Below are 72,089 nucleotides of genomic sequence, written 5' to 3'. Positions count from 1 at the left end.
GGATGTTAAGTGAGAGAAGATGAAGCCATTCTCTCATGGAAATTGCAATTAAAGAAGGATCTAGAAAGAATATCTATGCCTATGAGGCAGGTGAATTTTGAGGGGATTCTTCTGGGCTTTGTATGGAAGAAAAATGGGTACAACATGGGGAAAAATTCCTGGTGGGGAAACAGTAAAATGTTCAGGCTGTGCTTCATGATCGAAAGTCCATGTCCAGGGTTGTATGACTGTTGGAAGAAGTCTTTGTCCAATTGACTCTTTTCCATTACATGGGCACCTCCTCTGTTTGGAAGATGGCCACTTGATAACTCTGAAACACGCTGTCAGTATTTTCTCAATAGAGACCAACAGTGTATTTTGGCAAAGGTTAAAAGCTACAGCCAGGACTGCCTATATAATTTTCAGGGCCGAGCATGAAATGAAAATGCAAGCCCCCTGTTCACAAATTATGAAGAATTTCAAGATAGTGACAGCAGGGCACTATACCAAGCCCAGTTTCCTTCTAAGTGTGGACCTTGTGCTCCTGCAGAGGCTGTTCGACCAGAGGCGGACTCTGCCTGCAGAATCTCCAGCATCTGCTACAGGATGTCATCTGGGTCTCCTCTTGAAATGAGGGAAAGCACTCGTGCATTCAACAGATGGTTGTTGCATCACCATCAAGCATCTATTATGTGCTGGGCCAGCTCAGAAGTAGGCACAGAGATGTAAGGGTGAAAGTGAAAGTTGCTCAGTTGGATTCTTTGTGACCCCATGGACTATACAGTCCATGGAATTCTCCAGGCCAGAATACTGGAGTGGGTAGTCTTTCCCTTCTCCAGGGGATCTTCCCAACCCAGAGATCGAACCCAGATCTCCTGCGCTGCAGGCGGATTCTTTACCAGCTGAGCCACAAGGGAAGTCTGATATGAGCATAGATAAAGCTTTCTTTCCCTGAGAAGCTCATTTGCTTGCTTAATAAAAAATAACGTATATTCTTACTTCAATGTTCAGTTTAAAGCTATTTCCCCAGTTGTTCATTTAGAATTTGCCCCATTCTCCTGTGTTCCCACAGTGGTCTGATCTTGACTGCAGTCTTTCTTAGGGAAAATGAACAGAACTTCATGGTTGACTGGATGTGGGCTTGAGTCCATCTTTTTGTCCATGGGATCTTTCCATTAGCAGGACTTCCATGGCATTGTGTTACAGGAGGGTGATGGGAAGGAGGAGACACTGGTTCCCTGTGTTGAGAAAGAGGAAGATGGGACCTCCAGAGAAGGCTGTGGAAATTTCTGATCATTGCTATGGGCCAGAGAGATACCTGACTTTAAGATAGTTTAGTTTCCCAGTCTGCCACGAGGGGCAAGGAAAGGAACCAGGTGAAATTTTAGAATCATTTCAGCCTCACCATTTATATAGGCTGGAGGTGGAGCCACACTTAGCAATAGATTCTTTCCCATGTGGTATTTTCCATAAATTTAAATCTTGTTGCTATACAAAGTACAGAGCAGATGCCTCTTGCTTGGTATAACAGCTCAGTTTCTGGGCATTTTCTATGCATATTGAACCCTCTCATAGTAAATGGGATCATTTAACATACAGCTGGGCAGTCCTCAGTTCAAAGGAACCCCGGAGTGCATCCTTTTGAAAGCAATGGTTCCTCTGTGACTTAAGTAACCACATTCTAATTTATATTTTCTCTTAATTTGGATTGGTACTTAAACAGTTTCTTTATATTTACTTAATGTAAGTAAATAAATTATTGCGTTTCCTATAATATTTTCCCCTAGGGGCAAAATGATCATCCACGTATCATACTTGTATTTTAAGTTAGTGATTTAAACCTAGCCTTAAGACAGATAAGATGTCAGGAAAGGTTTCTGCTCATTAGCTCTTATAAAGTAGGGACAGCCAGAGTCTAGTTTGTTCGTGTAAGAATGGCTAGCCTGGCTGTTACCCTGGGATGTCCTGAGTTCTTTGATGAAAGGCTACTGATGATTGTTGGGCAGGTGACAAGCATGAAAAGAGAAGAAATTGGTTTAAATTGTACCTTGAATCAGTCGCTTGCTTTAAACTGGTTTGACCTGAAGCTGATTTCTTAAAATCACTGAGCTTCAATTTTCTCAGCTTAAAAATGGACTCAAAAAAAGAGAAATAGACTGAAAGATAAAGGCTCACTGTAAGAATGTGGAGGGACAGTTTTCATAAACATGCTTTATAAAAAGTGCAAGTATTCAATACAGAGTTTATCAGTCATTGATAGAGGACAGGGTGTTTGTGTGCGTGTGTGTGTGTGTGTGTTTGTTTTTCAAGTTGACCTCTGTTTTTAAAACACTGTTTTCCTGGCAGTCTGTGGTTCATGTTTTTAAAGTTGCTTGCTCAGTTGTTTTAAATATTCCCTGAAAATTAGCAATCTTTTCTTAGCAGAGACCATCTCCTCCCTTTGAAAAGATATATACTGATGGCTCAGCTGCATCTGCCTACGATGCAGGAGACACAGGAGACTTGGGTTCGATTCCTGGGTTGGGAAGATCCCATGGAGCAGGAAATGGCAATCCACTCAAGTGTTCTTGCCTGAAAAATCCCATGGACAGAGGAACCTGGCAGGCGGCAGGCTACGGATACCACTGTCTACCCATGCATGCACATGAGGAACACATGAAGAAGACAAAGTTCGCCCTCTAGTGTGGTCTGTGAGAAAGACAGGAGTATGAACCAGTCGCCGTGTGCATTTTAAAACCTGCTGCTCTCCGAATGATATTTTATTCCACTTTTTGCACTGAATCCTTTCTTTTCTAATTTAGATTGGCTACTAGATATTTACTTAATTGCTCTTCAGATGATTTCTTTATCTTTTATCATATTATATATGTCACTAACTTTTTAAGCCATTGAAGAAAAAGTAATATTTTCAGAATTAGTTCAATTTTACTCCTACCGGGTGGTATTTTTATAGTCATAGCTGTAATGTGAATGCTAAATAGACTCTTGCCTTGATTTATTTTGCTTTGATTTAATTTCAAATTAAATAACCTCAATCAGGATTATGAACTGAAGCGTCTGATGCTACGCGTTGTAAAAGATCCTGCTCCTGGTAAGTAAAGAAAAGGCAGAGACCTGAACGCTCTTGTAATTTCAGAATAATGACAGGCACTTAATCACTTTAGCATACAATACACTAATGCATAAAAATTTCTTTCCATGGAATTATGGGCTATTTGTATGGTTTTAAATTGACATGGCGTGTCTTCCTCAAGCCTTAAGCTTTATGCCAACATTTTCCACTCCTTTTTGGGACACCTCAATAAAGAAAATGTGGCAATATAAGTTTCACAAGGCATATGGGTAAATGTACACATACTTTACTATCTTTATTTTCCTATTACATGACATAATATGTACCCTGATTCCTCCTTCTGCCTTATAGCAAAAAACTTAGTCACTTCCAGGTCTGGTGCTGCCCTGGAGTCAGCTCCTACCCAGCAAGAGCCCATTGTTAAATTTTGAGAAATGTAATATCTGGTTACTATGAAAAATTAAATCATATAAACTTACAATTAAATAAATTATATTGAAAGCAAAGATTATAAAAAAGCATAACTCATCACTTCCTGGCTAGCTTAGGTTGACATTATACTGTAATGTGAAGGTCTCCACCCTCGCTGTCCACTCCTGTCTGTCCATGTATCCCCTTCTACTTCTCACTCTGATCAGTCTTTTTCCTTCCAGGGCTCTGCCTAGACGGCCAGGCACTGTTCCTGTTCCTGAGTCAAGCACCTTCTCTTTCCCCAGAAAATGGATGATCAGGTGCTATGTCTAACCCTCTGCCGATGACGATGTTTTTCCCTTACCTTTAGTTTTCAGAACCACCTCTGAGTGGGGCTGTAATGCAGCTGCCAACATCTTCATCTTGTACTCACGAAACAAGGATGGCCCCATCTGAGACCAAGCTCTGGCTGTTCCCCTCCTCTAGCTGGTCATGCAGGATTCTCTGTCTGGGGAGAGATGTGAGCTGAGATAGGTGTTATAGGCTGGAATCAGGCGATGCCTTGGACTCTGGGCTACAGGTTCATGGGACATGCGTGTTCCCTCTGGTTCCACTCATGCTCAATTCTGATGTGCTGTTTTCATTATACTGTGATGGATTGCTGCTAGGCCTTTATTATGACTTGGTGGGTCTGATGGGACTCAGCTCAAGATGATTTGTTCTTGTTGTTGTTTAGTTGCTAAGTCATGTCCGAATCTTTGCGACCCTATGGACTGTAGCCAGGCAGGCTCCTCTGTCCATGGGATTTCCCAAGCAAGAATACCGGAGTGGGTTGCCATTTCCTTCTCCAGGGGATCTTCCTGCATTTCCTGCATTGCAGGCAGATTCTTTATCTCTGAGCCAGCTGGGAGGCCCTCATGATGACTAGTTCTGACCAAATAATTTTTTGTGGTCCCATCTCTGCCAGGGCCAAGCAGCATCCTGGGGGTTGCTTTCAGACGGTATATAAATCTCCCCTGCAGAAGACATGGTCATACTGCAGAACCCCAAGGGCTTGAGGGCCTGATTCTCCCACTGGGGCATTACCCAGCCTCTATACACAAGTTTTTTCTTGCAATTGATGCTTCCAACGTTACAGCATTTGCGAGATTATTTGTCCCTTTGGCAGTCTGTTGTGGCTCAGTGGTAAAGAATCTGCCTGCAATGCAGGAAACCTGGGTTCATTCACTGGATCAGGAAGATCCCCTGGAGAAGGAAATGGCAACCCATTCAGTATTCTTGCCTGGAAAATCTCATGGACAGAGGACACTGGCAGACTACAGTCCTTGGGATTCCAAGAGTCAGACACAGCTTAACAACCAAAGTACTGGCTGCTTGCATTATAGCCTAGACCTACTTCAGAGCCCTTTTCTGCTTGAGGCTCTATACAGAGACCACAACCTTTCATACCACCCACTATACGGCCTGGAACAGTAATCCTCGGTATGGAAGAACCTGCCCCAGAACTTGAAGATACCCAGCATGTTGCATCCTTTGTTACAAGGATGTGGGACAAACTAACTGCCTTTTACTTCGGAGCCCATGTCTCAGCCTGCCCCTAACCAGTGAATCTAAACATTTTGCAAATGTGGCAGTTTCTGAATCTTTGCAAGGTTGATTTCCTACCCAATTGTAGCTCATGTGTGGCCTGCAGCATGCTAGCCAGCTTTTGCTCATTCAGCTTAATTAACTTGATGCGATCGATGCAGTAGATCAGCGTGCTATTCAATGTGATATCTAGACAGTCCAGATCTCTTCTGACTGTATTATGCTGGAGAGCTGGAGAGTTAAAGTAACCCTGGGGCAGACCTTTAAATGTATTCTGTTGTTAATTCTATGTGATTGCAAGACGTTTCTTATCCTCTTCCCATAGCAATAAAAATGAATCCTTCACCAAATCAATGGCCTCGTACTACGTACCAGAGGCAAAGATACTCAGCTATCATGGTGACTGCACTCAGTGTTGAGCTGGCAATAGTCTACAGATGAATCCTGCATCCAGACTAGTGAGTTAAAAGGAGGTTTGTTGAGCACTGTGACCCATCCTCTTTAGATCATTAAGGAGATGTCATATAGTGATTTATAATAAGAAATATGCATTTAGTCTGTGCCTCTATTTCTGGATCAGAGTTCCTAAAACCTTTAAGTGATGAGACTGACAAAGGTGTTTTTGCTTTGTTAATAGATCCCATCTAAGGATGGGGCTGGATGCTAGGGGATCCAGGCATGTGATTAGAGGTTTGGAACTTTCTGTCTCATCACCCTGACATCCTGGGAGGGCAGAGGGGCTGGAGGATGAATCAACTGCCAATAGTCAGTGATTTAATCCAGCGTGTCTATGTATTGGGTTGGCCAAAATGTTTGAGTTTTTCCATAACATCTTAAAAAAAAAGACCTGAATGAACTTTCTGGTCAACCCAGTAATAAAGCCTCTATACAATCCCAAAAGGATGGGAGTCAGAGAACTTCTGGGTTGGTGAACATGTGGAGATTGGGCAGAGTGGCATGCCTGGAGAGGATAAGGAAGTTTAGTGCCTGTTCCCTGTACTTTGCCCCATCCATCTCTTCCATGCGGTATTTTTTTTTTTTTTTGAGTTATAGCCGTCATAGTACAGGCCGACCTCATTTTATTGTGCTTCACAGCTACTGAGGTTTTTACAAATTGAAAGTTTGTGGCAACCCTCTGTTAAGCAAGTCTACTGGCACCATTTTTCCAACAGCATTGCTCACTTTGGGTATCTGTGTCATATTTCAATAATTTTTGCAACATTTCAAACTTTTCATCCTTGTTATATTTATTGTGGTGATCTGTGGTCAGTAATCTTTGATGTTACTGTTGTAGCTGTTTTGGGGTGCCTTGAGTTTCAACCACATAAGACAGTGAACTTAATAAATGTGTGTGTTTTGACTGCTTCACTCACTGACCATCCCCTCATCTCTCTCTCTCCTCAGGCCTTCCTATTCCCTGAGACAGAGCAGTATTGAACTTAAGCCAATTAATAATCTTACAATGGCCTCTAGGTGTTCAAGTGAAAGGAAGAGTCACACTTTAGAGAATCTAAATCCAAAGCTAGTGAAGAACGTATGTCAGAAGCTGAGATAAGCTGACAGCTAGGCCTCTTGCACCAGACAGTCAAGTTGTAGATGCAAAGAAAAAGTTCTTGAAGGAAATTCAAAGTGCTTCTCCAGCAAACATCTGAATGATGAGATAATGAAGCAACCTATTGCTGATATGGAAGAAGTTTTAGTTGGTTCATGAGGTTTAAGGAAAGACACCTTCTCCGTAACATGAAAGTACAATGGAAATAGCATGAGCTGACATAGAAGCTGCGGCAAGTCATGCAGAGGATCTAGATAAGATAATCAGTGAAGGCTAATTATTACATTGTACAGATTTTCGGTGTAGTAAAACAGCCTTCTGTTGGAAGAGGATGCCATCCAGGACATTCATAGTCCAAGGCCTGGCTTGAACATTCATAGTCAGTGCCTGGCTTCAAAGGGCAAGCTAACTCTCTTCTTAGGGGTTAAAGTAACTGGTGACTTTAGGTTGAAGCCATTGCTCATTTACCATTCTGAAAAGCTAGGGCTCTTAAGAATTATGCTAAATCTACACTGCCTCTATAAATGGAACATCAAAGCCTGAATGACAGCACATCTGTTTGAGGCATGGTTTACTGAATATTTTAAGCCCATTGTTGAGACCCACAGCTCAGAAAACAAGATTCCTTTCAAAATATTACTGTTCAGTGACAATGCATCTGGTCTCCCAAGAGTTTTGATGGAGATGTACAATGAGATTCATGTTGTTTTCATGCCTGCTAACACAACATCCATTCTGCAGTTCATGGATCAGTGACTGATTTAAATTTTTAAGTCATTATTTAAGAAATACATTTCTTAGAAATACATTTCTAAGGCTATAGTTGCCAGAGGTAGTGATTTTTCTGATGGATCTGGGTAAAGTCAATATAAAACCTTCTGGACAGTATTTTACCATTCTAACTGCCTTTAAGAACATTGATGATTCATGGAAAAGCTCAAAATATCAGCATTAACTAAAGTTTGGAAGCAATTGATTCTAACCCTCATGTGTGAATTTGAGGGGTTAAAGACTTAAGTGGAGGAAGTAACTGCAGATGTGGTGTAAATAGCAAGAGAACTAGAATTAGAAGTGGAGCCCAATGATGTGACTGAATTGATGCAATCTCATAATAAAACTTGAACAGATGAAGAGTTGCTTATTATGGGTGAGCAAAGAAAGTGGTTTCTTGAGATAGAATCTACTCCTGATGAAGATGCTGTGGAAATTGTTGAAAATAACAAAGGATTTAGGCTCGTCTGTCATGGAATTCTCCAGGCAAGAATCCTGGAGTGGATAGCCATTCCCTTCTCCAGGGGATCTTCCCAACCCAGGGATTGAACCTAGGTCCCCTGCATTGTAGGCAGATTCATTACTATCTGAGCCATCAAGGAAGCCCAGCATACTTAGAATATTACATAAACTTAGTGGATAAAGTGTCAGTAGGGGTTGTGAGGATTAACTCCAATTTTGAAAGAAGTGCTATGTGTAAAATGCTATCAAACAGAATGGCACGCTATAGTAAAATTGTTCATAAAAGGAAGAGTAAATTTCTGCAACAAACTTCTTTGTAGTCTTATTTTAAGAAACTGCCACAACCACCTCAACATTCAGCAATGACTATCCTCGTCAGTTAGCAGCCATCAAAATCAAGGCAAGGCTCTGCACCAGCAAAAAGATTACAAACTAGCTGAAGGCTTGGATGATGTTTAGGATTTATTTAAGTAATAGAATATCTTTTGGGGGAGCTGGGCTGTGCAGCTTATGGGATTTTAGTTCCCTGACCGGGGATCGAACCTGGGCCCAAGGCAGCGAGAGCATGAAGATCTAACCTCTGGACCACTGGGAAATTCCTCTGAACCACTGGGGAATTTCCTATTTTTAAATTTAGTTATGCACATTGTTTCTTTACACATAATGCTGCTTCACACTTAATAGACTACAGTATAGGGTAAAATGACTTTTATATGCACTGGAAAATAAAAAAAATTCACATGACTTGCTTTATTATGTTATTCCTTTTATTGTGGTTATCAGGAAATATGGAACCGAACCTGCAATATCTCCAAGGTATATCTGTAAACCATTAATCTAGTAAGTAAAACATCCTTGGAATTCTCTGAGCTACTCTGAGAGTGAAAATCCCTCAGTCGTGTCCAACTCTTTACGACCCCATGGACTATACAGTCCATGGAATTCTCCAGGCCAGAATACTGGAGTGAGTGGCCTCTTCTCCAGTGGATCTTCCCAACCCAGGGATCAAACCTAGGTCTCTCACATTGCAGGCGGATTCTTTACCAGCTGAATTGAACCACAAGGGAAGCCCAAGTTGAGCCACAAGCTGAGCCCAAGCTGAATCACAAGGGAAGCTCTAGCAAATTAACTGACCCAAGGAGGGGGTCATGGGAATCTCTGAGGAACAGTCCATCAATCAGAAGCACAAGTGACAACCTGGACTGTGACTGGCTTATGGAGGGGGATGATCTTGTGGGGCTGAACCCTTAATCTGTGGAATCCGATGCTGCCTCTGGGTTTTGTTTGAATTGAATTGAATTATGGAATACCCACCTGGTGTCCAGGAATTTCTTGGTATGAAAATTGTCCCCAACTCCACACACAGGAATTGGGTACCAGAACCGCTATCAGATCACTCAGATCTGCCATCCTCCAGGGATGCAATATTGCTTTTGATTTCTTTTCTTGGCCTGAAGAGGTCCATTTCAGAGACTTCTACTTTGATTTTCCTTCTTTGATAGGTCTTAACACAAAGAACAAGATGTCAATGGCTAACTATGCTGATCTCAGTTACCTATTTTGAAACTGGAGAAATGACATGAAGTGGGTCCATTAGACTTAGTTTGACCCGCTTTATGCCAACTGTAGTCAGGATCCTATTTATATACTCCCTTACTCTGACAGAGGGAGAGACCTGGGATATTTTATGTGTCTGGATGTTGATTTCAATTTATATCCTGTGTCCAACTATTCTTGAGGTGTTTGGATAGCCCATTTTCTCTAAGGTGCAGTTATACATAAAAGGCTGTGGATCCCTTTGTAGAAGGACTTGGGGGAATCACCACTGTGTATACTTGGCTTGATGTTGCAAGATCCCTCTTTCTGAGGACCTGGTTACTTCATCAGTCAGAGGGAACCAGGTCAGAAAACTGGCTCAGGTCTGGGACTATTTACTGGGTGACTGCCCTCAGCCTACTGGTAATTGATTTCATCTGTTGGCACAAACTGAGCAGGATCTTTGGCAGTGGCCATCTTTATTTCCCTTAGGACCTTTGGGGTCTCTTAACCATCCCTATAACTTGTGCATGTGAGTTCCCCTTGGTTGCCACACCAATTTTACCAGTTACCTGAGACCCTCGGACTTCTGGCAGTTAAATCTTGACGGAATGTTTTGGCATCCCATCCTTGATTGCTATGGGTGAGCCAAGTTCTGCTCAGCTTCTGTCTTCAGGCTGGACCTTCACAGAGAACCGCTGCTGAACTTCTGAGTGATGCTGGGGTCCCTCTCACCAGCATGTTCCTATGGCCTTGGTGCTTTTTGTGGTCTCTGGGTCCTTCCATGGGACATAATCATCTGGGGGGTCTTCTGGCTGCACATAGTAATGTCCATCTCACTTCCTTGAGCCTTTTAACCCCTTCCTCTACCACAATTTTGTCCTTTTGGCATTGGCCGTTGCTTTTTCATGTCTCTAGGACCATGCTAGTCATGAGTTAGCACTCTCTCTGGGGTTAATTGTCAAGGTGTTAAATCCTATCCCTTGGGACAGAGAGAGAGGATTCAATTCAGACGACAAACTCTTCCTCACCCAGTTTTATGAATTCAGCCCCCTATATACTTTCCCTGCTAGTGCACGAGGACTTAGGTTTATGACTCCTCTGGGATATAGCCCTTTCCTTCCTCATCAGGTCAGCACATCCCCAGCTGGGTGATGCTATAACTCAACCTAGTTGTAAACCTAGCGGCCAGGATCCTGAGAGGACAACCCACCAGTTCTGTTTCTAATTTAATCTCTGTAGAACTTTCTTGAATTCCCAGACCTGTTAAGGGCCTGGCTCTCCCTTTCCATCCTCTCCTGGAACACACATTACATTATGCAGCCTTCCCCACTAGACTGTAAGTGTTATGAGAAAGGTAGGAAAAGCCTCTGTTTTATCCACTCCTGTATTCTCTGTGTCAGGTTTCGTGCCTGAGATGAATGCTTAGTGATGTGTGGCTCGAATAGGCCTCCTCCTGTTATAAAGGCCAACACAGGTGAGTGTTCACCATGGGCCAGGCTCTGTTTAAGCTCTTCCATATTCCTCTTGTAGAGCTGACTCCTTGGAAAAGACCCTGATGCTGGGAAAGACTGAAACAGGAAGAGAAGGGGACAAAAGAGGGTGAGATGGTTGGATGGCATCACCGACGTGATGGACATGAGTTTGAGTATGCTCTGGGAGTTGGTGATGGACAGGGAAACCTGGCGTGCTGCAGTCCATGGGGTTGCAAAGAGTTGGACATGACTTAGGGACCAAATAACAACAATATACCTTAACTCCTTTAATCTTCATTTTAAACCTCTGAGATAGGAACTACTACTACTGAAGAGGAGGTTGTCAGTCTAGTCTTCACCTATATTCTCACCACATCCAATACATCCCACTATCATAGTAAATACTGCATGTTTACCTTAAATTGTTTTTCATCGTCGACTCTGAGCCGTATATGAATATGGACTCAGAAATTCAATAATTCTTTGAATGTGTATTTGTGCCTAAATGAATGAATACATTAACTCAGAAATTACCAAGAAGAGTTGAAGCATTTTATAATTTTATTCTTTTTGTTGCAGGCATACTGCATTAGCTATTGTTTTTAATTCATGCAAACTGTTAAAGAAAGGTCAGATCATTTCATTTGAAGTTCATTAAGCCATTATTGCACTCACCTTTACAATCATCTGTGACTAGTAAACAAGCAATATATTTAATAGAACAGGAGATGAAAAACTTTATCTCACATGAGGAACTTGCTTCTTTTATGCGTGCCTCCTCCTCTCGCAAACGCAAATCAATTTTTTATGTCTGTCAAACACCAGCACACATTCCAGTGATTAACAACCCAGTGTTAATGTGATGAAAGAAATTAATTTTAGATGTGTTTTGAGTTTAGAAGTAATTTGTGTAAAAATCAGATCCTGCTGTGATTCAACTATTTCCTACCAATCTGAACTACGCTGTCCTGGAAAATGTGTTATTGGCACATTTATCATAGATTGCAGCTCATTATTTCTAAGGCTGACAAGTGTCTCGTTGCACATTTATTAGGGAACTGAGCCTTAATCATATCTGTGGTTTTAAGGGTTTCTGTCCTATTAGATTTGTGACTTTTTTTACAGAAGAATTTTAAAAGGGAAATATCTCCTAGACCTGGAGCTGAAAGGATGATAATTTTATAGAGTATTAAAAAAGAGTTATAAGGACTTACCTACATAAAAAAGATGGCTCCTATTTTATTTCTATGTTCTGATGAGCAAACTCAATTTTTTTCTATTCCATTCAGTAGTTCCAAGCACAGTTATATTCTGAGGTTATAAAACTTGATGCCTGCTAGAAAATTTGCAGCACTTGCTTTTTCTTTTCTTTCTGAACTCCCCTTAAGATCAAAGAGGTGAAATAATAAATTAGAAACGCAAAATTAAGAACAAATGCACATTGCCAGAAACTTTGAAAATGTTATACTTTTAAAATATTTTTCTTAGATTATTTCAGCAATATTTGAGCCTTACCATGTACCTGAATGATCCCTGATGGTTCAGATGGTAAATAATCTGTCCGCAATGCAACATACCCAGGTTTGATCCTTGGATCAGAAAGATCCCATGGAGAAGGGAATGGCAATGAACTCCAGTATTCTTGCCTGGAGAATTCCATGGACAGAGAAGCCTGGCAGGCTATAGTCCATGTGGTTGCAAAGAGTCAGACATGAATGAGTGACTAACACACACATGTACTCGTCACTGTTCTGAGTGCCTTGGATATCAGTGAAACTTCAATTATGTACCTGTGGGAGCTTACATTCTATTAAGAGTAAACATCAAACAATAAGCATGATATATAGCCAAATTATTAGGAGGTGCTAAATGGGGAAATTACTAATAATAAAATCAGAAGGAACAGAGGTCCCGGGGAAAGGTCTGTGATTTTAAATGATGTGCTTTTAATGAAACTGACATGTGAGCAAAGATTTAGAGGAAGAGGAGTAAGACTTAAAGATATCTGGAGAAGGACTCCAGATATAAAAAAGGATTAGATCCAAGGTCCAAGTTTGGGTCTGTGTCTGGAATGTTCAAGGATCAGCCAGGAAGCCAGTGTGGGAGGAACAGAGGCATCAAGGAGGAAAATCATAAGATCTGAGCTCAAAGAGGGACTCCTGGAGCCAGATCATAGAGGCTCTTGCAGCTCATTATAAAGCATTTGACTTTTACTCTGGGAGAAGAGGGGAACAGATGGATTTAAGCAAAGAAATGACATAATCATCATGAGAATGATGTTGCTAGGTTAAAAATAGAGTGCGGACTACAGTTAGGAAACTTGAAACAATTCAGGTAGAAAATGATAGTAGCTCGGATCAATATTATATAGTGGAGGTGATTAGAAGTGGGCAAAATTTGGATATAGTTTATATGTAGAAGCAACCAGTTTTATGACATATTTGGTACGAGATGTGAAGAAAAGGAAGCAATCAAAGATCAATCCTAAGTTTCTGTCTTGATCAAGTAGAAGGATGGGGCTTCCGTTTTTTGAGGGTGTTTGTGCTTGCTTAATCGTGTCTGACTCTTTGTGACTCCATGGACTGTAGCTGGCCAAACTCCTCTGTCCATGGAATTTTCAAGGCAAGAATACTGGAGTGGGTTGCCATTTCCTTCTCCAGGGATCTTCCCAAACCTGGGGTTGAACCTGCATCTCCTGCGTCTCCTGCACTGCAGGCAGATTCTTTATCAGTGCACCACTTGGGAAGCCCATTTATTTGAAATGGAAGCATAATAGAGAGAAGTTTGTGATGGAGGTCCAAAGCTTAGTTTTGAATACATTAAATTAGCTCTACCTATTAGACATTCAAGTGAAAATGTCGAGGAATATCCACTTAGGAGAAACATCCTTGGAAATTATCATTATATATTTGTTGTTGTTGTTCAGTCACTGGGTCATGTCTGACTCTTTGCAGCTCCATGGACTACAGCACGCAAGGGTCCTCTGTGGTCCACTATCTCCCAGAGTTTGCTTAAATTCATGTCCATTGAGTCAGTGATGCTATCTAACCATCTCATCCTCTATTGCCTCCTTCTTATTTTGCCTTCAGTTTTTTCCCGGAATGAAGGTATATATTGATAGTAATTTAAGCCATGAGATTGTTTGGGATCACTAATAGAGTGAAAACAGATTAAATGAGAATTTCATTTTGTATTTATATTTTAGAGTTGACATTTTAATTAAATAACCCAATACAACAGCAGGGCTTCCCTGGTGGTTCAGATGGTAAAGAATCTGTCTGCAATAAGGGAGACCTGGGTTTAATCCCTGGGTCTCTGGGTCGAGACCTGAGTTCGATTCCTGGGAAGATCCACTGAAGGAGGGCATAGCAACCCACTCCAGTATTCTTGCCTGGAGAATCCCCATGGACAGAGGAGCCTGGGGGGCTCGAGTCCATGGGGTCACACACAGTTGGACAAGACTGAGTAAGCACACAGCGCACACAACAAGAAGAAACAACTGACACAAGCAGGTTTAGAAGCAAATATATTGATTCTTGGGAAGTTGATGAGTCGCCATTAAGAACAGAATTGAATAATTGGGTATTGGGCAGGATGTTGTATAGAGGGGATGGAGAGTGTTAATCTGGAGAGCTGGTTAAGAGATTATTTAAGAGGGTTTTTACTTTCCTGATGAAAATCAGCAAAGAAAGAGGATAGGAGTTATAGTTAGCTCCTTTGTTGGATGGCTTCTTTTAATCTCCACTCCATGCCAATCCAGGCAGAGTCAGGGTATGTGCTGACTACCATTTATTTGGCTTCCTACTCTCTGTCCTTCTCTAACTTGCAGAATGCATGGCCCACATTCCCTTGCATGCTGGCTTCCAGATGAGTTCTTTTAAGAGGAGGATTTGTGGGAGACTGAAGAAGCAAAGAGAGAAGTTCAGAGAACTCATCCCTCTTTCTTTCTTGTGGTTCATTCAGTGCCTGTCATGCAAGTGCCCATTACCGGTTGCACCATTTCCTTCCCTTGCCCCTTCAGTCCTAGGGCTGCTATTGGCTTCCTGCTGCTGATAGTTCTTTAGGGCTAAACATGCCTTGTCCACGTCCTGTAAAGTCCCTTCATTACATTCTTTTGTTAAGCTCTGAGAAAGCTGTCTGGTTTTGTTGCTGTCACCCTGACTCACATTGAGCCTGGAGAATGGCTCCATAGGGTTGCTTTAAGATACATAGTTTAACAACCTAATAAGTACAAACTACCACTTCTTTCTTTCTCCAAGTATTTCCCTACTGGCTCACTCAACCAGAAATCAAGGAGAAGTCACCATGGGATTGTTCATTAACTTAAGAAAAAAATAGTTGACAAAGATATGATTCTTATTATTACACAGGAAGATATAAAGACTGTCTATAAGTGATATTTATTATTTGAAATTCAACAATAAATGTCATCCAGTTCTTATCTCAGGAACATACATTTGTAAAAATGAAGCTCCAAAGTGCCATCCCAGCTTACAAATTTATGAGGAAGAAATTCTGGAACATTGTTTGCTGTATTACTTCACAAATAGTCCAGCATATGAGAGTCTGCAATAATCAACAGCCACCATTCTTTTATTCATTCAATACATTTTTATTGAATATCTTTTAAGTGCCAGCTACAAAGATAAATACACCATAATTACTGCCGCAAGAATTTTACACTCTTAAAGAGAGCTCTATCAACAGATAGCTCCTGTTCAGTGTTAAAATTGCTTTGACTGAGGAGGATACTGCAACACAGACAAGCACTAAATAGGAGAAATAAAGAAAGTCTTCTCAGAGGAAGTGGTGCTTGAGATGAATGCTGAAGGATAAGTAGTAGTTAGCTGAGTTAAGGAGAGAGGGTGGAAGACACGAGCTTAGGAGGGATACCAGAGAGGCTGGAGATAACAGATTTTGAAATCTGTAACATGAATAAAGTGAAGTGAAGTCGCTCAGTCGTGTCCAACTCTTTGGGACCCCATGGACTGTAGCCTACCAGGCTCCTCCGTCCATGGGATTTTCCAGGCAAGAGTACTGGAGTGGGTTGCCATTTCCTTCTCCAGGGGATCTTCCTGACCCAGGGATCGAACCCAGGCCTCCTGCATTGCTGGCAGATGCTTTAACCTCTGAGCCACCAGGGAAGCCCATGAATAGATGTGAGAAAATCGAGGGATGTAGGCAAGATCCCCAATGGGAAGGATTTAAAGCAGAACCAAGAAGGACTCCAGCATTTGTACGCTGGAGATACAGAGAGGAGTAAACAAAGGGAAGAGCTTCCCAGGTGATGATAGTGGTAAAGAAGCTGCCTGCCAGTGCAGGAGACATAAGAGATGTGGGTTCCATCACTGTGTCGGGAAGGTCCTCTAGAGGAGGGCATGGCAACCCACTCCAGTATTCTTGCCTGGAGAATCCCTGTGGACAGAGGAGACTGGCAGGTTACAGTCCATACAGTCACAAAGATTCAGACACAATTGAAGCGACTTAACATGCACATGCAAACAAGGGGGAAAAGCTGAAAATTATCTAGCAGAGAGGCTGGAGGATAACCAGAATAGAATAATATCATGGAAAGGAGGAATTTAAAGAATAAACAATGGCAGTTACAACTATAAGATCAAGGAGACCGCACTGGGAAAGTTCCTTGTATTTGGCAACTAGGTAGTGTATGTCCACCTTTTGTGGGGTAGTTTGAATAGTGTGAAGTTAAAGAGGGGGATACAGGGCTCAGAAATAGATACTTAGAAGGGATTGACTGTGAAGGGAGTGAGAGAGACAGAAAGTAGCTAGAAGAAAATCCTAAGTGATCCAGGAGCTTTCTGTCTCTATGTTCAGAAATACTTAAATTTGTTTAAATACTTTGAGACAAAAGACAATGAAAAGGAAGAAGGCAAAAACAGAAGATAAGGAGAAAATAACTTTGCAACAAAATCTGTTCTCACCCTGAAGGACAAGGAAGGGAATATTATCACTGGCATGCACAGAGGACCTCCTCAGTTCCAAGCAACAAGAGGCCAATTCAACCTGGCTTAGTCATAAGCAACACCTAGGTTTACCTAACTAGAAAATCTCAGGACAGGTTTCCAGGGGTTATCAAATACTGTCATCTCTATTTCTCTGTTGTATCTGGCTTAATTATTATATTTGCTGTCTCTCTGTAAAGTCATTCTCTTTTGTTCTTACTTAATTTTCAGTTATAGACTATTCAGCTGCTACATCTCTAGTGTCCAGTCTCCACTTCTTCACACCCATACACACAAACACAATACAAACACACATACACACATGTTTCTATGTGTTTTATATATATAATATATATATTGTCTGTTTATGTATTTGCATATTTACATATGTGTGTATAATTTCATCAGGACATATTTAGTAACAAGATTTACTGAACTTATAAATTTAAATTCCTAGACTTTTTAGAATTATTAGGGTACTTGTTAGGTAAAAAATTGGAGTATTTTGAAAAGGAAATCAAATACATTGTGTCTATATTACAGTTAAAAATGTTTGAAGGTATATAATTAAATTTGCAAATTAGGTTATATTTATTCAGAGTCCCCAAATTTTGTTAAACTTAAAAATATAATAAGCTAAGCTGAAAACTTAAGAAACATGTGTAAATGTAACACATTGAATATTAATTTATTAACCAAAGCACACCACTGGATAGTCTTCTCTGCATATGAAAACTGTTCTGGAGGGCTGCAGACCCTCATATTATATCCAGAAGCTTATTTTTTTGCTGAAATCCAAGCCACTCCATTGTCAGCTTCAGCTTATCTTGGGACTTCCTGTTAGAAAAGAAAAATAAGACTTAGTTTATTGGAGCCAGTGTAAGTTGAGTTTTTATTATGCTGGCTTTCTTCTTGTTCTTATTTAATTTTAATATACAGATTATTGATCCCTGAGGTCCACATTACATAAAACCTACCCTAGTAGGCATTGCAAAATTCAGAGGCAGGACAGAAAAAAAACCCAGAAGCACCCAGTTCCACCCCCAGGCTTAGTATTCAGATCTCCCAACTTCTCATGCAAGAAGTCATTTAATCCCTGTCTGAGCAGCCCCAGTAAAGAGAAATGCAGTACTTTGATAGAGTCTTCTCATTTTTTGATAACTTAAAAAGTTCTAAAGGTCTTTCTTAGATGATGTGAATATGACTTTCTGCCTTTCCCCTCCAATTGCCTTCAGTTTTCCTTAGAGCGTACAGCCTACAATGGTGGCTTTGGAGTTTTGGATTTTTTTTTCTTCTTCTCTCACTTCCACTGCTATGATGAGACATTGAGCAGACCCCTCCTGATGCGTGGTGTTTAGAATTGAACACAACACTCCCTGTGTGATCTGGGAAGCTCGATCTAGAGCCAGTTGTTGTCTCAGAGTTCACTTTGGCCACCACCTGTCGTAGTACTGTATCCCCATTGAATCTCACTTTGTCATTCCTTCCCATCTGAAATCTTTGGCTTGGAAACTTTAGAAGCTCTTACAAATCAAATAGCTTACTTTGCTGAATCTCCTTACGCTGATCCCCTTCATCATTTGAAATTGGTTTTTATGGGAAAGATTGAGGACAGAGGATGAGATGGCTGGATGGCATCACTGACTCAATGGACATGGATTTGAACAAACTCTGAGAGATAATGAAGGACAGGGAAGCCCAACCTGTTGCAGTCCATGGGGTCACAAAGAGTTGGGCACGATTTAGAGACTGTAAAACAATAACAACAAAGCAAATAGCTTACTTTGTCGAATCTCCTTATGCTGATCCCCTTCCTCATTTGAAATTGATTTTTATACCAACGGCTGTTATTATTTCTCTTCAGGATTTTTGGTTAAAGTTGAGATTGGATTCTTAAAAACAGTAGATCACTGAGTCATTTACAGCCGAGTCGGTGAAGGCCTTAGAATTGAGGGCAGGGGAAAAAAGAAAGCACTTCCTTTTCTATAGTCTTAAGCACGAAAAGCTCAGAAATGTCTTTGCTATTACATTAAAAATTCCTGCTTTGGGGATGGAGGGTTCAGACCTAAGCATTGCTTGAAGAATTCTTGCCAAGTATATGCTTCTGTTAAAAGAATATGCCACACCTCAGAGTATTTGCCACATTCCTTTATACTGATTAAAAAATAAATATGCAAAATTGAAAAGCTACAAAAGAAATAGAAATTTAGTCTTCAAAAGAATGCAGATGGTGAGCCACTGGATGATTGTTTGCTTTACTCATTTCTTCTGGGAAAAATATATTAAATGGAGTAAGAACTGCTCAAGGAATAGATGCTGGTGAACTTGCCCTGGATTGACACTCTTTATATTTGGTTAAGGCTATGTATTTATCTGTTTCAATTGTCCCTCTTAGCTCATCATTGTTCAGTCATTCAGGAAATGAGGTATTCCTAAGGAAGGATCTAATGGCCACATTCACTAGAGGAAAAGTAATAGAAATTTTGCTGACTGACTTTTTTCCCTCACTATTAATGCTTCCTTATGATGGTAATGAAAACCTTGAAATATTAACTCGATTAAATGTTTTATAGTGAGAAGGAATTACCATTTTATAGAAGTTGAATTTCTGACCGGACAAGGGTTTTAGTGGGTTGGCAAAATCAAGAAAGGTGGTAAAAGAATCAATGAATGAAACACAAATCTCAAAGTGCAGACTTTGGAGGGATTTTTAAAAGTCATATTTTGTTCTGATTAACTCTGCTTTTCCCAGAAGCAAAGGGGATGTCCTCTGATGGGGCAAGGCAGCCAGGACAATCTGTCATCTTTAATAATATGACTAATAATAAGAAAGCCATTTTCAGGCTCTTTCGTTTTAATTAGTTGCTGGGTAACTATCATCATAGCTCATTCCAGTCTTTCTTCAAGAGCTTATATATTATACTGTTGTGGAAATAGTAACCATTTTATAGACAACTGTTTAAAGTCATTCTGGCTAACGCATGCAACTTTTATATATTATTCACTCAAGGAGGAGTTTTATAATTATTTTGAGATATGAGTGAGCCTGCCCACAGGAACAGACCAAGGATGTTAATAGACCTGTGGTACCCTGGCCAATCACAAACATAAGGTTTATGTTGGTAGAAATCAGAAGCCTTCAATAGTTTGAGGTTGGTAAGGCTATAGGTTTTCTCCCCTATGCTTTGCAACCGTATGGTAAAATTACCAGTTTTCCATTTTTGTAAGCAATTATCAACAAGCAGCCACAAAACAACCACTTGTCTTGCTCCAGTAAAGTCAGCGTGATCTCATTCTCTGTCCTTCAGCCTGTGTCTTTCATTGTATCACATCATCTGGTAGCAAGTTCCCTGAATGAAAGCTTCTCTGGAGACAGATTCAGTGCTATTCCAGCAGCAGAATTCAGCTAATCCATTTTTCCATCCTCTTTCCCTCCCTCCCTTCTTCCCTCCCTCCCTCCTCTTCCTTCCCTCCTCCTATTTTCTATCCCCCACCCCCCCCACTACTTTCTTGCTCTCTCTTTCAACAGTATTCATTGATTGACTACTGAGAGAGTCAGAAGACCTGACTGATGGGTTGGAAACAAACTGTAACTACTTTACTAGTGTAGGGTGACCAACAGCCCTGATTTGCCAGGGACCGATGGGTTCCTCAAGACCAGGAAATTTCTGTATTAAGTAGGAACAGCTCCAGACAAAGTGGGATGACTAATTATCCTAGTTGTAACCCTGAATTATTTAATTTCTGAAGCTCTCACTTACTGTGATAATCTCTACCTAATAATGTTGTGGTGAAAAACTAACAGTCCATACAAACTGCAGTATAAATCTCCAGATATATAATAAAATTCCCAGTGATATAATAATTAAAAAAAGCCAAAGTGCATGAAACATGTGATGATGTTGGGAACACTTCATTTTCTTGGCATCAGATTTCTCCCACGGAAAAGACCTACTGGTTGGATGAATAATTTGATAAGCAACTAAGGTAAAGATAGAATAGGAAAAACTAAAAACTTTTCTCAATGAATAATAATTTCCTTTTCCCTTCTTTACTCTCGGGCCTGGATGAGGGAAAATATTTTCCCTATATGAGGGAAAACAGATTAAATTATTCTTTAAGTGGGGTCTGGTGGAATAGCAGCCTGTTATTTTATTTTTAGCAGCCTGGTTTTGACTTGTTGAGTGGACTTCATGCTGAGGGCTTAGATAAGAGAATAATTTCTAGAGGCTGTATGTATGAAGAGGGTGATGTGATGAGAACCAAGATGTCAAATGTGAAAGTGGATGAAGACTTCTGTGATGTGATATGGTTTTTTTTTTCATCTTTTTATGAAATTCTTTCTAAAAAATATACACCATTCCCTTATGTATTTGCAGTTGTGTCTTGTTTTTTTGTTGTAATGGAGAAGTGAGTCTAGCATCAGGAAGGCACAGGTTCAGAACAGAGGCTCCTCTCTGAAGGATAATAGTGGCACCTACCTACCTTAAGGTGCTACTGAGTACTGTATAACAGGCCAATAAATGGAGAGATGAGTTGTTGGGGTAAGGAATAGTGACTTTATTTGGAAAGCCAGCAGACTGAGAAGATGGTGGACTAGTGTCCTAAAGAATAAGAATTCAAACTTCTTTTTGTTTTTAAATGGAGGATAATTGTTTTACCATGTTGGGTTTGTTTCTGCCATGTAACAATGTGAATCAGCCATAAATATGCACATGTCCCCTCCCTCTTGAACCTTACTCGCACCCCCCACTCCACCCTACCCCCTAGGTTGTCAAGAGCAGTTGATTGAGCTGCCTGTGTTATACCGTAACTTCCCACTAGCTCTCTGTTTTACATATGGTAATGCATATGCTTCAACGCTAGTCTCTCAATTTGTCCCACCCTCTCTTATCCCCCCTGGCTTCCTTGGTAACTCAGCTGGTAAGGAATCTGCCTGCAATGAAGGAGACCCCAGTTCGTTTCCTGGGTCGGGAAGATCCCCTGGAGAAAGGATAGTCTACCCACTCCAGTATTCTTGGGCTTTCCTGATGGCTCAGCTGGTAAAGAATCTGCCTGCAATGCGGGAGACCTGAGTTCAACAACTGGGTTGGAAAGATCTCTTAGAGTAACCAGTATTCTGGCTGGAGAATTCCATGGATTGGGGTCACGAAGAGTTGGATTCGACTGAGCCACTTTCACTTTTCTCCTACCTCTCCTCCTGCTGAGTCCACAAGGCTATTCTATATGTCGGCCTTGCCCTCCAAACAGGTTCATAAATAAAGCTTCTTTTATACTAAAAGGGGCACCTGTATGGCTGATTCTTGCAAACATCTTGGTGTAGGAATCCTGTGTACTTGCAGTTGTCCAGATAGGTCTGGTAACAATGTTTCTGTAAACTTCCAAGAAGACAAATGTTACTCTCTGTTCAGCAACATTTTATCTCTGTATAAATGGGAAAATATTATACATTTAAAGGTCAGAACCTTGAGAATGGACTGTTTCAGGCTATAGGAAACATTCTTTTAGAGAAGTGTAGAGTCTCCATGACTAAGCCCAGGCAACAGAACACAAAAGTTGGATATACGTGCCATGATGTCTAGAGAAAATTCATGTTTAAAATAACCTATACATGTTGGCTTTTTTGTATTATTGCTATATTATATATTACTATTATTATATCTCATTGAACACTGATTTCCTTTCCCCTCCTTTACTCTCAGTCCTTGCTTCCACTCTCTGCATTTTGTATTTAATTAGCTCTCCATATTGGATTAAAATCTAGACTCTGTTGTCGCAGGAACCTCATAAACCTTGGCTAATGTAACCTTCACCTATGCTGGAAATACTGCCTCTCCTTGTCTTAGCAGAGTCCTGACAGTCTTTCTCCCCATGGAGACTGGCTATTCTCTGAGGTTCCATTTTCACTTTTTATGAATTCCCAAGGCTTGGTCTCAGAGGTGGCTGGATCTAATATATTTGTATAACTGCTCGATCCTTTTTTTTTCTGGAGGAGAGGAGATAAAAAAGAAATTTGGTAAAGGCACTCCAGCTAACATGTAGAGAAGGAAAAATAAGTAATCAGGGGTAGTTATTGGTATCCTGAATGCAAGCTAAGTCTTTTGACATTCAAGATTTTATAGGTCAGATTTCCACACTCAAAACCTCATGAATAATTGAGGTAACTATACAAATAGCTCTGTTAGGAATCTCCCTTGATTTATTCAGCTACTGGTTGTCTCACTTCTGGGTTATTCATTCAGAACTGCTTCTAGATAAAACTGACAGTTTCAATTACCTAAACCCCAGATCCATGCATTGATGCCTATAAATTTGAGTAATTTGAGAGGCAGCTCCTTGAGTCAAATCCAGGATATATTGTGATCACATAGCTCTCAAATGCTTTTATATTCTACCCAAACTCCCCTCAATGACTAAGTTATCACTATACAGTTTCAGAATGGTACTGTTGAGAGCTTAAATACTGGTGAGTAAATCATACCCAATCAACAATATAAGGTCAAGCTAGATCTTTCATGCGACCCTATGTTAACACTGGTAGATATGACCTCTGGGGACAGGAGACACAGAAACTATTTGGAAAAAAATTAACTTAGGATAATATTAGAAAGAAAATCTATCTAAACAATGCCTCCTACTGAATACACCTTTTTTTCCTGTGCTTTGTAGCATAACAGCTAAGAATGTTTATATAGAATTGGATAAAGTTACTCACTGATTCAAGATTTTCCATGTTTAATGTAGATGAAGCATTTTGGAGCCATAAAAATGCTCTTTGCTCTTTGAATATTAAACTTAATTCAATGGTCAGGATATTTGTTTTCTGCTGCGTTGAAAATAAAACTGACCACTCATGTATGCCTGAAGTCAGAATTTATGATATCTCAGATAAATATGGAAACATAGGAAAAACACTGAGTTACCATAAAGTCCAGAAATTCCACTCTTGGGCATGTATCTGGAGGAAACTCTAACTTGTAAAGGTACATAAACTACAGTGTTTGTAGCAGCACTATCTACAATAGCCAAGCAAGACAAACTACTGCACAATAGCACTCATCTCACATGCTAGCAAACTAATGCTCATATTCTCCAAGCCAGGCTTCAACAGTACACGAACCATGAACTTCCAGATGCTCAAGCTGGATTTAGAAAGGGCAGAGGAACCAGAGATCAAATTGCCAGCATCCACTGGATCATCAAAAAAGCAAGAGAGTTCCAGAAAAGCATCTACTTCTACATTATTGACTATGCCAACGCCTTTGATTGTGTGGATCACAACAAACTGTGAAAAATTCTGAAAGAGATGAGAACACCAGACCACCTGACCTGCCTCCTGAGAAATTTTTATGCAGGTTAGGAAGCAACAGTTAGAACTGGACATGGAACTACAGACTGGTTCCAAATAGGAAAAGGAGTACGTCAAGGCTGTATATTGTCACCCTGCTTATTTAACTTATATGCAGAGTACATCATAAGAAATGCTGGGCTGGAAGAAGCATAAGCTGGAATCAAGATTGCTGGGAGAAATATCAATAACCTCAGATATGCAGATGACACCACACTTATGGCAGAAAGCAAAGAAGCACTAAAGAGCCTCTTGGTGAAAGTGAAAGAGGAGAGTGAAAAGTTGGCTTAAAACTCAACATTCAGAAAACCAAGATCATGGCATCTGGTCCCATCACTTCATGGCAAATAGATGGGGAAACAATGGAAACAGTGAGAGACTATTTTTTGGGGCTCCAAAATCACTGTAGATGGTGACTGCCTCCATGAAATTAAAAGACTCTTGTTCCTTGGAAGAAAAGTTATGACCAACCTAGACAGCATATTAAAAAGCAGAGACATTACTTTGCCAACAAAGGTCCATCTAGTCAAAGCTATGGTTTTTCCAGTAGTCATGTATGAATGTGAGAGATGGACCATAAAGAAAGCTGAGTGCTGATGAATTGATGCTTTTGAACTGTGGAATTGAAGACTCTCAAGAGTCCCTTGGACTGCAAAGAGATCCAACCAGTCAATCCTAAAGGAAATCAGTCCTGAATATTCATTGGAAGGACTGATTCTGAAGCTGAAATGCCAATACTTTGGACACCTGATGTGAAGAACTGACTCATTGGAAAAGACCCTGATGTTGGGAAAGATTGAAGGCGGGAGGAGAAGAGGGCAACAGAGGATGAGATGGTTGGATGGCATCACCAACTCAATGGACATGAGTTTGAGTAAACTCCAGGAGTTGGTGATGGACAGGGAGGCCTGGTGTGTTGCAGTCCATGGGGCTGCAAAGAGTCGGACACAACTGAGCAACTGAACTGAACTGAAGCAAGACATGGAAGCAACTTCAATGTCTGTTGACAGATGAATGGATAAATAAGATGTGGTACGTGCGTGTGTGCGTGCGTGCGCGTGCACACACACACACACACACACACACACATTGGCATATCTTTCAGCCAAAAAAAAGAATGAAATGGTGCCATTTGCAGCAACATGGATGGGCTTAATGAAGTTTGTCAGAGAAAGACAAGTATCATATGATATTGCTTATGCGTAGAATCTAAAAACTAGTACAAATGAAGTTGTTTAAAAACAGACTCACGGACATAGAAAACAAACTGATGGTTACCAAAGGGGGAAGGGGAAGGGATAAATTTAGAATTTAGGATGAACAGACACAGACTCTTACACATAAAATACATAAACAAAGACTTACATAGGGAACTATATTCAATATCTTATAATAACTTATAATGGAAAAGAATCTGAAAAAGATTATATATTACTGAATCACTTTGCTGTATACCTGAAACATTGTTAAATCAGCTATACTTCAATAAAAAAAAACAAAACAGAAGAATCTAAGTGCTTCCTTATGCTTGTACAAAGCATTTGTATATCTTCTGATATATGAAGTTATATAAAGAATGGGGCTAGTGTTTTTCATAGGTAAAAATGTGTCTGTACTCAAATAGAAATATTTGATTTTTATTTTTAACCACATGCTGATAAAATCTTGCATAATACTTTGTTACATAATAGTTCTAATGCTTATCTCCCTTTTTAAATTAAAAGAATTTGAAGGGCAGTTTTAGGGACTTCCCTGGTGGTCCAGTCATTAGGGCTCCACACTACGAGTGCAGGAGGCCAAGTTCAATCCCTGGTCAGGGAACTACACCCCACATGCCAAAACTAAAGATTCCACACGCTTCAGCTAAGACCCATCATAACTAAATAAATGAATAATATGTGTATATATATATATGTATATTTTAAAAAAGAGTGGTTTTAGGTTCACAGCAAAATTGAGAGGGAAGTACAGAGTGCCCATATACACCCTTCCCCAGCCCGGGCACAGCTTCTCACGTTGTCAACATCTACCAGAGTGGTACATTTACTACAACTGATGAACCTACATTGATAATTAGGAAAAATGTATAAGGGCATGTATCCATCACTAGAGTATCGTACAGAATATGCTTACTGCCTTAAAAATCCTCTGTGCTCTGCCCGCTTATTTCCCCAGCCCCATGACCTGCCCTGGCAAGCAGTTTTGCCTTTTTCCAGAATGTCATATAGTTGAAATCATAGAGTATGCAGTCTTTCTCAGATTGGTTTCTTTCACTTAATAATGTGAATTTAAAGTCCCGCCATATCTTTTCATGGTGTAAAAGTGCATTTCTTTCTTCTTCTTTTAAAAATATATTTATTATTTATTCATTTGGCTATTCTGGGTCTTAGTTGAGGCACATGGGAGCTTTGATTTTTGTGGCTTGTGGGATCCTGAGTTGTGGCATGTGGGATCTTTTTTGTTTTTAGTTGTAGCAAACACTTAGTTGTGGCATGAGGAACCTAGTTCCCTGACCAGAGGTTGAACACAGGCCCCCTGAATGGCAAACACAGAGTCTTAGCCACTGGATCACCAGGGAAGTCCCTACTAGTGCATTTCTTTTTGGTACTGTATGTCTGGAGGACTACATTTTATTTATCACCCACTGAAGAGCATCTTGATTGCTTCCAAATTTTGACAATTATAAATAAAGAAGATATGAACATCCACATGCAGTTTTGGTATAGAAGTAAATTTTTCACTCCTTTGAATAAACATCAAGGACATGACTGTTAGATCATATGTGTGCATGCATGTTCAGTTGTGTCTGACTCCTCTGTGACCCTTTGGACTGTAGCCTGCCAGGTTCCTCTGTCAGCAGGAGTTTTTAGGCCAGAATACTGAGTGGGTTGCCATTTCCTCCTCTAGGGGATCTTCCCTTTCCAGGGACCGAACCTGTGTCTCCATCGTCTCCTGCTTTGCAGGCAGATTCTTTACCTGCTGAGTTACTGGGGAAGCTCAAAAAGTGTCTGACTCTTTATGACCTCATGGACTGTAGTCCGCCAGGCTCCTCTGTCCATAGGATTCTCCAGGCAAGAATACTGAAGGGATAGCCGTTCCCTTCTCCAGGGAATCTTCCTTACCCAGGGTTCAAACCTGGGTCTTCTGCATTGCAGGCAGATTCTTCACTGTCTGCCCACCAGGGAAGCCCTCTAGATCATATGGTAACAGTCAAACAGTCTTCCAAAGTGACTTAACTATTCTGCATTCCCACAAATGGGAGTTTTTTATACAAACCCACATGCCAGCTTTTGGTGTTGTCAGTGGTTTAGATTTTGTCTCGTCTAATAGATATGTAATAATATCTCATCATTTTTATTTATTTATTTAATTTAGTTTGTAATTGGAGGAAATTTGTTTACACTGGTGTGTTGGTTTCTGCCATACAACAAAGCAAATCAGCCATAATTACAAATATATCCCCTTCCCCTTGGGCCTTCCTTCCCTTCCCCCATCCACCCCCTCTAGGTCGTCACAGAGCACCCGGCTGGGCTCCCTGTACTATACAGCAACTTCTCACCAGCTCTCTATGATATACATGATAGTGTATCTATGTTGACGCTACATTCTCCATTTGTCTCACTCTTCACTTCCTCTACTGTGTCCACAGATCCATTCTCTACATCTGTGTCTCTGTTCCTTTCTTCCCTTCCTCTACTGTGTCCACAGATCCATTCTCTACATCTGTGTCTCTATTCCTTTCCTGCAAATAGGTTTATCAACACCATTTTCTAGATCCCATATACATACATTAATACACTGTATTTGCTTTTTCTTTCTGACTTCTTTCACTCTGTATAACAGGCTCTAGCCTCATCCACCTCACTAACACTGACTCAAATTCATTCTCTTTTATGGCTGAGTATATATGTAGCACATCTTATTCATCCATTCATCTGTTGATGAACATCTAGGTTGCTTCCATGTCCTAGCTACTGTAAATACTGCTGCAGTTAACGTTGGTTCACATGTGTCTTTTTCAATTATGGTTTCCTTAAGGTATATGCCCAGTAGTGGGATTGCTGGGTCATATGGTGGTTTTATTCCTAGTTTTTTAAGGAATCACCATACTATTCTCCATAGTGGCTTTAGCGATTTACATTCCTACCAAAAATGCAAGAGGGTTTCCCTTTCTCCACATCCTCTCCAGCATTTATTGTTTGTGGATTTTTTGAGGATGGAGCTCATTGTTTAATTTGCATTTTCTTCACGATGTATGAGGTGGAGTGTCTTTCCATATGCTTGCTTGCTATTTATATACCTTCTTTGGGGAAGTGTCTGTTAAGGTCTTTTAGCCATTTTCAAATTGAGTTGTTTTCTTATTGTTGTGGATAAGGAAATGGCAACCCACTCCAGTACTCTTGCCTGGAAAATTCCATGGATGGAAGGGACTGGTAGGCTACAGTCCCTGGGGTCGCAAAGAGTCGGACACACTGATTGACTTCACTTTTACCTTCTTATTGTTGACTTTTAAGAGTTCCTTTTATATTTTGAATAATGGTCCTTTATCAGGACATGTCGGAGAAGGCAATGGCACCCCACTCCAGTACTCTTGACTGGAAAATACCATGGGCGGAGGAGCTTGGTAGGCTGCAGTCCATGGGGTTGCGAAGAGTCGGGCATGACTGAGCGACTTCACTTTCACTTTTCACTTTCATGCGTTGGAGAAGGAAATGGCAACCCACTCCAGTGATCTTGCCTGGAGAATCCCAGGGATGGGGGAGCCTGGTCGGCTGCCACCTATGGGGTCGCAGAGTTGGACACGACTAGCATGACTTAGCAGCAGCAGCAGCAGCATCAGGACATGTGTGTTTTGCAAATATTTTCTCATAGTATGTGGCTTGTCTTTTCATTCTGTTGACATGGATTTTTACAAAGCAGAAGTTTTTAGTTTTAATCAAGTCCAGCTTATCAATTATTTCTTTCATTCATTAACTTCTGGTGTTGTATCTAAAAAGTCATCACCTGACCTAAGATCACCTAGATTTTTCTCCTATGTTATCTTCTAAGAATTTTAGAGTTTGCATTTACATTTACATTTGTGATCCACTTTGAGTTAATTTTAATGAAGGGCATAAGGTCTGTACTTAGATTTATTTTTTCTTTTGCATGTGGATGTCCAGTTGTTCTAGCAACATTTGTTAAAAAAATGTATTTGTTCTATTATATTGCCTTTAATCTTTTGTCAAGGATAAGTTGACTATATTTATGTGGGTATATTTCTGGGCTCTTTACTATGTTTTATTTACCTATTTTCCTATTCTTCTGCAATAGTATCTTTTATTTTATTAGAAAACACATCTTTACTGCATACTCTTCTCTTGTCCATCTCCACCTTGAAGAAGACCTATTTGTGTATAATGAAATTTCCTTTGCTAGGAAACTAGAGTTCTATTAACAAGCAAACCAGAGAAATGAAAACATATATTTTGGGGGACTTTTATTTCTGAAAGGAAAATGATTTTATCAAGGATTCTGCAATCAATATTGATAAAAATGAAACACCAGAGATTAATTTACCTGACAATTCAATGTAGAAATAATATAATTCTCTTTTCATTAGGAAGCTGTATAACTCAACTTTCTTGTGAACACTATAGTCTGAAGTCAGGAAGTTTGATTCCTCTAGCTTCATTTTTCTTCCTTAAGATTGTTTTGCCTATTTGGAGTCTTCTGTGTTTCCATACAAATTGTGAACTTTTTTGTTCTAGTTCTTGGAAAATACCATTGGTAGTTTGATACAGATTGCATTGAATTTGTAGATTGCTTTGGGTAATATAGTCATTTTCATAGTACTAATTCTTCCAATCCAGGAACAAGGTGTCTCTCTGTTTTCTTCATCTTTGATTTCTTTCATCAGTGTCTTATAGTTTTCCGCATACAGGTTTTTGTCTCTGTAGGTAGGTTTATTCCTATGTATTTTATTCTTTTGTTGCAGTGATGAATGGGATTGTTTCCTTAATTTTTCTTTCTGAATTTTCATGTTAGTCTGTAGGAATGCAAGGGATTTCTGTGTATTAATTTTATATCCTGCAACTTTATTATATTCATTGAATAGCTTGATTAATTTTCTGGAGACATCTTTAGGGTTTTCAATGTTATTTGCAAACAGTGAAAAGTTTACTTCTTTTCTGATCTGGATTCCATTTACCTTTTTTCCCCTTCTATTGCATGGCTGCTGCTAAGCTAGGATGTCCAAAACTATGTTGAATAATAGTAATAAGAGTGGACACCCTTAACCCTCTTACACTGTTGATGGGAATGCAAACTAGTACAGCCACTATGGATAACAGTGTGGAGATTTCTTAAAAAACTGGAAATAGAACTGCCATATGACCCAGCAATACCACTTCTGGGCATACACACCGAGGAAACCAGATCTGAAAGAGACATGTGCACCCCAATGTTCATTGCAGCACTGTTTATAATAGCCAGGACATGGAAGCAACCTAGATGCCCATTAGCAGACGAATGGATAAGAAAGCTGTGGTACCTATATACCATGGAATATTACTCAGCCATTAAAAAGAATTCATTTGAATCAGTTCTAATGAGATGGATGAAACTGGAGCCCATTATACAGAGTGAAGTAAGCCAGAAAGATAAAGAACATTACAGCATACTAACACATATATATGGAATTTAGAAAGATGGTAATGATAACCCTATATGCAAAACAGAAAAAGAGACACAGATGTACAGAACAGACTTTTGGACTCTGTGGGAGAAGGCGAGGGTGGGATGTTTCGAAAGAACAGCATGAATATTATCTATAGTGAAACAGATCACCAGCCCAGGTGGGATGCATGAGACAAGTGCTCAGGCCTGGTGCACTGGGAAGACCCAGAGGAATCGGGTGGAGAGGGAGGTGGGAGGGGGGATCGGGATGGTGAATACATGTAACTCCATGGCTGATTCATGTCAGTGTATGACAAAACCCACTGCAATGTTGTGAAGTAATTAGCCCCTAACTAATAAAAATAAATGAAAAAAAAAAAGGGTGGACACCCTTGTCTTATTCCTGACCTTAGGGAAATACTTTCAGTTTTATACTGTTGAGAATAATGTTTACTCTGAGTTTGTGAATACAAAAAAACTACAAAGCATCCATAGAAAGAGAAGACATGCCACAGACTGGAAGACAATGTTTTCAAAAGGCACACTGACAAAGGATTGTTTTCTAAAATAATATAAGAAACTCTTAAAACTCAACAATAAGAAAAGAAACAACTTGATTGGAGATGGGCAGAGGATCTGACCAGACGCTTTCCACCAAAAAAGACGTACAGACGGCAGTTACGCCTGTAAAAAGACGTCCAACCTTATGTCACACGGGAAATACAAATTACAAGAAGAGTCAGATCCACTACCCACCTATTAGAATGGCCAGAATCAAAAACACTGACTTACCAAATGCTGGCAAGGATGTGCATCAAGAACTCTCACTTACTGCTGGTTGGAAATGTAAAATGTTACAGTCATTTTGGAACACAGTTTGGCAGTTTGTATATACAACTAAATGTACACTTATCACGTGATCTAGCAACCTTCCCCCTTGTCATTTACCTGAAGAGTAGAAAGCTGTGTCCACACAAAATGTGCACATGATGTTTATAGCAGTTTTACTCATAATTATAAAAACTTGGAAGCAACCAATATGTCCTTCAGTAGGTGAACAGATAAACTGGTACATTCAGATGATGGAATGTTATTCTCTGCTAAAAAGAAATGAGCTATCAAACTATGAGAAGACATGGAGAAACCTTAAATGCATATTACTACATAAAGAAGTCAATATGTGAAGGCTCTCTACTGTATGATTCCAACTAAATGACATTGTGGAAAAGGCAGAACTGTCTCTTTTTATGGTCACAGTTAAAAAGATCAGGGATTACCTGCAGTTGGGGGGAAGATGACCAGACAGAGCACAGATGATTTTTAGGGCAATGATACTACTTTATATGATATTATAATGGTGTGTTCTTGCCATTATATTGGGTTGGCCAGAAAGTTCATTCAGGTTTTTCCATAAGAAAATTCCATAAGGACTTTTTGACCAACACAATATATTCGTTCAATTCCATATAGTGTACAACAAGTGTGAACAATAATGTATACTATGAGCTTTGGGTGATAATGATGTGTCATTGCGTGTTCATAGATCACAACACATGTACCACCATAACACAGGATGTCCACAGTGCAGAGGGTTAGGAGGTATGTGGGAACTCAGTTTTGCCATGAACCTAAAACTACTCTAAAAAAAAAATCTAAAGCTTATTAATTAAACAAAACAAAGCAAAACTACTAAGCTGGGATTCCCAGGTGGTTCTCGTGGTAAAGAATCCACCTGTCAGTGCAGGAGATGCAAGAGAGGTGAATTTGATCTTTGGGTCAGGAAGACTCCCTGGAGAAGGAAATGGCAATCACTCCAGTATTCTTGCCTGGAGAATCCCATGGACAGAGGAGCCTGGCAGGCTACAGTCCATGGGGTCGGAAAAAGTTGCATATGATAGTGACTGAACACACACACAAACTTATTCTAAAATCTTCTGTTGTTGAGAAAAAAATAATTTATAAATCAATATGTAAACATGCCATGAATTGTATTCATAAGTGAAAAACAATGTACTTTTAGGAGCTATATTTTGGCTGATATTATACTGTAAACTGAGGATATTTAATTAATTACCCTAATAGATTGAAAGAGATTTATAAGCTAAAAAAGTCTTAATATGTATTCTTCCCCCTCCCATTCTATTCCTCCTTGTGTTTGTTCTCTTCCTCTTTCATGATAAAGCTAAACTTTCAATGCTTTAAAAATGAGAATACACATACTTGCATTTTCTGTTAAGAAATGAGCCCATCCAAAATCTCAAGAGAAAAATCTGCTTGTTGATGGTTTCTTAACCAGAAGTATATGTAAATATGCATACTTTTCAGAAGGCTCATGTTTTGTGGTTTTTGTATTCCTAAAATAAAATGACATATTGAGAATGAATGCAAATAGTTCATCTAATGAGCAACTCTATTCTCTCTTGAGCATTGTGAGGATAATCAAGGAAGTGACCAATTACCTTGGATTAACATTATTCTGAAAGCATTGTAAATGCATATGTGCATGTATTTGTCAGAGCAGGAGAATATATGTGGCCTGAGTCTAATTTGTCTTATACTAAAGAAAATGAATGTATGTTTTATACTTTTCAACTGTTTTACAAACTGCAAGTTATGACTCATTAATGGGTTATAAGGTCAACTGTGTATTCCAACTGGCTTTTTTTTTTTTTTTTAAGATGAAATAGAACCTATCAGAGTACATGGCACTGGGAAGCCTAAATAGATGAAACTTTAGAAGCCTTTAATGGATGTAAATGAGGACAAAAGTAGAGATGAAGCTAATCACCCCACCTTCTCCTTAATTGCATGCAGCTCTCTCCACTGCCTGTCCAAAATATGTGTTCAACATTTTAAATAAATCCAAACATCTGGTATTAATACAAGGGAGAAATATCTTAGCCTTACTAGAAGCCAGAGAGAAGCCTGGGGATTCGAGTGTGCATGAGTACACAGCAGATTTGGATTCTGCCGTTGTAGGTCTTAGAATGAGTTTTCCCTGTGAAACTTCTGAGATTTGCAGATAGTTATTAATGCCTTGCTGTTGTTGTTTTCACTGGATAAGTCATGTCCGACTTTTTGTGACCCCATGGATTTCAGCATGCCAGGCTCCCCTGTCCTTCACTATCTCTGGAGTTTACTCAAATCATGCCATTTTTTTTAGTGATGCTATCTATCTCACTCTCTGCTGTCACCTTCTCCTTTTGCCTTCAATCTTGCCCAGCTTCAGGGTCTTTTCCAGTAAGTCGGCTCTTTGCATCAGGTGGCCAAAGAATTGGTGCTTCAGCACAGAACTTGCAATGAATTTTTGGGGTTGATTTCCTTTAGGATTGAGCTCTTTGATCTCCTTGCAGACCAAGGGGACAGTGGGTGTTATCTTCATGGAAGGTTAATATAGTAAAAGAGGGAAAATACAATTGTGTGGCAGTCACTGGTGGCTTAGATGGTAAAGAATCTCCCTGCAATGCGGGAGACCTGGGTTCGGTCCCTGGGTTGGGAAGATCCCCTGGAGGAGGGCATGGCAACCCACTCCAGTATTCTTGCCTGGAGAATCCCATGGGCAGAGGAGCCTGGTGGGTTACAGTCCATGGGGTCACAAATAGTCAGACACGACTGAACGACTAACACTTTGTCTTTTCACTTTATTACACTCTGGGTGCTTGACATGCTAAGGGTCTGAGCACCTGATTCCACAGAAAGGAGAGGGTTTCCCTCTACCAACAAGCAATGCTCTGACATCAACTGGGTGTCCTGCAATTCAACTCAATTCCTACACTAGCGTCATGTCTGGCAGGTTAAGGGCTCAGTCCCAGGAGACTGCCTCCCTCCCCCATTTCAGACACCAGTTGCAAGCCTAGGTATCACCTGTACTTTTGACCTACTGGCTATTGATTAGAGGTTCCAATGATCTCCTCACATTCAATTAATTTGCTAGAAAGATTCACAGGACTCAAAGAAACATTTTACTTACCAGATTACTCATTTATTAGGTGTGCTGCAGTACATAGGGTCACAAAGTGTTGGATACGATTAAGCGACTGAACAGCAAAAATAAAAGGATATAACTCAGGAAGAGATAGTTGGAAGGGCGGCATAGGGAAAAGTATGGGGAGGAGTGGGAGCTTCCACGCCTCTTCCAAACACACTGTCCCTGAATCTCCCACGTTCACACACATGGAAGCTCTCTGAATCCTAGCTTTAGGGGTTTTATGGAGGTTTTATTACATAGGCATGGTTGATCAAATCACTGACTCAACCTCTGATTCCTCTTCCCTCCCTGGGGGTTGAAGGTGGGGCTCAAAACTTCTAATGCCCTAAGGGCCTAGATGGTTTGGCAAGCAGCCCCTCCCTACCCGTAGGTGGCCTCAGGCAATCTCCAAAGTCACCTTTATCTCCCTCACCACTTAGGAAATTCTAAGTTTTAAGAAGCATTTTGCTAGAAATGGGGATGAAACCAAATATGTATTTCTTCTTATAAATTGCAATATCACACATGCATTATCTCTCCCACAGCCCTTTACTGCAGGAATTGCAATTACTTCCACTTTACAGAGAAGGAAGTTGTCAGTTCAGTTCAGTTCAGTTGCTCAGTTGTGTCCGACTCCTTGCGACCCCATGGACTGCAGCACACCAGGCCTGCCTGTCTATCACCAACTCCCGGAGTTTACTCAAACTTATGTCCATTGAGTCAGTGATGCCATCCAATCATCTCATCCTCTGTCATCCCCTTCTCCTCCCGCCTTCAATCTTCCACAGAATCAGTATCTTTTCCAATGAGTGAGCTCTTTGCATCAGGTGGCCAAAGTATTGGAGTTTCAACTTCAACATCAGTCCTTCAGAGGAGTGAATTAATTTGTCCAAGCTCACACAGTGGCACGGCGGCCAAGCTGGGATTCCATGTGTATATTGCTTCAGAGCTGAGTGCTTTCTCCCTTTGTATAAGTCAAGCCAATGACTGTGTTCTGTCTGCCTAGGCGGCAGCATTAAGTCCTGCAAAAGATCCACTATTTATCAATGTAGAGAAATTACCCTCTCTTTTGGAGTCCTGGTTTCTCCTATTAAAGGAAGATAAAGAGACTCCCTTCATTGGCTTGAGAATTTGCTTGAGTGAGGAAAGGGGCAGGAAGCATTGTCTCAGTGCCTGGTGCACAGACAAGTCTCAGGTTCTTCCTGGAGCAGTTGTTCTCAACCTGAAGCATGGCAGTCAGCAGTTACAGACAGTGGAGCACAGTCCAGGCTCATATCCAGACTCACTGGATGGACATGTGGATTGGGCTGTGTTCTAGCTCATCCACTGGTAGCAATAGGCCCCTGAAGTTGGCTGTGGGCTAAACAAAGCTTTCCCATTGCTGCCGATGACTCCTAAGCCTCAGCACATGCTTTCTGAAGATATCACACTTGATCACAGTGTCTGTTACAAGATCACATGGCACAGCCTGCAGGAACGAGCCACACTATGGCAGAGTCCTCCTCTCATTGTTGTGGCTTTTCTGCCATAATCTTTCTTTGTCTCCTTCCAGACACCTTCAGAAAACACAGGGCCTGGGGGCTTAGCCCTAATGTACATTGAGCAAAAACTCTCGGTTTCTTCCTTCTCAGCTGCGTAGCAACACTCACCACCAGCTTTACGATGTTCCAGCCACAAGTGATTTTCCTCTGTTCCTTGAACACTCCAAGTTCCCTGCTCCTAGCATTTGCACCAGCTCTTCCTTTTGAAAGAAATCTCTTTTCTTGGCTTTTTGTGCTGCTGGCTTCTTATAATCCTATACCATCAGAGATGCCTTCCTTCATGAGCTTATTTACAAAACAGGAATAGAGTCACAGATGTAGAAAATAAACTTACGGTTACCAACGGGAAAGGAGAGAAGAATAAATTGGTAGATTTGTATTGACGTATGAACAGGGAACTCTACTCAATATTCTGTAATGGCCTATATATCGCTTCTTGGCCTTTTGGCTACGATCAAGTATAATGGCCTATATAGGGAAAGAATCTAAAAACGAGTGGATATATGTACATATATAACTGTTTTACTTTCCTTTACAGCAGAAACTAACACAACAATGTTAATCAACTCTACTCTAATAAAAATTAACTAAAAATCAAGAGGTGCTTTCCTGACAACCTCATCTAAGAAGCCAATGTCTCTTATCTGTTACTCTCAAATAATTTATCCCTTTAAATTTCTTTCTTTCCTTTTATTAATATTTGAAAGTATAATATAGACTTCACGATGCCAGGAATTCTTGTCTGTTTTACTTATAGTTCTGGTGCCTGGAGCAGTATTTGGCAATTAACATTTGTTGAGAAAGTGAATAAATGAATTCATTGATTTATCTAGACTTGCTTGTCTTCTCCTGTTGGAATGCAAACCCTTTGGTCTTATCTGTCAAGTTTGCTACTGTCCCCTAGGGCCTAAACAGTACCTCTTACAAGGTAGAAACATAATAAATATTTATTTTAACTTATTTTTTAATTAGAGGATAATTGTTTTAACTGGAGGATAATTGTTGTGTTGGTTTCTGCTGTAGCAAGAATCGGCTCTAAGTATACACATATCCTGTCTCTCTTGAGCCTCCCTCCCTCTGCTCCCCGACTCCAGATCCTGGCCCTTTAGTCCATCGTAGGGCACTGAGCTGAGTTCCCTGCACAATACAGCTACTTCCTGTGAGTTCCCTGCACAATACAGCTACTTCCTGTGATCGATTGCTCTGTAGTTTCAACTCTTTGCTACCCTGTGGATTGTAGCCCACCAGGCTTCTCTGGCCACGGGATTTCCCAGATAAAAATACTGGAGTGGGTTGCCATTTCCTCCTCCAGGGGCTCTTCTCGACCCAGGGATCAAGCCCACATCTCTTGCATCTCCTGCATTGGCAGGTGGATTCTTTACCACTGTGGCACCTATTTCACACGTGATCATGTATGCATGTCAATGCTACTGTCTCAATTCATCCCACCCTCTCTTTACCCTACTGTGTCCACAAGTCTGTTCTCTATTCCTGCATCTCTATTCCTTCCCTGCAAATTGATCATCGGTATCATTTTCCTAGGTTCCATATATATGTGTTAATATACAACATCATAAATATTTTTAAAGACCCAATTAAACTTGGACTTCAAAAGCTCAGTGCTTTTGAAAGGCTCACTGTTCACAGTATCAAGGTCTAAAGTAGAAGTACGAGTGGACATCTGTATAACATGTGTCTAAATATTCACAAATTGAGCTAAGAAATTAAATAAAATATGTTCTATTTCTCTTCCTGGATTGATAATCTTTTGTAATAATTGAGGACAATGTAATTTTGGATTCTAGAGCTCCTCATAGTTCCAAAGTTATGTGCTGAAATGTGGCTCCTGGGCAGAGGTGACCCTAGCTGGCCAACCACACTCATGGCCCATACATGTGTCTCACCCTCTGCTCCATCTCAGACATGTGTGTTAGTTGCTCAGTCATGTCCAACTCTTTGAGACCCCATGCACTGTAACTTGCTAGGCTCCTCTGTCCATGGAATTCTCCAAGAGATCTTCCGAACCCAGGGATCACACCTGGGTCTCTTGCTTTGCAGGTGGATTCCTTATCAACTGAGCCACCAGGGAAGCCTGTCTCAGATCTGCTGCTGCTGCTGCTAAGTCGCTTCAGTCGTGTCCGACTCTGTGCGACCCCATAGACGGCAGCCCACCAGGCTCCTCTGTCCCTGGGATTCTCCAGGCAAGAACACTGGAGTGGGTTACCATTTCCTTCTCCACGTCTCAGACCTAGAGGATATTAAATAAACACATGTATGCTTTAGTCCATATATTTAAGCTGTTTATAACCCTTTTGGAAACAGTCACCTCTTCGATGTTCCTTGGGCCTAAAGGTCTTCTAACAGGGGGATGGACCCAGGGAATAAGCCCTGCATGGGCCCTGGACTTGGACTTGGGAACTGTGTTTAAGCAGCAAATGCTAGAATCCTGTGGATGGTCGGCAGGGGGGTGGTTCCAGGCTTGGTGGGTACAATCCCTTCACTCTGTTAACTACCCACCCTAGACAGAAGGTCTGGAAGAGGGGCAGAGCAGGCCAGTGAAAATTCATGTTTATGATTTTTAAGCAGGAATGTGTGTAAGGAGGAAAGATGAATGGATCTGAATTTAAGCAAGCACAGAGGAGAGAAGGGAGATGAGACAGTGAGGAGGTTATCTGGGATGGGTGAATGGTGAATTTGGCTTCTGAGCCAGTCTCCCCATGTGTTTATGATCCCCGTCTCCTGGTGGAAGACAAATGTGAGAGAATGTGATCACTCCGAGTTGGACAGAGGTGAGAGGACAGGTTTTGAGCTCAAGAGTGACAGGCTGGTCCCAGAGCATGATTCCATTAACATTATACAAATCATACCAAATAGATTAGTCATGCTGGTGAATCACCTTCGTTTGTTTCTAAGTAAAATGAAACTGCTGTGAGAAAGAGTTCTCTCCATGACATTCAGTGAAAACTTGAGGAAAAAAAAGCACATATAAAAAGCAAACTATACTGCTGAGTGGGATAAAGCCTCAAGAGGAAGGGGATATATATCTACCTATGGCTGATCCATGTTGATGTATAGTAGAAGCAAACACAATATTGTAATTATTCTTCAATTAAAAGTAAATAAATTAAGAAAAAAAACACCCCTACGCTATTGAATTAAAACTGAAAAGAAATACCTATAATGAAATTTTGGAGGCCCATGGCTACATATGTGTTTGTTCAGAAGACTTTATACATAAGTTAATTCAATATCTTATTTCTTTCAACAGTTTCAGGTTTTTGAGTACCTTCTAAGTACAGATACATACTGGACACTGGAGACTCAGAGATAAGCAGTTTAGGAGCTCAGTCTTCAGGAAACACAGATTTTGAGATGATCTTAAAGAAAGATTTGCTCCATGCTCATCTAGATGCATGCCTTCATTCCTTGCTATTTATTAAGTATTTTATTTTAAAAATCTGGAAAACATTGTACTTGGCCTCTTAAAAGCTTTTATGTGGCTACATGGGAGGTTTAGTTAAAAGAAATAATTTAACTTTTTAAATCAAAATTCTACCAGCAGTATTGAACCTCTTTCATTTTCATTAATTTGACTTAAAGGGTCTTAAAAAATGCATTAAGGTTCCTCAATGTTTCACTTTAATTGTAATTTATGTTCCTTTACTCCTTTAACCTCTATCTTTCAGGCTTTCTTTTCACCCTTTATTTTCACTTTACTTTCATAGCAGTGTTACAAGTCATCACCTTTCTCAGTAACAGGTAATTATTGTAGTCAATAATTATGTGATTTTTAAAAATGATAAGTTCTTCTAATTGCTTTAGCTAATAAAATGGCATGAAACTGATAAGCCTGAATAATGCTGCTTAATTGCTTTGCTAAAGATAGAGCTGGGTGGCAATTGTGATATTTTTACTTTAGAAAATTGGTGCAAATGTTAGATAAAATGATACAAATTCATGAAGAAAATGGTTTTTAAATTCTTTTCTTGATGATAGGCAAAAATATAAAAGAATCTTAGATACAGCTCAGTTGTATAGCTATAAATTCACAGTTTTATAAAAATCATTTTGTCTAAAATACAATAAAGCACAGCAATAGAAGAAAAGATAGGTTGATTGCATATATATGTGTGTGTGTGTGTATAAAACTTTCACTTTAAAGTATACCACCAAGAAAGTGAAAAGACAGCCAACAAAGCAAGTGAAAGCTTTGTAGGTCATATATCTGATAAGGGGCTTATATCCAGAATAAAGATATAGCTCAGCAGTAGACAAATTAAAAAATGGACAAAGAAAACAGACATTTCTCCAAATGGAGAAACAGATACTTAGGTGGAATCAAGACTGGAAGAAATATCAGCAACCTCAGATATGCAGATAATACCTCTCTAATGGCAAAAAGTGAAGAGGAACTAAAGGACGTCTTAATGAAAGTGAAAAATGAGAGTGAAAAAGCTGGCTCAAAACTCAACATTCAAAACACTAACATCAGTCCCATCACTTCATGGCAAATGGAAAGGGAAAAAGTGGAAGCAGTGACAGATTTTATTTTCTTGGGCTCCAAAATCACTGCAGACAGTGACTATAGCCATGAAATTAAAAGTTGCTTGCTCCTTGAAAGAAAAGCTATGACAAACCTAGAGAGCATATTAAAAAGCAGAGACGTCAGTTTTCTGGCAGAGGTCCATATTAGTCAAAACTATGATTTTTCCAGAAGTCATGTACGGATGTGAGAGTTGGACTATAAAGAAGGCTGATCACCAAAAAATAGATGCTATCGAATTGTGGTGCTAGAGAAGACTCTTGAGAGTCCCTTGGACTGCAAGGAGATCCAACCAGTCCATCCTAAAGGAAAACAATCCTGAATATTCATTGCAAGGTCTGTGCTAAAAGCTCTATACTTTGGCCACCTGATGCGAAGAGCTGACTCACTGGAAAAGACCCTGATGCTGGGAAAGATTGAAGGCAAAAGGAGAAGCGAGCTGCAGAGGATGAGATGGTTGGATAGCACCATCATCTCAATGGACATGAATTTGAGACATTCATTGTCCATTGTCCATTGGAACGGACACTCCAGGAGATGGTGAAAGACAGAGGAGCCTCGAATGCTGCAGTCCATGGGGTCACAAAAAGTCAGACATGAATTAATGATTGAAAAACAAAATCTTTATTTCTATATTCCAGAGGCTCCTTGGAGCTTTCTAAGGCAACAAATGCTGTTTTAATTAAATAGTTTAAAAGAAAGTTTTGCTGTTTCTATTATATTATCCAGACACAACTTCAGCCTTTGCTTTCTTCTCAATAGTAACATTTAACCAATTTCCTTTTAAGTGACTTTATTTTATAATAAGCTCCATAGAGTAATCACAGCTTTAGGGTGACACTCTCCTTTTATACCACCTGAGGATTTAATGTGAGTGATTAATCTGTTTGGTTCTTAGAAGTTCTGAGAAAGATTTCAGTTTGAACTCGCCCAAATTCTCTTCATCTGCTCCATCAGTTCCCAACTGAAGCTTCCATTATTATATTTTCTTTTATTTGTAAATAGCCTCCAAATTTGTTTCTTTTTTGTTTTGTTTTCTGGCCGTGTGGCATGGCATGTGGAATCTTATTTCCTCGACCAGGAATCAAACCAGTGTCCCCTGCAGTGGAAGAGCAGAGTCTTAGCCGCTTGACCATCAGGTAAGTCCCTGTTAATAGCCTCTTAATAAGCCTCCTATGTCTTCTGTGGTCTTAGACTGGTCTATTCTGCACACTGATGCTAGACTTTTTTCAAAATGCAAGTAGCATTGTCATTCCCCAGGTTTAAAGCTCTTCATTACTTCTTGATTGTTCTTAAGGATGAAAGTGTTCTGGGTGGTCATTCAGGCTTTGGAAGGTTTGCCTTTGTCTACCTTTCCAGCCTGGTCTCTCACTATTCTCCTTGCTCAGCCACTCCAGCCACATGAGCCCCTTTCTGTTCACAAAAACACATGCCCCTGCACATATGGATCCACAGCACATATGGTTTCCTGCTCCTGGAGTCCTGTTACCGACTCTCACCTCCAGATCACTGGTTATCTCCTACTCTACATCAGATCTCAGTGCCATCTAGGCTTGACTCTTTGGCACCATGTTCCTTTCTGCCATAGTGCTCATCTTAATTTGCAATTGCACATTTGTTACCAAAGGGATAGAAGTTGGCACCAGTCTGAGCCTGACCTCTCAGCCATTGGACCACATCAGCTCCCATGTCCATCAAAATGTGCCCCAAGCAACAGAAGACCACAGATCGGGCCATAATTGGCTCAGTGTTGAGGACAAAGAGAAGGTCCTTTGGGGAGATGACATTTTGACAGAGTCCAGGAGGGTGGGTTTTGCCGTACAGAGCCTGGGGATGGGAGAGCCTATGCCAAGGCACACAGGTGCAGAAAACATTGTTTAGAGAAAAGCAGAAATCCAGTGTGGCTGGACACCAGGGCAAGGAGTGAACGCTGGGTGAGGCAGGGCCACAGTTGGAAGGTCAGGCTGGCTCCACAATGCCAAAGGCCTTTTGGACAATAGAGAGTCCCTGAGAATTCCCAACAAAAAAGTGACTTGAATTGGCCTCTCTGCTAAGAGGATGGCCTTGGGAGAAGGGCAGAGGGTGAACCAAAGAGAAAGAGCTCCAGACAGAGTGGCTGGTCCTAACCGGGAGGCCAGAACCGGCAGGCCATATTCTGAGGCCCCAGTGCTGGGCTCACCGCTGGGCCAGTGGAGGGAGGTATGAGCTGTCAGGGCCTGCCTGGCCATTCAAGAGCAAAGTGGTTCCAGCTTCAGCGAGAACATGAAACTCTGGGAAGGTATCCAAACGCCTTCAGTCAGCCTATGAATAAAAAAAGCAGAAATGTTTCCTTTCTAGTAGGTTTTGGGGGCTTCCCAGGTGATGCTACTGGTAAAGAATCCGCCTGCCAATGCAGGAGATGTAAGAGATGTGAGTTCGATCCCTGGGTCAGGAAAATCTTCCCTGGAGGAGGGCATGGCAACCCACTCCAGTATTCTTCCCTGGAAAATTCCATGGACAGAGGAGCCTGGTGAGCTCCGTGGGGTTGCACAGAGTCAGACATGTCTGAAGCAACTTATCAGGCACACACAGGTTAAGCCCAAGAATGTCCCCAAGTTGGCCTCCTATCACAGCCCCTGCTTTATTTAATTCTTTGACCTAGATTGTGGTGGTCCTCATGAAGTTTACCCCGTTTGGTCCAGTTTTGGAAATTGGAGCTATTGCCCATGAACTGGGAATTGACAAGGTGGTCCTGGATCTCAGGACAGGCTATACCCTAGCCCATCTTGCACCTATGCCTGGCTTTCTCTTCCATAATTCCAAGGCAGGAGATGTAAGCCTGTTGGTGAGTAAATTTACAATCTAGTAACAGAATGAATATGGTCCTTTTCCTACAGATACAAGTATGTGTTGGAAATGATAATTCTGTAATCATTAAAATAAACATTATAGCTGGTATTTGGTGTCACAGGATTATCTAAATATGGATTACTTTAGAATTTCTGGAGATGGTTGAGGAGACTTGGATATACTTAAGACTGTACAGACATCTATAGATATGCAACAATATCTATATTTCACATGCATTTTTCATGATATACTGAATTAAAACAAATTTGCTCCCTTTCCACATTACCAGTCTCTACGGTTGAGAGAGAAATAAAACATGCCTTGACAAAAGAAAGTGATTATTCTGGAAACTTTGTTCCCTGGCCCTGGGGCAGGAGGTATCCTCGGGCCCACTGTGAAGGAAAGGAAGTCTCATTTCGTGACTTTTGATTTTGCCATATTTGTGGTAATTGTCTTTTAACTCTCATGATAAAACTGTCAACCTTGGTCAACACCACTTACCCCAAGACATGTGGGAATCTCAAACAGAGAACGGGGCCTGCTTTGAACTAGATTCTGCAGATTTTCATAACTTTAGTCATAATGGGTAGCATGTTCACTGCAGTCCTGACATTTTCAGTAACACAGGGGAGCAGACAAAGGTCCTAATCAGTGTTTCACACAGTCTGTAGGGATCCCCACTCACACCTCTTTATTTAGAGATGTATTTTATTTTATGGAATGCTAATCTTTCAAAAAATTTATTTATTTTTAATTAGAGGATAATTGTTTTACGATGTTGTATTGGTTTCTGCCATACATCAATATGAATCAGCCACAGGTATACATATTTATGTCCCCTCCCTCTTAACTCTTCCTCTCACCTATCTCATCCCACTGCTGTAGCTTGTCACAGAACACCAGGTTGAGCTAATCTAATCAAATTGCTCTTTTGAGTGGATGGATTCATACATCTTTCAGGACAAGAATGAAGGTCTTGTTCTATTAGTGCTTCTCTCTCATATTTTCAACTGCCACCTTACCTATAGCTTAAAGTATATTCAGGTCACTTTCAGCTTAAAAAGGAGAAAAAAGGAAAATGAGAAATTCCCTTTCTTGACCCTGTGTCTCTTCTTCCCATTTCATTATTTTGTTCCTTCCCAGCATAGCTGAGCCCCTAAAAATGTCAGATTACACTTCGGTCTTCATTTTTGTCTCACTCACTTTTCATTTACTCTTTAATATATTTTTAAAATGATATCAGAAATATATTATCATTGATACATTTTGGTATACACAGAAGAGTATAAAGAAACAAACAAGAATGTCCTATACTTCTCCATCATAAGTAATCACATTTACTATTTAAAAATATTTCTTTTTAGTCTTTTTGTGGTCCTCTTCCAGAAGTCATCCTCTTCAGGAAGGCTTTGTAATTAGTCCTTATATACTTTGAATTGGCTTGACCCAGCACATGTTTTATTCATATATGTATATATGTATATACTTGGCTTGGCCTAGCACACATCTTACCTATATATATATATACACTGAACCCATCTAGTTTCCTCTCCACATCCTCCACCAGTTTGTACACTTGCTTGGGGGAGAAGCACTGTCTACCTCATCTCTGTATCCCCAGCATTTAACACAATGCCTGAAACATAAATGCCTAAAATTTGAAAGTGTCAAGGATATGCCTATGTTTAAAACAAGTTGAAAACCTTGTTTATTATGATGTTCCAAGGCATGAAGAATAAATAGTTTCATCTTGAGGACCAATTCTGACCCATTTGTGATGGCTTTCTATGAGAGCTGTGTTGAGAGCCACTCGTACTATTCTCTGAGAGTGATCAGCAGTCTGTAAGCCTGGGGAGATGTAGGTCTCAACTAGTACCAAAGTATATCTGAACATTACTTTTAAAGACACGCAACTTTATTACTTTTGAGTGGCTGCTGTCACTAGCTAGGCCAGTATAGGACTTGCAACGACTAGATGAATTCTTTGCATTTAGCATCAAGTAGGATAGAACTTTGGAGAAGGCAATGGCACCCCACTCCAGTACTCTTGCCTGGAAAATCCCAGGGATGGAGGAGCCTGGTAGGCTGCAGTCCATGGGGTCGCTAGGAGTTGGACACGACTGAGTGACTTCACTTTCACTTTTCACTTTCATGCATTGGAGAAGGAAATGGCAACCCACTCCAGTGTTCTTGCCTGGAGAATCCTAGGGACAGGGGAGCCGGGTGGTCTGCCGTCTATGGGGTTACACAAAGTCGGACACGACTGAAGCGACTTAGCAGCAGTAGCAGCAGGATAGATCTTTGCATAGATGGCAACTGGATTGCATTGAAGTAGGTCATGAGTTTTCTCCAGTATATGAGAACTCCCTTGAGAATCATGTTTACTATCATTGCACAGATTTTCCTTTTGTACATAGTGGAATGGCTTCCCAGGTGACTCAGTGGTAAAGAACACTCCTGCCAACACAGGAGCCTTGAGTTCGATCTCTGGGTAGGGAAGATCCCATGGAAGAGGAAACGGCAACCCACTCCAGTTTTCTTGCCTGGAAAATCCCATGGACAGAGGAGACTGATGGACTACAGACCATGGGGGTCGAAAAGCACTGGACACGACTGAGCATGCACGCCCATAATGGAAAGGACAATGCTAGCCCAGTTCCTTTTAGAACTGTAGTACATTTTAAATAAATAAAGTTTAAATTAATGGGGTATATTGTATGTGATTTATTTATAGATTTTTGTGTCCTTCTGATTTGTTGAACAGCTATCGTTGTGCTTGATGTTTATTTTCTTTGTGAATGCTGGTGTGTTGCCTGTTTTGGAGTAAAACCCACAAGAGGTTTTAACTTTAACTCCATCCACTGTCATTGAAGACAACTGAGACCAGTGGTTAAACATTGGGCTCTGGAATAAAGCTACTGCATGTGAAATTACACTGAATCGTGTATCACTTTGGGCAAGTTTTTTAAACCTCTCTATATCACATTTTCATCTGTTAAAAAAAAAAAGAGCTAATAAGGATGACTAAGTGAGATTAAAACTATAAGGTGCTTTTTTTCCTCTAAAAAAATCACAGTGCTTGTCATTTAGTAAATGATAGCTCTATTTGTGGTAGTAGCATTGGATCAACTCTTTATGAAGATGTGCATATAAGTACTTGGTAAGTATTTATGATTATTATGAAAAAGTAATAACATAGTGATTCTCAACCAGCACTTGTTAAGCATTTATGATTATTACAAAATAGTAGTAAAATAGTAATTCTCAGTCAGGGTTGATTTTGCCTGCCAGGGAACCTCTAGCAATGTGGAGAAATTTTTGTTGTCATAATTGGTGATTTCCTTATGGAATCTACTAGAAAAGACTCTGGAAGTGTTAGTTGCTCAGTCATGTCTGATGATTTGTGACCCCATGGGCTGTAGTCCAGCAGGCTGCTGTGTCCATGGGATTTCACAGGCAAGAATACTGAAATGGGTAACTATTCCCTTCTTTAGGGGTTCTTCCTGACCCAGGGATCAAACCCAGGTCTCCTGTATTGCAGGCAGATTCTTTAAGGTCTGAGATTCCAGAGGTGCTGCTAAATATCCTACAATGTATAGGAGAGCCCCCCAAACAAGGAATTACGTCAAAAGTGAAGGTGAGTAACCAGGGGCATTATAGGAATTCTGGAATATACAAATGTATCTAAAAATGAGGTGTTTTATTTCTTCTTCCTGTAGAACCAAGGGCTTCTCAGGTGGCACTAGCGGTGAAGAACCTGCCTGTCAATGCAGATGTAAGAGATGCAGGTTTCATCCCTGGATTGGAAGGATTCTCTGGAGGAGGGCATGGCAACTCTCCTGTTTTTGCCTGGAGAATACCATCGAGAGAAACCTGGCAGGTTATAGTCCATAGGATAGAAAATAGTCAGGTACAACAGAAGCAACTTAGCACTCATGCAATAGCACCAAAGAAGAGAGAAGTTCTTTGTTTATATGCCTGTTTTTTTCCCTTTTACTGGTGCTGATTCACAGAACAAATAGGGTTATGTTTCTTAAAGTGTGATCCAAACCTCCCTGCTCAGAAGCACCAAACATTCCAGCATCAGGAGATTTCCTGTGTTCTGTGTGAAATGGACTGTCGGCACCTTTGTGCTTAGTCATTCAGTCATGTCCAACTCTTTGCGACCTCATGGACTATAGCCTGCCAGGCTTCTCTGTTTGTAGGGATTCTCCAGGCAAGAACACTGGAGTGGGTTGCCATGCCCTCCTCCAGGGGATCTTCCCAACCCAGGGATCGAACCCAGGTCTCCCGCATTGCAGACAGATTCTTTACCGTCTGAATCTGCAGCATGCCAGACCTCTCTGCCCCTCACCATCTCCCGGAATTTATCCAAGCTCATGTCCTTTGAATTGGTGATGCCCTCCAGCCAGTACAGAAACGATGTCAAAAGTAACAGGAAGAGCTATGATCTGTGTGGCCTTATTTTTTGTGTCAGGAAGTCTGTAAACCTACATTAGAATGTACAGATTCCTACAGCTCTTTAGTTTGACATTTTCTTTTATTTTTGCTCTGAAAAGGTAGAACATTCTGCACCTGAAGATACTAGTTCCACTTTCAATAAGGAACCTGCTGTTTGAGCCATTGGTAAAGTTATTAGAATGGAACAGCTGGGGACAAAGGCAAGCTGATTCTATATTTAGAATGTTCTATGAGGCTAAGTCTATGACAAATTTATTCTTGTTCCTTTTAGAATTGCCTGGATTTGTAAAGCAGAGAGCGGTTGACTATATTCCAGCCCTTCAAGGGAGGTAAAATTTAGCGTTATTTATGTGTTCCTTAGGAAGGATGATATATCTAAAAGCACATTTCTCTTCCTTCTTCATATATCAATTCTTTAGTTAAAATAACATCACCTTTTGGTTCTTATTTTATGAGTTTGTACACCTTTCCAAGTGCTAGTGTAAAGTCTACTGATGCTAATTATGAATAGGAATTACATGTTCTGAGAGAATAGTGGGAGGGGAGAGCAAATTAATTCAATCCTAATTTGCATTCCTCTGCCAAGTTTGAATTGGGACCAATTTGTAAACTGAATTATCTCTCTGGCCTTGATAGAGTTTATAATAATGCTGAAAGTTTCTTAACTCATGGCAGTGCCTTTTTAATAAAGACACATTCACAGCTGCAGTCTTGGTGCCTTGTAACATACTGCTAATAATTGGCCTAATAAGATTTTAAAGTTAATTAAAAGGAGGGGAAAACCCATAAAATCTGATGCAGCTCAGAGTGGTTGGTTTGTAATAGGCTTGACCAAGCAACACTGCAAACAGAGAAGAGGATAAAACTTGTTCATTAGTGATTTATCAATGATGCTCCTTTTCTTTTTCTTGGATAAAACATTACCACTTTGGCATTTCTCTTAACACAATTGATAAATGCTTAACAAGGATTGTTCAGTGCCCATTATCTCATTTTTTTTTTTTTACAGATTTTCCCAAAACAGCCAAGGAGGTTTTTCTTAGGTAACTCGTCATTTTGTAAAACTGATGGCCTATAGAGTCTGACGCATATCCAATATTGCGTCATGGGCCAGAGGGAACTTGCAAGCTCTAGCTTGGCTCTCATGGTCCAGTTGCAATGCCCACAACACTTCTTAACACCAGGGTTCTAGTGCCAATGTGGTGAACATTAATGATTCCATTTGATTTTTCAAAGGCCTTTCAAGCTTCTCCACTGCAAGCTTACCTTCTTGCATTCTGTGTGTCCTTTTTCAAAGAACACTTCTTCCTGCTTCTCTGCACCAAGTACTAACCTAGGTTCCTCTGATGTGCTAGGGTGCTGGTGATCCACAGCTTAAAAGTTGCTGCTCTTATTCAGTCGCTCAGTCACATCTGACTCTTTTCAGTCCCATGGACTGCAGCACGCCAGGCTTTCCTGTCCTTCACCATCTCCCAGAACATGCTCAAACTCATGTCCGTGGAGTCATGATGCCATCTAACCATCTCGTCTTCTGTCATTCCCTTCTCCTCCTGCCTTCAATCTTTCCCAGCATCAGGGTCTTTGGCAATGAATCAGCTCTTCGCGTCAGGTGGTCAAGGTATTGGCCACCTAAAATTAGTGGTTGCCATGTATGCTGATTTCAAAATGGCGTCCAGATGTAGGATAACAGAAGGGACTGATCCTTACCATAGTGCTATCTGTCCGGCTCTAGATGGAAAAATTCTACTGCCTCTGCTTGCTTCTTGAGCTGATGTGAATGGCTGCTGGTCTTAGTCCTTCAGAATATTGTTTTCTGACCCAGAACAGACCATTATATGATTTGGAACGCAGAAGTGGTTTTTTTTTTTTTTTTTTGGATTAAATTTTTTTTTTTCCATTTATTTTTATTAGTTGGAGGCTAATTACTTTACATCATTACAGTAGTTTTTGTCATACGTTGAAATGAATTAGCCATGGATTTACATGTATTCCCCATCCCGGTCCCCCCTCCCACCTCCCTCTCCACCCAATCCCTCTGGGTCTTCCCAGTGCACCAGGCCCGAGCACTTGTCTCATGCACCCAACCTGGGCTGGTGATCTGTTTCACCCTAGATAATATACATGTTTCAATGCTGTTCTCTTGAAACATCCCACCCTCGCCTTCTCCCAGAGTCCACAAGTCTGTTCTATACATCTGAGTCTCTTTTTCTGTTTTGCATATAGGGTTATCGTTACCATCTTTCTAAATTCCATATATATGTGTTAGTATACTGTGATGGTCTTTATCTTTCTGGCTTACTTCACTCTGTATAATGGGCTCCAGTTTCATCCATCTCATTAGAACTGATTCAAATGAATTTTTTTTAATGGCTGAGTAATATTCCATGGTGTATATGTACCACAGCTTCCTCATCCATTCGTCTGCTGATGGGCATCTGGGTTGCTTCCATGTCCTGGCTATTATAAACAGTGCTGCGATGAACATTGGGGTGCATGTGTCTCTTTCAGATCTGGTTTCCTTGGCGTGTATGCCCAGAAGTGGGATTGCTGGGTCATATGGCAGTTCTATTTCCAGTTTTCTAAGAAATCTCCACACTGTTTTCCATAGTGGCTGTACTAATTTGCATTCCCACCAACAGTGTAAGAGGGTTCCCTTTTCTCCACACCCTCTCCAGCATTTATTGCTTGTAGACTTTTGGATAGCAGCCATCCTGACTTGCGTATAATGGTACCTCATTGTGGTTTTGATTTGCATTTCTCTGATAATGAGTGATGTTGAGCATCTTTTCATGTGTTTGTTAGCCATCTGTATGTCTTCCTTGGAGAAATGTCTGTTTAGTTCTTTGGCCCAGTTTTTGATTGGGTCATTTATTTTTCTGGAGTTGAGCTGGAGGAGTTGCTTGTATATTTTTGAGATTAATCCTTTGTCTGTTGCTTCGTTTGCTATTATTTTCTCCCAATCTGAGGGCTGTCTTTTCACCTTGCTTATAGTTTCCTTTGTTGTGCAAAAGCTTTTTAAAGAAGTGTTTTTCTCTTTTGCTAAGTTTTGAGTACTCCTAAAAGACTACCCTCCTGCAAATCACACTAGATTCTGTTCTGTTCTGTTAGTTTCTTGTTTGGATAGAAATTGGATAGATAAATCCTTCTTTCTTTCTTTCTTTTTTTAAAATTATTTATTTAAATTGGAGGCTAATTACTTTACAATATTGTGGTGGTTTTTGCCATACATTGACATGAATCAGCCATGGGTGTACATGTGTCCCCCATCCTAAAACCCTTCCCCATTCCATCCCTCTGGGTTGTCCCAGTGCACCAGCTTTGAGTGCCCTGTTTCAGGCATCAAACTTGAACTGGTGATCTATTTCACATATGGCAATCTACACATTTCAATGCTTTTCTCTAAAATCATCTCACCTTCACCTTCTCCCACAGAGTCCAAAAGTCTATTCTTTATATCTGTGTTTCTTGCTATCTTGAACATAGGGTCATTGTTACTATCTTTCTAAATTCCATATATACACATTAATATACTGCATTGGTGCTTTTCTTTCTGACTTACTTCACTCTGTATAATAAGCTCCAGTTTCATCCACCTCATTAGAACAGATTCAAATGTATTGTTTTTAATGGCTGAGTAATATTCCATTGTGTATATGTACCACAGCTTTCTTATCCATTCATCTGCTGATGGACATCTAGGTGGCTTCCATGTCCTGGCTATTATAAACAGTGCTGCGATGAACATTGGGGTACATGTGTCTCTTTCAATTCTGGTTTCCTCAGTGTTTATGCCCAGCAGTTGAATTTCTGGGTTGTATGGCAGTTCTATTTCCAGTTTTTTAAGGAATCTCCACACTGTTCTCTATAGTGGCTGTATTAGTTTGCATTGCCACCAACAGTGTAAGAGGGTTCCCTTTTCTCCACACCCTCTCCAGCATTTATTGTTTGTAGACTTTTTGATAGCAGCCATTCTGACTGGGGTGAGATGGTACCTCATTGTGGTTTTGATTTGCATCTCTCTGATAATGAGTGATGTTGAGCATCTTTTCATGTGTTAGCCATCTGTATGTCTTCTTTGGAGAAATGTCTGTTTAGTGCTTTGGCCTATTTTTTATTTTCCCAGAATCACTTGTTAAAGATATTGTCTTTTCTCCATTGTATACTCTTGCCTCCTTTGTCAAAGACAAGGTGTCCATAGGTGGGTGGATTTATCTCTGGGCTTTCCATTTTGTTCCATTGACCTGTATTTCTGTCTTTCTGCCGGTTCTATATTGTCTTGATGACTGTAACTTTGTAGTATCGCCTGAAGTCAGGCAGGTTGATTCCTCCAGTTCCATTCTTCTTTCTCAAGATTGCTTTGGCTATTTGAGGTTTTGTTTTTTTTTTTTTTTTATTTCCATACAAATTGTGAAATTATTTGTTCTAGTTCTGTGAAAAGTACTGTTGTTAACTTGGTAGGAATTGCATTAATCTATAGATTGCTTTGGGTAGTTTACTTATTTTCATTATGCTGATTCTTCTGATCTGCCTGCAATCAAGAGACATGGGTTCAATCCCTGGGTCAGGAAGATCCCCTGGAGAAGGGAATGGCAACACAGTCCAGTATTCTTGCCTGGAGAATTCCATGGACAGAGGAGCCTGACAGGCTACAGTCTATGGGATTGCAAAGAGTTGGACACAACTGAGGGACTAATGTCATTTCTTTTTCCCTCCCATAAGTCACTTCAGTTGGACTGTTTGAGATCCTATAGACGGTAGCTCACGAGAATCCATGGGGTTTCTCCAGGCAAGAATAGAGGAGTGGGTTGCCATTTCCTGCTCCAGGGGATCTTCCTAACCCAGGATTGAACCACATCTCTTCATTGGCAGGTGGGTTCTTTGCCAGTAGTGCCACCTGGGGAGCTCATTTGCATGATAATCCATACCTAATTCTTATTTATCATGTCCATATTCTATTTTATAGTATCATATTTTGATTTGGGCAGTTTTTGCTGTCATTCGAGGGACACATCAGTCATGGCAGAGGCAAATTAGTTGTCTCTCAAGGTCCATTCTTTTCTTCTATAGAAATATTTCTGATGCAACTTTAAACTTTTAGGTTGGCTTACAGTTACTTGGTATAAAGCTCCCAACAACTAAGGATTGTGATGGGATTAAGTTCTAGCTAAAATAATATAAGTTAAACCAGGTTATTCAACTTCTAGAAAGTGTCTTTAAAAAGGAGCAAGCAACATTTCTTTCTTCTCTTATTTTCTTCCTGCCTGCTAGAATGTGGATATAGAAGTTGGGGTTGGAACAACCATCATAGAGGTAATCTAGGGAACCAAACCATGAACTAAGGAGCAATAAGAGAGAATAAACTTGGGTTCTTGGCACTGTTGTATGTACTAGCCCTGCACCACGCAATGCCAACTTTTTTGAGAAAAAGACATAAATATTATATTGTTTATTTTGGCTTTTCTGTTACTGCCAGTCAAACTGAATACTAAATAATTCATCAGGATTTCCCAATTCTCAAAAACTCCTTTGCAAACCTGCTCTTTAATGTTTGGAATTCTTTCAAAAGATCGAAACCCCATCATTTCACTGTTTTTTAAAAGAATTAATGAACTCCAGGCTCGGAGGAATTAAAATGCATTGATTTAATTATTCTCTAAAGAGTGATTGACTAATACAGATCTATTTCAGAGACCATGGTCAATATAGGGCTTCCCATATGGAAACCTTCTTTCTTAAGCTTAGTGTTAGAAAGAAAATGAATCAGAAATTTGTCTAGTTCTAGCTAGTTCTGTTTTACAGGACATTAGATTGATCTCTTTATATGAAGGAGAGAGAAGACAGGGCAAAAGTGTTGAAATCTTTTTCAAGTTTGGTCAAATAACATGAGTTCTACCTCTGATCAACAGATTTCAGGTAGTTATTGAGTATTATTTTTGAGTATCTCTTAGTCAATATTCCATACAATTAGACAGAGATTTGTGTAACTGAAACAAAAATTAAACAGGCTTAATTGACCTGTTTTCAAAGAAGCAAAAAACTAGTCAAGGAATGTCTTAGTTTTAGGTTCTTCAAGTAGCAGGCCCTGAAATAAGGACTTAGATACTAGTAGTTTGTGAAATAATGCTAGGAAGCATGGGAAAGAATGCAAGGAAAGTTACCAAACAGGTCAATGTCCTGGGTAACTGGGGCACAATCATATTTCACATCTTCTGAGAATCTATGTGGGGACCTGCCTCAGGATCTTCTCACCAAAGGTGAGGAAGCAGGGGTATTGATCCATCAACTCCCATCTTCATTGATTGGGGATTACTCCTGTGGATGTTAACTCATTGGCATTTCTGGCCCACCCTGTGCATGAGCTGAGAATCCTGTTTGGTGGCAGAGATGCAGGTGCTGGAGAAATCACCAACCTATATGGGAACTGTGTATCAAGCTGAAAGTTATCTCTGGGGCCTCCCCAAGGGGCAATGGTGAAGTCATCACCCACATCTAAAACAGACCTTCCCTTGCACTGCTTGGTAACACATTTAGTCCATTCTGTCCTGTCATAAAGAGAGATACTGCTAGGAGGTTGCATGATTAATGCTTGGTATTATAATCAGAATCTCTAAGAAATTTACCACAGGCCACTGTGGGCTGTAGTGGTAAAGAGGGATGTATGCATGACATGAAAATCACTTTAGTATTGAGGGCTGGCCAGGATTTAAATAAGAGGAGAGAAGAGAGGGGGAAATGGATACCAGAAGTGAGGTATATCATGGGCAAGGGCTTGGATGTAAAAATGTGAAAGATACAGTCTGGGAGTTGGTGGTTGAAATAAAAATCTAGAGTGAGAGGTAAAGTTGGAAAAATATTAAGGGATGTTTTTTCAGAGACCTTACAGTTCAGACTAAGTGTTCTGGCTTGACTTCCTGCCAAGACATTCTTTTCTATTTAATGGGACTAAATTTATACATAATTAAAACTTCTAGTTCCAATTTAATAGAAAATATATGCTCTTATGGGGTAATTTTCAAACAACTGTCCTCAATCTTTTTTATTCTATTGAGGCAGACATTTAAAAAAATGATGTTAGCATGTGGCACATACTTCATAGATAGAGTATTTCTAATTTCCTACATGTTAACTCCACACTTTTATCTGCAGCTCAAAGATGCCTACCAGAACACAAATATACAGGAAAGGTGTTAGTGTGAATGAAAACAATCTAATTCAGTAAAAAAAAAAAAAAATTGCAAATGTCATTTCTTTAATGCTTATGGATTATTTGTGATAAACTTCAAAACTGGTGGTGACCAAACAGTGTCTCTAATACAATGGTTGACAGAAGTCAACGTTGCAAATGGGTGACCTGCAGGCAGAAGCCACAGGCAGGCTTTTTGTAATTGTCCCATAGTGTTGCCTCAAAAGGAGGGAGCAGGAGCTGCCTTTCACACTAAGGCAGTGACAACAAAAAAACAGGAGACACAAGAAGAATCCAAACCGAGGGATTTATCAAAATGGACTAAAGTCTTAAATGTAAGGCTGGACATTATAAAATTCTTAGAGGAAAACATAAGCAGAACACTCTCTGACAGAAATTGCAGCAAGATCTTTGTTGATCCATCTCTTAGGATAATAAAAATAAAACCAAAAATAAACAAATGGGATCTAATTAAACTTAAAAGCTTTTACGCAGCAAAGGAAACCATAAAACCACAAATAAAACAAATAGACAACCTTCAGAATGAGAGAAAATTTTTGCAGATGAAGCAATCGACTAGGAATTAATCTCAAAGTACACAAAACAGTTCATGCAGCTCAATATCAAAAAACAATCCAGTCAAAAAAGGGCAGAAGATCTAAATAGACATTTCTCCAAAGAAGATACACAGATGGCCAAAAAGTACATGAAAAGATGCTCAACATCACTAATTATTAGAGAAATGCAAATCAAAACTACAATGAGGTATCAACTTTACTGGTTTGAAAGGCTATTATAAAAAAATTTACAAACAATAAATGCTGGAGAGGGTATGGAGGAAAGGAAACACTTCTACACTGATGGTGGGAATATAAATTGGTACAGCCACTGCGGAAAACATTGTGGATGTTCCTTAGAAAGCTAAAAATAGAATTACCATATGACCCAGCAATCCCACTTCTGGGCATATACCCAGAGAAAAATCATAATTTGAAAATGTACATGCCCCTCAATGTTCATTACAGTACTATTTACAACAGCCAGGACATGGAAGCAACCTAAATGTTCATCAGCAGAGGCATAGATAAAGATGTGATAGAGATAACTATAGTATAATACTCAGAAAAAAAATAATGCCACTGCAGCAACATGGATGGACTTAGAGATTGCCATACTGAGTGAAGTAAGTCAGACACAGAAAGACAAAGCTTATATGACATCAATTATATGTGGAATCTGACAAAAAGGTACAGATGGACTTATTTACAAAACAGGAATATAGTCACAGATATAGAAAACAAATCTATGGTTACCAGGGTATAAGGGAGGGACAGACAAATTGGAAGATTGGCATTGACACATATACACTACTACATATACAATAGATAACTAATAAGGACCTACTGTTTAGCACAGGGAACTCTGCTCAATACTCTGTAATGGCCTATGTGGGGAAAGAATCTTTGAAAATGGGTGGATGTATATGAAAAGAGTGGATATATATAAAAGTGAAAGTGTTAGTCACTCAGTTTTGTCTAATTCTGTGCAACCCCATGGATTGTAGCTCTCCAGGCTCTTAAGAGTCCCTTGGACTACAAGGAGATCCCACCAGTCCATCCTAAAGGAGATCAGTCCTGGGTGTTCATTGGAAGGACTGATGTTGATGCTGAAACTCCAGTACTTTGGCCACCTGATGCGAAGAGCTGACTCATTTGAAAAGACCCTGATGCTGGGAAATATTGAGAGCGGGAGGAGAAGGGGAGGACAGAGGATGAGATGGTTGGATAGCATCACTGACTCAGTGGACATGGGTTTGCGTAGACTCCGGGAGCTGGTGATGGACAGGGAGGCCTGGCATGCTGCGGTTCATGGGGTCGCAGAGTCAGACACGGCTGAGTGACTAAACTGAACTGAACTGAGGCTCCTCTGCCCATGGAATTCTCTAGGCAAGAATACTGGAGTGGGTAGCCATTCCCTTCTCCTGGGAATCTTCCCCACCCAAGGATCAAAGCCAGGTCACCTGCATTTCAGGCAGATTCTTTACCATCTGAGCCACCAGGGTATATGTATATGTACAACTGATTCACTTTGCTTCACTTTGCCTGAAACTAACACAATGATGTAAGTCAACTAGATGCCAATAAAAATTTTAAAAAAGAGGGAGTTTAGTCAACTGTGCTGCAAATATTCTTACACTCTAACCCGCCCCCAAGGAATCTAGCAAGGGCTGAGGATCACAGCTGCCCCTCCTGGAGGTGATCTGTTCTCTAGTTTATGCCTCTAGGCCTTCTTTACTCTTTTGCTTTATTCAAATGGTCTGAAGGCATTTGAGAATCGAATGCCCCCTTTAGAGCTGAAAAGGAACATGTGGTTTCTGGAGGCTCCTGAAGCCATTTGGTGCTGGGCCTTGGAGTCTGAGAGCCCTTGTTCTTTCATGTGTGTGTTTGTGTGTGTGTGTGTGTGTGTGTGTGTGTGAGCCCTCAGCCACTTAGTCGTGCCTGACTCTTTGTGACCCCATGGAGTGTAGCCCACCAGGCTCCCCTGTCAGTCGAATTTTCCAGGCAAGAATCCTAGAGTGGGTTGTCAGTTCCTATTCCAGGGGATCTTTCCAACCCAGAGACTGAACCTGCATCTCTTGTGTCTCCTACATTGGCAGGTGGATTCTTTACTACCGCACTACCTGGGAAGCCCATTCTTTCTTGATTCTTAGGCAATTGTGAAGCAGTCTCAATTAGGACATCTCTATCTGCAATAGTCTTCTGATCTTAGTGAGGATTATTTTTATTTCCATACTCCCTCCATCAAATTTACCTTTCTATCTCTTATATATGTACTTGAACCAACTTTTTCCTCTCTATAAGAATCTAATGAGTATCTCCAAGCTCCGTCGATTTGTGGATCTTGGCTCAGGTCACCTTAACGGTTTGTTAAGATAGGATCAATTTTATTAATTAACAACAGGATCAATAACTCCATTCTTTCAGCAAACATCAGCTATTTATTGAGAAGCTATTGTTGACCAGTCATGGTTTTAGGTGCCGAACTCCTAAAAAGAAGTTAACTCCACAGAATTCTCTGCCCTCAGTAAGCTTATTTTCTAGTTGGAGAAGTACCATCATAGACAACTGAATATTTAGTATAAAGAATCCGTCTACTGAGCGGGAGAAACAGGAGATGTGGGTTCGATCCCTGGGTCAGAAAGTTTCCCTGGAGAAGAAAATGGCAGCCCAATCCATTATTCTTGCCTGAATAATCCCATGGACGGAGGAGCCTGGCAGGCTGCAGTCCATGGGGTCATGAAGAATCCGACAGGACTGAGTGACTGAGAATGAGTGCCTGGTGGAGGTGCTATGAGGGGAACTGAGCAAGGTGAGGAAGGGGTGGGTGGGAGGCGCCATTCCATGGAGAGTGAGTGAAGACCTTTCTGAAGATAAACCAGAGCCTGAAGGATCACAGGAGGAGAAAGGTATGTGGTGATTTGAAAGAAAAGGATCTCAGGCATAAAAATAATAGTAATTCAGTGTCCCTGAATTGAGACTGTGCCCTCCCCCCACTTTTTTTTTAAAAAAAGAATTAGCAAGGAAGCCAATATGGATAGAGCTCAGTGAAAAGTTAACAGAAAATTAGATTGGAAAAGTGTCTGGGAGTCAGATCATGCAGTGCTCATAGGCAAGAAAAAGGATTTTGAACTGTATTCTGCATGATGGATTTTTAGCAGAGAAGTGACATGATTTGAATTATTACTTCAAAAGCATTACTCACATTTCTGTGGGGGAAACTGTCTATAGTGGGGTGATGGTGAACACAAGGCGGTCAGTTAGAAAGCTATTGGAATATGGTGGCTTGGATTGGTGATAGCTTGGATGGATGGAAGGATGTGGTGAGAAGTGGGCTGATTCAAGGTAGAGAAAGAGTTCATGGGAGGTGTGGCATACCGAGAAGCATCAAGAACGACTTCAAGTTTTTGAACATTTCCATTGGTAGACTCTGAGATGAGGAAGACTGAAGGAGGAGTTTTGGGTGTGTGAGTGGTGGTGGAAATCAAGTTTGGGGTTAGAAATACTATCTTTGAGATGTTTATTCAACTTCCAAGGGAAGATAGGCATTTTGATAAGCAAGTCTGGTGTTCAGGGGAGAATTTGGGGATCAAACACTAAATTAGGGAGCCATCAGAGTATTTCAAGCCTATGGGATTGAATGAGATTATATTTGAAGTGAGCTTGCATAGGAAAGAGGTCCAGATATTGTGTTCTGAAGCAAGGGCTGAGAACAGATGGTTGGGTTAGATCTAGCTTAGACAAGATCAGTTTCAGTGGATGAGGAAAGTCTGATTGAAGAGATTAGAGAATGGGATGGGAGGACAAATAAGCAGTGAATATGGACTGTCTATAAGACAGGGCAAGAAGATGGGAGAGGGAGAGATGGCCATATCAGTTAGTCAGTTCAGTCACTCAGTCATGTCCAACTCTTTGCGAACCCATGGACTGCAGCACGCCAGGCTTCCCTGTCCATCACCAGCTCCTGGAGCTTACTCCAACTCATGTCCATCGAGCTGGTGATGCCATCCAACTATCTCATCCTCTGTTGTCCCCTTCTCTTCCCACCTTCAATCTTTCAAATGAGTCAGTTCTTCGCCTCACATATCCATATGCTCATTGATAAAACTTAAGGTCTTCCTTATGTTATCTTGCTGGCACTAAGTTGTGGGTGGGGAAAGGAGAGCAAGTTTCACGTATAAGTTACACATCTGCTTTCTTTCATAGAAGCGTGTGTCCAGTTGTTCAGTCACGTCCAACTCTTTGCCACCCCATGGACTGTAGCCTGCCAGGATCCTCTGTCCATGGGATTTTCCAGGCAAGAATACTGGAGTCGGTAGTTTTCTTCTCTTCCAGGGGATCTTCCCAACCCAGGGATTAAGCCTATGTCTCCTGTGACTCCTGCATTGGCAAGTAGATTCTTTTACCACTGAGTTATCTGGGAAGCCCACTTCCTTCTATATTTTCCTTTTTTCTGCTGGCTACTAATCTTTCTCTTCTGGATCCAGGCTCTGGTCACTGTTGTCTGTTCATCACTTTGGAACTGCTTCTACCAGCCCAATTGTGTCACTCACATACTAGCTCTTAACCACCATGACTGGTGATACCCCTAGAGCATGTTTATGTCTTTTTTTGTCTCGCCATCTTTGCTGTCTAGAGCTTTTCCTCATCAGCCTCTTCACGCACTTCATGTGCATTTTGTGTTCTTAAAGCTGAAGTTAAACAACTTTTTCATCTCTCGCTCCATGAATCTGTCCCATATTTCTTGCCAAGCTGTGGGGAAGTGTGTGTTCATGTGTGTAATGAGAAGGGGACAATAAATGAGAAAATGTGACTGGATACAGGTGGGAGTGTTGTCTACTCATTGGCACTTGGCTGGCAAATCAAGTCTTGGCTCCATCAGAGCCAGGCCCCGTGTTAGAAGTGAAACTTACTTGTTAGACTTTGTAAATTTAGGATATCATATCAATTTTTAAAATGTCAGTTAAAGTTTGTGGGCTGGAAGAAGCACAAGCTGGAATCAAGATTGCTGGGAGAAATATCAATAACCTCAGATATGCAGATAACACCACCCTTATGGCAGAAAGTGAAGAGGAACTAAAAAGTCTCTTGATGAAAGTGAAAGAGGAGAGTGAAAAAGTTGGCTTAAAGTTCAACATTCAGAAAACTAAGATCATGGCATCTGGTCCCATCACTTCATGGGAAATAGATGGGGAAACAGTGGAAGCAGTGTCAGACTTTATTTTTTTGGGCTCCAAAATCACTGCAGATGGTGATTGCAGCCATGAAATTAAAAGATGCTTACTCCTTGGAAGGAAAGTTATGACCAACCTAGATAGCATATTAAAAAGTAGAGACATTACTTTGCCAACAAAGGTCCGTCTAGTCAAGGCTATGGTTTTTCCAGTGGTCATGTATGGATGTGAGAGTTGGACTATGAAGAAAGCTGAGAGCCAAGGAATTGATGCTTTTGAACTGTGGTGTTGGAGAAGACTCTTAAGAGTCCCTTGGACTGCAAGGAGATCCAACCAGTCCATTCTAATGGAGATCAGTCCTGGGTGTTCATTGGAAGGACTGATGCTGAAACTGAAACTCCAATACTTTGGCCACCTGATGCAAAGAGTTGACTTATTGGAAAAGACCCTGATGCTGGGAGGGATTGGGGGCAGGAGGTGAAGGGGACAACAGAGGATGAGATGGCTGGATGGCATCACCGACTCGATGGACTTTAGTTTGAGTAAACTCCGGGAGTTGGTGATGGACAGGGAGGCCCGGTGTGCTGCGATTCATGAGGTTGCAAAGAGTCGGACATGACTGAGCAACTGAACTGAACTGACCTGAACTGAAAGTTTGTGTTTTGAGGCAAGCAATTTTTATCTCTTGTTTGATTCACCAGGGACCCGGAGTCCTTTTCATATAAGTTGTATAAGTCTGTAATTTCTGAAAAGTAGAGAACACGCATATATGGGAAATGACCTTGGGTTAGATCACTTGCTCATCTGGGTAGTTTTTAACCATGTCTGTCCTTGGAAATAGAGTCCTCTAAGCAAGAATTTCAGAAGAGCTATTGCTGCTTACTTCACATGTCTGGGTTTTTTCTCTCTTCCCATTTCTTTCCTCTCCAATGTAGACCATTCTTGGGTGGTAGTTCCAAGTCTAAGGAAGAGAAAAGAGAATTTTCCCTATCACTCATGCTAATTAGATCCACAGGAGTAATTTAGTCTTGAAAGTGGATGAGTCTTCAACAAAGGTAGATAAAGTGGATACTTTTGTAAAGGCAGCAGTTTGGACTTGGGAGCACTGATAAAGCTCTTCAAAGGGGTTCTTGTTGAACTCACTGAACCTTGAATTTGAAGATGAAGAAAGTTGTATCTGTTACCCCTGTGTTGTAATTTATAATTCATTTCTTAGGCTTCCTTGCTTTGAAGTTTGTCTTTTTTTTTTTTTTAACCATTGGTTATCCTTTCGCCCCGGGATTCCCTGGTAGCTCAGACGGTAAAGCATCTGCCTACAATGCTGGAGACCCGGGTTTGATCCCTGGCTCGGGAAGATCCCCTGGAGAAGGAAATGGCAACCCACTCCAGTATTCTTGCCAGGAAAATCCCATGGACTGAGGATCCTGGTAGGCTACAGTCCATGGGGTCGGAGAGAGTCAGACACGACTGAGCGACTTCACTTCACTTCATCCTTTCACCCTACTGACAGGAGTACGCTGAGGAGTGAAGAGATCTGTTGCTTGTTGTTAATTAATATTTATAGAATCTTGAGATAATTTTTGTAAATGGCATGTGTTTGCATGCTAAGTTGCTTCAGTCGTGTCCAACACTTTGCGACCCCATTGACTAGAGCCCGTGAGGCTCCTCTATCCATGGGATTCTCCAGGCAAGAATACTGGAGTGATTTGCCATGCCCTCCTCCAGGGACTCCTCAACTCGGGGATTGAACCTGCATCTCTCACATCTCCTGCACTGCCAGGTGAGTTTTTTTTTTTTACCACTAGCACCACCTGGGAAACCCTTGTAAATGGTGGTTATGTTCATTTTGATGATACCCTTTGGGGAAAGCATGCACAAGGAATCAGATTATCCAAGTTCTCCCAAGATTGCAGATTAAATTGTAAACTCAGCTAATCTTTGCAAGTTATATTAGTCCTTTTGGGTCCCACTACCTGGGAGAGTGGCAGTTTAACCTTCTCATAAAAAAAAAAAAAAAAGAAAAGAAAAGAAACAAACCAGAAAAAAAGAAAACCCTGCAAAAATTTTTTTAAATGGGAGTTAAAAGTGGATATCACCAAGAGCTTTGAGCTATGATCACAGGCTGCTGAGCAAATCTTACTATTTTCTACATGTGCCATAATGGGAGAAACATCAGGAAGCCTTTGTGCAATGAATCCAGTCTCAAATGGGCAGAAAAATATGACATTGTGTTGAAGAAGCAAACCAAGCTCTAACTTCTTGCTCTTTAGAAATATCAATTCAACCTTTTTTTCTCTTTAGGTGAACCACTTTCCCTTCTCTACTTACCTTCAAATGTTCTGTAATTATCATCCTTCATGTTATTAGGCAGCTGTGCAATTTTCATATTTCTAACATGAGAAGTGCAAATATTTCTAATATCAAATGTGCACCTGAAAGTTTAACACTTTCACCTCCATCTCTGTTACTCCATGAACTTCAATTTAAAAACTGGCACAAAAAAACCCTAAAAACTAAAAAATAAATAAAAACTGATACTGCCAAGGGAAAAATACACATTAGTGTGTGAGTGTGTGTGTGCGTGCATGCGCACGCACGCTTAGTCACTCAGCTGTGCCTGATTCTTTGCGGCCCCATGGACTGTAGCCTGCCTGGCTCCTCTGCCTATGGGGATTTTTCAGGCAAGAATACCAGAGTGAGTTGCCATGCCCTTCTCCAGGGGATCTTCCCCAACCAGGGACTAAACCCCTGTCTGTTACATCTCCGGCATTTGTAGGTAGGTTCTTTACCACTAGGACCACCAAGGAAGCCTACACATTAGTATACAGCTATCAAGACAAGTGAGTCAACCTAGAACAGATACACCAGGTGTATATCTACATGTGCAGATTGCACGTGTGAGCTTGAACACCTTAGATGAGATGGTAAAGCAGGAAGGATCTGCTTCTAAATCTCAGGCTCTTCTCTCATTGGACATGAGTTTGAGCAAACTCTGGAAGATAGTGGAGAACAGGAAAGCTTGGCATGCTGCTGTTCATGGGATCACACAAAGATTCGGACACGACTGACTAAACAACAATAGGAGGGCTTAGAGAACACTGTTCCAAGCCCGGTAGAAAGGTTACCCATATAGCTCAGGGCAAAAGCAAACAAACAAACAAAACCCCTTGTTATTTAGCATGCTTCCAAGGCTTTTAAACATCAATACAACTTAATAAATAGAGGATAACCAAATAGGAAAACACTACTCTTAACCCAGATTTGAAGAAACCTGAACCCATCTGGCCAGTTTCTTATTATAGTACATGTTGCAATTAGATGAGTGATTTATCATAACTTTACAAAATCAGAGTTTTGGTTCAGAGGCTTAGTGAAGGAAAAATTTTCTAGTGTTTGGATGACTGACTTCATCTTCTATGCTGAATTTCATTTAAGTTTTGGGTCCAGATGAAAAAGGTTCTCATTCTCTTCTTTCCAGGTAAGAGAAACTCTGCATTTGGCTTCAATATAAATCAAACCCATTGGAAACCAAGGTCACGTGACTCACGTGTATTTCCCTGGCCTTTACTTTATTCTGGGCCTCAGATCTGTAGGCAGGCAAAGAATTCAAACTCACTCTACATTTCATTTCTAGCAACTATTTTTTTGACTTCTTATGACAGTTTTCTTTCCTCTTTAAAAAGATATTAAAAAGGTATTTTTTTCTGTTTAGTTTTTAGTTTTGTGAGAGCATGTGAATATTTTATGCTAAATGCCACCTTGAAGGCAGCAAAAAAGATGGGAAGCCATAATAAAGTTAGATAATTGGTGTGGGAAGAATATTTAATCTAAAGCTTGAAACTTTTTCCAGCTTGTATTGTGTCTATGATATGAAGTATTGCTTTGTGTTGTTCTTCTGGGCATTTCTAGTCATTTTATCAAGATTGGTGGACTGATTAACCAACCTTCTTCATATATTTGGTACTTGGACGAGACAGAGTCAGTGTAAGAATGTGCAGGAAAGCCCTGCATCACAGGTCTGGGACTTTAAAACCTCACTTACATGATTAAAAAAATCAGAATTTTTAAAATAAAAACTTCTTAACCCAGCATCAAGGAGAGTAGTACTACTTTCAGATTCAAAAATAGCATCTTATTAACAAACCAAAGTGGAAGCCGGGAGCTCATGTGTCCTAACTTAATTCTAACTGAATCTTATTGTTGCAAGATTATAATATGGCATATCCAAACCTAGTTTTAGATGCAAATTTTATTCTATGATAAGATACTGTTTTAAATTAATCTCAGTGAGACTATATAATAATATTACAATGTAAAACACAACTGAAAAGTGATATGATTAAATTACAAGAATTCAATCATACCCATTTACCCAATTATAACAGGAAAACCCACACCAGCTGCTCTAGGACCCACCTGAAGTCTATGTACTAGAGAGTCTTCTTGTAATGAGATTTGCCCAAACCGCTTTCTAGATTTTATTTTTTCTAGACTTTCTTTGTAACTTTTTTGGTGCATCTTTCTTTTTGCATAGAATGGACACAGTCATCAGCCTGAAGCCAAACTCTGGGAAATACCAAAAAAAAAAAATATGCAACACAGATTCTGCCCTCCTGGAGTTTACATTCTCATTGGAGACACAAGATGTATACACAAGAAACATTTGACTGGGTATCTGATTTGATCCTACCAAGACTTGGAGATTAGAGGCAGTGTGATTGGAATAGTTTGGGAAACATTTTTGGGAAGAAGTTAGGATCTGATGGATGGACAAAATCTAAAAAAGAGGAGACAAGGCAAGATGGTTTGGGGATATGGCATTCATAAAAGTAGAAATAAGGAGTGAACTCAGAATGTATTCATTTAATAATTATTTATTGAGTGTCTGCCAGAAAAATAGGCAGTAAACATGATGAGGTCTTGGCTCCCATGAAGTTTCCATTCCAATGTGATGAGGTAGGTAATAAAAAGAAAAAAAAGCAAAATATTTTCAGATTGTGAAGGTGCAACTCATGAAATAAACAAGGTCAAGTGATAAAGGTAAGGGAGATGGGGGTGGAAATACAGTCAGTGTTCCTCAAAACTTTAATGTGAATCTCCCAGAGGTCTTGTTAAAGTTAAGTTGTGATTCAGAAGTTCTGGGAGTGAATCTGAGAGTCTGCATTTTCGAAAACATCCCAAGATTGCCAGTGCTACTGGTCCACAGCCCATATTTTGAGTAGCAAGTCTTTAGTTGGTATAATTTGAGACTATTGGCTGGTTGTAACACAAGAATCCTGGTAGAGTAGGATGAAGGGGAAGAATGAAAAAGAAGGTTAAGAGAAAGATTTGGGCCAGACAGAGATGAACCTAGATCGCCAAGTTTAGGACCAAGGAGTTAAGAACTTTGGAAAGAGGGCCAGTGTTGAAAATGCCTAAAATCTCAGGTACACCACAGGATGGAGTCAAGCAAGCCTTACCACTCATCATGCCAAGAGACACATGGAAAATGATCCTATCACTGAAGAGTGGAGAAAAGTGGGCTTGTGCTTGGGGAAGATCTGCGTTAAAAGGACAAAAGACTCGAGACATAGGATTACAATGATCCAAGCATGCCAAGATGAGCTCCTTGATGTTGGAAGGGAAGGAGTGAGCAAGAGAAACAACCGAACCAAAAATCTTTTTGGTTTAGATTTTTGTGAGAGTCTGGTTATACATTGTGGATAAGGAGGATGGTTTTAGGGGTGGTGGGACCTCAAAAATTCCACAGGGAGCTGATCACACACAACTGGCAGTCAAGGAGAGAGAGATCTAACCATTTGTTATTTTATTTTATTTAATTTTTTTGAGTCAAATCCTCAGAGTTTAAGATGTTTAAAGAAGTAATTCCTTTCAGGGCAAGAGTATGAGAAAAAGAAGAGCAGATTACTGACGACTATGCTTCAGAGAATATTTATAGCCTATGGAAGGAAAAAGAAGAGCACACGAAGAAAACATTTTTCCCCCATTGTTTCTTTTATTGGGAAGGAGACACAAGGTGGGAAGCAGCCTGGTGAAACCCAGGAGGACGGTAGCCAGAGTTAGGACATCACAGTGGCCAGGTTAAGCCCAGCATCTCTGAGCAGCACTGCTGAGTGGGGAGAGGAGATGAATCCTTCCACATCATGGTCTCTGGTCTTCCCAGGAAGATCAGTGACTCTACTGTGACATCTGCCTCTTTTGTTACATACCTGTGACTTTGGGGAATAGACTGGCCTGGAAGGCAGGACAGCTTGTGAGAAATACAGGAAGATCAAAATGTTGTTAGGAGTAAGACATATCTAGAATGGGCCCTGGATATTGTGTGATTTTAGGACTTTGACTGTTGCCAGTATTACTTCCCAGGTGGCGCTAATGGCAAAGAACCCAGGTACCAATGCAGGAGACACAAGAAATGCAGGTTTGATCCCTGAGTTGGGAAGATCCTCTGGAGGAGGGCATGGCAACGTGCTCCAATATTCTTGCCTGGAGGATCCTATGGACAGGGGAGCCTGGCAAGCCACAGTCCCCAGGGCCCCAGAGTCGGACATGACTGAAGTGACTTAGCACATACAAGTGTCACTGCAGATATGCTGATTGTGAATGCAGGTCCTTAATTCTCCCACTACTTTGTCCCTGCCCTCCCCCCACCCCAAGATCTCCTTTATTTGTTTATTTATTTTGCCATATCGTGTGGCTTGTGGGATCTTAGTTCCCTGGTCAGGGATCGAACCTGTGTTCTCTGCACTGGGGGCGTGGAGTGTTCACCACTGGACAGCCAGGGAAGGCCCCCAAAGCTCTCCTTTGGACCACAATATTTGATTCAAGCATTTCTACCTGAGATGGCCCTTCTATCTCCATAGGGGAGGGTCAAGAAGAAAGGAAAGGTGCTCAAGAAGAGGTCAAGATCATGACAAATGCAGAATCTGGTTTAATAGCTCCTATGGATCCTGAAGCCTGCAGTTCTCCACAGTGCACAGCTGATGAGCACCCTGGGGAAGGGAGAGGGAGAGGAGAGCTTTCCTTTGTCTTTGTATTTTATAGGAAAGCTGAGTCCAGAAGAGGCTCAGCGAGTTATGAGAGAAAATTACATCTGCTAACACTAAGCTAAAAATGAGAACATGAGCTTTTTCTACTTTGAGTGGTGATCCTTTTATTGCAATCAGGGCAAACAGTGATCAGCGTTAAAAACAGAGGATACATACAGCATCACTTGCCCCTGAGTCGATGATAACTTTCATTTCTGCATTCATTGACCTTAGTCTTTAGCCTTTTTAGATTCAGGGCATAAGGTGACATTTTTGTGTTTACTGTATTCTGCCCCTCAACGAATGCAAGAAAACCTTCAGTGAAGGCTTTAAGCAGTTCTACATTGAAATACTAGGTGGCAGTCTAACACTGCCTTTAGATATTTAGAACGCCTATCTGGTTCTAATAATGGCATTTTAACAAAAATTTTTAGAGATATTTCTGAAAGAATAATTTCAAAAGGATGCTTTACAGAAATAAGTAAAGGAAGGCATGTGATACGTTTGTAAACTACCTTTCCCCAAACTCATATTTTTAATTACAAATTACACATGCAATTGAAGGAAATACTAAAAACTTAAGAGTTAACAAAAAGTAAACAAAGGACATCAATAGATATTTCCCAGAAGAAAGACATAAAGGCAAAAAATACACGCAAAACACCTAACCTCTAAGAAGAAGGACAATTCAATTAAATGAGGATATTTTTATTGCCTCTCAATTTGACAGAATTAGTTTCAAAAGTTCTATCCCAAAGAAAAATCAGAGATGTGGTCAGAGATTTATGTGTAAGCATCTTTCTTGATGATTTATTCATGAAAATTTAAAGACACTAGTGCTTAGAAGGTAGATGTTTCTTAAAATGGAATACTATGCATTCTTAATTTATAGGACTTTGTATTTTAGTTAACCTCTAAAATTGTATTGATTATGTCCGATTATTCATTGGAAGGACTGGTGTTGAAGCTGAAACTCCATTACTTTGGCCACCTGATGCGAAGAGCTGACTCATTTCAAAAGACCCTGATGTTGGGAAAGATTGAAGGCGGGAGGCTGAGATGGTTGGATGGCATCACTGGCTCAATGGACATGAATTTGAGTAAACTCTGGGAGCTGGTGATGGACAGGGAAGCCTGGCACGCTGCAGTCCATGGGGTCTCAAAGAGTTGGACACGTCTGAGCAACTGAACTGAACTGAATGTCCGATTAATGTAAAAATGCAGACACATAATGTTGAAAAATAGGTAGAGAAGAAGTGTAAGTTAATCTTTGTTGGAGGGACCAAGTTTGTAGTGCAGTTTTTGGGTTTTCAGGAGAATTGCTCATATGTATAAATAAAAGAACATATACATATTAATATGTGTAACTCATGCCTGGGTTCGTGGTGAAGGAGCAGATTCATAATCAGATGTGTCACTGGTGGCTCTACTCAGCTGCAGCTGGTTAATTCAACTGCAGGAGGATCAAGAAATAGAAACCCAGTCCCTTCCTTGAGATGCTTTTCTGGAATCATGTGAGTGCATGTGTGGGGCCTCAACCTCGTGTGTAGGGCAGCCATCAGCTGATAGATTCCCTGTGGCAACTAAGAAGGGAAAAACTCAGTAAATCAGAAAGAAACCCAAGTCTTTCTCCTGAGTGATTAGTAAAATATCATCGTCTCTAAGTATTTTGCCACGTGGACAGAAGTATCAATCTGCTTTTAATTCTTTTCTTAACACAGTCTTCCCTATTCTGCCTGTTATTTTTATAATCAAAAGCAAGAGATTATAATTGCTTGGTTTGCTGTTCGTTTTATGTAATGATATGGAATAAACAAGACTAAGGAAAAATCAATACAATTGTCTAGCTGAAGAGGCTGCCTGTTGCTTTCTGCTAGAAATATATGAATTGAATGTTTAGTGTGTTTATTCACTGACTTAATTTATTGATTCAATTACTCATTGCTCTTATTATGGAAATACTAGATAAAAATGAAGAAAACCTTTGGCAAAATGATCTGACCCTGGCAACTGTAAAGTATAAGAAATATATAGAATCCAATCTTAGGATTCAGTACCCAATAAGAATTTTTAAAAGGTCTTGCTTTTTGAGTGAACATATTTTTTAAAATAAGAGACACATATGGTCCCAAATTAAAAACATAATCATAATCTATGCATAATCAAAATTCTGGTGCTTGCCTCTCATATGCCTGCAACATGACTTGCTGAAATCCTGGTTAGGAGGTAACTTCTGCCACGACTCTTCTTTTAGCAATTTGTAATTTTTTTTTTTTCCTGTGGGGGGAAAAAAAAATCTAGAAAGGCAACACTGAGATGCTTGGTAATAGTATTTTTCTAGAACCACGCTGCTTAGTAAGAAAACAACAAAGGGTGAGCCTTCTGAGTTCTTAAAATTTGTGTGGATTGAGAAAACACATCAGTAACCATGAGATCTTTCTGTATCACAGAGATATTTAGGCGCATCCTATTTCCAGGCTTCCAGCCCACTGATGAGGCCCTACCCTCTGTGTGAAACGACAGTGCTGCTGGCCTATTATAGTCATTTCCATGGAGAATCATACAATATTCCATGGGGGAGGAAGCAGTGGCAATTGTCCCTCTGAGTCCTCTCATTCCACAGATGGGATTGCACATTTGAGTGGTTTTTTTCAGTGTAGGTCAAAACCTCCTCTAATGAGACTGATGAAACAACAGATTCTATTACAATGGAGCACAAAGGAAGCTTATAATATTATTCATTATTTTAAAAATTTGCATACTTGAAACAAATGTTTAGTCTGCCCCTTATTTGTACAATTAATAAGGCAGGGGAAGGGAGGAGAAGATAATAGATGGATTGAAGCAAATGCAGATTTTGAGGGACTCTGAAACATTGGAAAGGGTAGATGTTTGGATTTCGTTTACAGTTATACTTCAGTGCCATTTGAGATCATCATTATAAAAATGCTCTCGTTTTGTAAAAGGTGGCAGAATTTCTTCTTCCTTTGAATATACTTACATAATCTTTTTCTTTTAGAAAGCACTTTTCCCCTTTCTTTAAAATTGTTTTATTTACTTATTTATTTTTTGGCTGTGCTGCAAGGCTGGTAGGATCTTAGTTCCCTGACCAGAAACTGAACTGAGGCCCCAGCAGTGAAAGAAGAGAGTCTGAACTATCTATTTATGTAATCTTTGTGTCAAGGATTCCCACAGCGTGAAGGTCCTGGGTCATCTATTGCTAGGGACACTTCTACTTCTTGCCTATAATTCTACTTTTTCAGAAACATGGAAGACAGGTTCCATTTGACTGTCTGATATCTTTGTAACTGCAGAAGCTGTCTGAAGGAACAACTTGATTCAGCCCTTTCATGTTACAGGTGAGAAAACCAAAACCTGGGAATGCTAAGGTCTGTCACTGGCAGAGCTGAGACAAGCACCAAGGTCTCCCAGCTGTCTGAAGTGGGGTGATTCAAATGCCTCGCAGGTATTTCCTGTCCTCAGCAATGTAATGGATATGCTAGCCATCCTTTCCATATAAACTCTCCATCCCATCCCTTTCCAGGTAACAAAACTACCCCAATCCATTTGTTCTTCCTCTCTCCCTCCAACAGGTGGTGACAGAGGCACTAATTACGAACTACTGAACCCACGGGTGATTGTTAGTGACAGTTCCTGATCACTAACCTCTTTCTAGAAGACACTGTGATAGAGATTCCTGATCACCATCCTCTTTCTAGAAGATGCTGTGATAGAGGTTCCCAAAATTAGCTAGCACAAGGATCTTGGTGGCTCAGTGGTAAAGAATCCGTCTGCTAATGCAGGAGACCTGGGTTTGATCCCTGGAGAAGGAAATGGCAATCCACTCCAGCAATCTTGCCTGGGAAATTCCATGGACAGAGGAGCCTGGCAGGCTACAGTTCATGGGGTCACAAAAGAGTTGGACATGACTGAGTGACTAAACAAGAAGGGATCCAGGTGAGGACAGGCTGCCTTCATTGCATGTAAGAATTAGG

Source organism: Odocoileus virginianus, chromosome 30, assembly GCF_023699985.2.
Source record: "Odocoileus virginianus isolate 20LAN1187 ecotype Illinois chromosome 30, Ovbor_1.2, whole genome shotgun sequence".
NCBI lineage: Eukaryota > Metazoa > Chordata > Mammalia > Artiodactyla > Cervidae > Odocoileus > Odocoileus virginianus.
Note: the sequence above shows the minus strand (reverse complement) of the source record.